We start from the raw sequence: 72,089 nt of genomic DNA, 5'->3' as shown, positions 1-72,089 counted from the left end.
GCACTCTCCAGTGAAAGCTTGAGTAATTTTATTAATATTCCATTTACAAATAGTTGTGCTGCTTGTACTTTGTTTTGTCCACTCTACAGAAACTTGTACACTGTCATTTATGGGTAAGTGGCAGGGCAGATGGATAGTTTCTCCTTCAACTGCACTGAAAACATTCTCTGCACCTGTGGATTGAAACACATTTCACATTTTCAACACATCTATTGTGAAAGAGGTCACAGAAAATGTACCACATATAAGATGTATTTTTTAAACGTATCACTTTCAGTTAGTCAGTTACTAATTATATAGTATAAGTTACAACTGAGAAATTAGGCTTTGCTTTAAAACAGAACTGAAATCTCTTACCTGTATGCGGAAGATGAATGAAAGTCAAAAATAAAAGATAGTTTGTAATCCATTTTAAAAACATGGCAATGCGCTTAGCGTGTGTGAGAGTTCTTCACACGAACACACACGTTGTGAATGATGAACTTCCTGGCCCTGCGCCCACCCACAATCTAGCTCACAAGTCAAAAAAAAAAAAAAAAAAAAAACCAATCCTACTTCCGTTGGTCAAACACATACAGATTCACTCTTGATACAAATTGTGCTCCTGTAAGATGAAAATGATTGTGTTCATAGACATGATCTGTTCCTGTTAACAAAATGTCTTTTGTCTTGGATAAAATCGTATAGTCTTTGTTGTTGTGTATTCGATGGCATAGAGGAAAAGGGAACAGAGAGCACTGGTGACATTTTTAAAAATGTATTTATTTTGAAACATGGAGGAATATAGGAACATGGAGTCTGTTTTGTTTTTCTCATTCTTTTTTCAGAGGTTCTGCTTTCCACTTAAACGCTTTCTTGAAAGGGAGACCACAGAATTTCACAATCCGCTCTAAATGCCTTCATACTAACCTCCTACTTGTTCAGACAGACACGTCATATTTTGAGGAGGCACCAGGGACAGTCACAGTCTATTTTTGTGATAAAGGAAAAAACACATTTTACTTCTTAATAACTTTTGTCATAATTTATGATAAAACCATAAATTGTAATTACTTCTACATATATACTTTGACTTCTGAAGCTATATCATTATTATTATTATTAACGCCTATACTGTCACTGTATTCTGTGGTCCATAATTGGTAATCTTATAAACAATGATGAACAGAAATAGAAATAAACTTTGCAGAACCGAAAGGTTAAAGTGCAGCTTATCTTCATGTTTTGTAAATCTGAGGCTGTTCTCTGTTCCCTGTGAGACACAGAATTGCTGGGTCGAGCAAAAGATGCTGACATTTAAATGGATACGTGATAAAAAAAATCTCATTGAAAGCAACTCTTTTGTAGTTTTTTTCTGACAAAATGTATTGTTTAAAAAAATGACACCTGAAAAAACAGTTTTGTACAATGACAATTAAAATGACAAATGTGGTCAAAATGGTGATGAGTTTTCAGCACTAAAGTATTATCTACAGTAACCATAAAATGGAATTATTATGGTAAAAATATTTAGTTGTTTGTTTTAGTAAGTATTAAAAAAGGATTCTGTCCTCATTTACTCACCCTCATGTCATTCTAAATCTGTATGTAGTTTTTTTTTTTTTAGAAGGATTGTTTTGGTGATTGTTGACTTGTATTATATGGATAATAATTTTAATTTCTCAAAATAGTTTCTTTAATGTTCCAAAAAAAGAATGCAAATCTTGCAGGTCTAAGTTTTGCAACATTACTATGGAAAGGAAATTATGACAGAATGTTCATTTTTTGGGAACTAGCTCTTTAAATGAGACAGGATACCATATTTAGAGCACCAAATCAACACCATCAGCTTACATTTTAATAAGAAGCTTTATTTAGAATCCATCCTGAGTACATCAGAACTTTTCTTGAATTTAACAGCACAGTCAAGAAAAATGAGTTCTCATTAAATTTGTAGGTAACGAAAAGCTGCCATTTCTAAGAAAGCATAGTCTAAAGCATCATGAAAAAAGTACAACAAAACAAACAAACAAACAAACAAACAAAAAAACATTTACTCTTGTTAACAATCAAAGGATCTTTTTGATTAGCATGTTTCCATTCTTCTGATGTTGATGGTCCGTGGCAGCAGGTCAGGGTCTTGTCTTTTACAAACACTAAATTTAGTTCACATTCAAATCAATCAAATCTAGTCTAGATAAACAAATCAAACACACTTAACATATGGAGAAGCCTAATTTATATACATTATTATGTCAGAGTGTCACTTGAAGGTCTTATGTTTGGACATGCAGAACAACATCTAGATGAAAACGATGCAGATGATGAAGATACTGAAAATGGCCATGTGAACAACTGTAAAGTTGTGTCCAGATTCTGGAAAAAACAAATCTCAGGTTAGTCTTTTAATTAGTTATTTTTTACAGTGAGGAAAAAAAACTATTTGATCTCCTGTTGATTTTGTACGTTTGCCCATTGACAAAGAAATGATCAGTCTATAATTTTAATTGTAGGTTTATTTAAACAGCAAGAGACAGAATAACAACAAAAAAACACATTTCAAAAAAGTTATAAATTGATTTGCATTTTAATGAGTGAAATGAGTAGTTAACCCCTTCACAAAACATGACTTAGTACTTGATGGCAAAAACCTTGTTGGCAATCGCAGAGGTCAGACGTTTCTTGTAGTTGGCCACCAGGTTTGCACATATCTCAGAAGGGATTTTGTCACCACTCCTCTTTGCAGATCCTCTCCAAATCATTAAGGTTTCGAGGCTGATGTTTGGCAACCCAAACCTTCAGCTCCCTCCACAAATTTTCTATGGGATTATGGTCTGGAGACTGGCTAGGCCACTCCAGGACCTTAATGTGCTTCTTCTTGAGCCACTCGTTTGTTGCCTTGGCTGTGTGTTTTGGGTCATTGTCATGCTGGAATACCCATCTACGACCCATTTTCAATGCCCTGGCTGAAGGAATGAGCTTTTCACCCGAGATTTGATGTCACATGTCCATTGTCTCTTTGATGCGGTGCAGTTGTCCTGTCCCTACACCCAGTTCTCCTCTGAACCATTCAGATGTTCACTGGCAAACTTCAGACAGGCCTGTACATGTGCTTTTTTGAGCAGGGGAACCTTGTGGTTGCTGCAGGATTTCAGACCTTTACGGCGTAGAGTGTTACCAATTGTTTTCTTGGTGACTATGGTCTCAGCTGCCTTGAGATCATTTCTCAAGATCCTCCCGTGTAATTCTGGGCTGATTCCTCACCGTTCTCATGATCATTGAAACTCCACGAGGTGAGATCTTGCATGGAGCCCCAGACCGAGGGAGATTGACAGTTATTTTGTGTTTCTTACATTCGCAAATAATAGCACCAACTGTTGTCATCTTCTCACCAAGCTGCTTGGTGATGGTCTTGTAGCCCATTCCAGCCTTGTGTAGGTCTACAATCTTGTCCTTGACATCCTTGGACAGCTCTTTGGTCTCGGCCATGGTGGAGAGTTTGGAATCTGATTGATTGATTGCTTCTGTGGACAGGTGTCTTTTGTACAGGTAACAAACTTAGATTAGAAACACTCCCTTTAAGAGAGTGCTCATAAGCTTGTTACCTGTATAAAAGAAACCTGGGAGCCAGAAATGTTGCTGATTGATGGGGGATCAAATACTTTTTTCACTCATTAAAATGCTAATCAATTTATAACTTTTTTGAGATGCATTTTGATGAAAAAAGCTTATCAAAAACAACACTTAATATATCATATCAAAACAAGGTTGTTTTTTAATAAGGTTTCAAAGTTGTCTCTACTTTTTGTCAACACCGTCAGACATTCAATGAAATGTAAAACAAATCAGGGTATATCAGAGGCTTCTGTCACTCTAAATGAACCCCTTGCCACATTCCAACTTTGCAAAGTACATCAGTGTCAGACAGTCTCCAGTAAGTTTTAAAGTTTTAGAATATTTTAAATCCTAATGTTAATATTTCCTGTGTCACAACCATGATATGTCAACACCATCTTCCAATTTCTGAGGAAATTATTTGAAATGTTTAGATAATTTTATTCTCCTGAAGCAGGTTCTATTTGCACCTCGCATCAACCGAGAAAACAAAATGGCTACTACATGAACTCCATTTGCTTTGTGAAAGAAATTCCAAACCGTAAGATTTTGTTTGACGGTGGTGATGGGCCAATGACGAAGTTCACATTCAACATTAAGTCATATTTTTATGGTTTTCAAGTCATTTTTAATTACATTAAATATAAAATAGTGTATTTGATAGTTAAACTGACTACAAGCTCATCACCATCAGATGTGTCAACTCTATCAGGTCTATGTCACCTCTGTCAGACGATTGTTTTGATAATATTTCTAAAATATCTAAAATAGTCTGCTAACATGAGAATGTGTTTTGAAATATTAACAATATCTTGTTGTTTGATTGCAAAATAAGTGATGGCAAGTTAAAAAGCACATTTTGATAAAAAAGAGAAAAGTTGGGAGATTGAATCAAAGCATAGCTCAGTAGCTTAGTATACAGTCAGGTCCATATATATTTGGACACTGACACAATTTTTATTATTTTAGCTGTTGACCAAAACATATTCAAGTTACAGTTATACAATGAATATGGGCTTAAAGTGCACACTCTGAGCTTTAATTTTTAGGGCGGTCTCATCAAATTGGTAGAAAGGTTAAGGAATTACAGCTCTTTAATATGTACCTCCCCCCTTTTTCAAGGGGCCATAAGTAATTGGACAGTTGACTCAAAAGCTGTTTCATGGACAGTTGTGGGCTATTCCTTCATTTTTTCTACATCAATTAACCAGGTAAAAGGTTTGGAGTTGATTCTAAGTGTGCCATTTGTATTTGGAAGCTGTTGCTCTGAACCCATCATGCGGTCAAAGGAGCTCTGCATGCAAGTAAAACAGACAATTGTTAGGCTTCAAAAACAAAAGAAATGCATCAGAGAGATAGCAGGAACATTAGGAGTGGCCAAATCAACAGTTTGGTGAATTCTGAGAAGAAAAAGAACACACTGGTGAGCTCAGCAACATAAAAAGGCCTGGATGTTCACAAAAGACGACAGTATGGTGGATGATTGGATGATCCTCTCCATGGTAATAAAACATTTTACAACATCCAGCCAAGTGAAGAATACTCTCCAGGAGGTAGGCGTGTCACTGTCAAAGTCTACAATCAAGAGAAGACTTCACCAGAGCAAAACAGAGAGGGTTTACCACAAGGTGCAAACAAGGCCAGATTAGACTTTGTTAAAAAACATTTAAAAAAGGCAGACCACTGCTGGAAAAGCATTTTTTGGACTGCTGAAATTAAAATCAACGTGCACCAGAATGACGGGAAGAAAAAATATGGAGAAGGCTTGGAGCAGCTCATGATCCAAAGCCTACAACATCATCATCTGTGAAACATGGTGGAGCAGTGTAATGGCATGAGCATGCATGGCTTCCAGTGGCACTGGGTTACCGGTGTTTAGTGATGATGTGACAGAAGACAGAAGCAGCCGGAAGAATTCTGAAGTGTATAGGGATATACTGTCTGCCCAGATTCAGTTAAATGGAGCAAAGTTGTTTGGGCGGCTCTTCATAGTACAAATGGACGATGACCTAAAAACAGCAAAAGCAACCCAGGAAGTGGAATATTCTGCAATGGCCAAGTCAATCTTCTGATTTCAAATTGATTGAGCATGCATTTCACTTGCTGAAGACAAAACTAAAGGCAGAAAGACCCACAAACCAACAACAACTGAAGTCAGCTGCAGTAAAGGCCTGGCAAAGCACCACAAAGGAGGAAACCCAGTCTATGGTGATGTCCATGAGTTCCAGACTTAAGACAGTCATTGCCTGCAAAGGATTCTCAGCATAATATTAAAAATGAACATTTTATTTATGATTATATTTATTCGTCCAATTACTTTTGAGCCCCTGAAAATGGGGGGTCTGTGTCCCCTGGCAAATTCTGACTTAAAGTTACTTTTATTCAACCAGCAAGTTTTTTTGACCAGAAATGATACAGGCTTCTCTTAAAAGATAATAAGACGATGTACAAGAGGCATCATTGTGGAAAAAAATATTTCTCAGCTTTTATTTACATTTGAACAAAAAGTGGCATGTCCAAAATTATTCATACCTTTGCAAACTGTCACAGTCTATGGGAAAATCCAAAGTTCTATACCATTCCAAATAGACCAAGCTGTTCTAAAGCATCCTGATTACCCTGATTCATTGGGAACAGCTGTTTTAATCAACTTAAACAACTCTGCTGTTGGTTTGTGGGCAGTCATGGCTAAGACAAAGGAGCTCACTGAGGACCTGCGGCTGCGCATTGTGGCTGCTCCCAAGTCAGGAAAGGGCTATAAGACCATATCTAAATGTTTTGAAGTTCCAGTGGCTACAAAGTATTATTAAAAAATACAAGATGTTCTGCACTATGAAAAATCTCAAGAGGATGTGGTCGGAAGCCAAAAGTGACACATGTGCTGGCCAGGAGGATAGTGAGAGAGGTAAAAAAAGAATCCAAGGATCACCACCAAGGCCATCCTGATGAATCTGGGCTCTGCTGGTGGCAACATCTCAAGGCAGACAGTCCAACGGACACTGCACACCGCTGGACTCCACAGACGCAGACCAAGGAGTACACCACTTCTCTAGATAAGGCACACAAAAGCCAGTTTGGCCTTTGCAAATGCTCATCTGGACAAAGAAGAAGACTTCTGGTCTTCTGTTTTATGGTCAGATGAAACAAAAATTTAATTGTTTGGCCACAATGATGTAGCCTTCATTTGGCGTAAACCCTAAGAACACCACTCCCACTGTCAAACATGGTGGTGGGAACCTAATGTTTTGGGAGGTTTTTTTTTGCCGGTGGACCAGGGAACCTAATCACAGTAAACAGCACCATGAAAAAGGAGCAATACATCAAAATTCTCAACAACAACATCAGGCAGCCTGCAGAGAAACTTGGCCTTGGGCACCAGTGGACATTTCAGCACAACGCCCCAAAACACACAGCAAAAGTGGTGAAGAAATGGTTAGCAGACAAAAACATTAACGTTTTGCTGTGGTCCAGCCAGAGTCCTGACTTAAATCCAATTGAGAATCTGTGGAGGAAGCTAAAGATCAGGGTGATGGCAAGGAGACCCTCCAACCTGAAAGAGTTGGAGCTCATCGCTAAAGATGAATGGGCAAAAATATCAGTGGAGACATGCAAAAAGCTGGTCAGCAATTATAGGAAGCATTTGAATGCTGTAATAGCCAGTAAAGACTTTTCTATTGATTATTGAGAAGGGTATGAATCATTTTGGACATGCCACTTTTTGTTCAAATGTAAATAAAAGCTGAAAAATATTTTTTTCCACAATGATGCCTCTTGTACATCGTCTTATTATCTTTTGGGAGAAGCCTGTGTCATTTCCAGTCAAAAAAAAACAAAAAAAACTTGCTGGTTTAATAAAAGTAACTTTAAGTCAGGGGTATGAATAAGTGAGTGAGGTTTACCTGCGCAGCACCTACCGCTGGCCTCTGTTACACACATATATGTGACCCTGGACCACAAAACCAGTCATAAGGTTAAATTTTACAAAACTGAGATATATACATCATATGAATACTCAATAAATAAGCTTTCTATTGATGTATGGTTTGTTAGGATAGGACAATATTTGGTCGAGATACATCAATTTGAATATCAGGAATCTGAGGGTGCAAAAAAATCAAAATACTGAGAAAATCACCTTTAAAGTTGTCCAAATTAGGTTCTTAACAATGCATATTACTAATCAAAAATTACATTTTGATATATTTACAGTAGGAATTTTACAAAGAATCATCATGGAACATGATCTTTACTTAATTTCCTAATGATTTTTGGCATAAAAGAAAAATCTAAAATTTTGACCCATACAATGTATTTTTGGCTATTGCTACAAATATACCCCAGCGACTTAAGACTGGTTTTGTGGTCCAGGGTCACTAAAAAAGTAAGTAGTGGCTTGGGAAAATGTGTGTCCATTGGCCAAACCAGTTGAGAACCACTGCTGTAGTTTGTCCTGGTGAAAGTGATAGGTAGTTAAAATAACATACCTTTTCCAGAAGCATTATGTGCAGGCAGTTGTATACTTCTTTGGGTTTGGGTGCCTGAGTATCTGGTGTAACAGGTGACATTGTCTCCTTCACTCCAGTCAGGTTTACACAGACGCAGCTCACTGTTCATGCCGTTAGAAGTGAATTGATGAAGTGACCTTTGACCCTCTTGGCTCCAGGTGAAGTACACCTGCTTAGGTGTCAGACCCTCCATTAAGCAGAGCAGATGGATACAGATGTCATTACTGCTGTTGAGTAGCTGGAGGGACAGATGTGGACGAACTGGAATAGAGGGAGATGAACAACATCAACATGAACTCAGATATTCATAGTTTGACTCGTTTTCCAATGATGGTGGTGGAATTATTCTCAGTGTTTTACAGCTGTAATGACCAGAGTCATTGAGCTGAACATTTTCTATACTTAGTGTAAAAGACTCTCTGTTGAATTTGAAATGAGGAGTGCAGTCTCCAGTGACAGGTCCAGTCATTTGATTATTATTCCATTTACAAATAGTTGTGCTACTTGTGCTATGTTTTGTCCACTCTACAGAAACTTGTAAACTGTCATTAGGGGGTGAGTTGCAGGGCAGATAGACAGTTTCTCCTTCAACTGCTCTGAAAACATTCTCTGCACCTGTGGATTGAGACACATTTCAGTGTAGCTGACAATAAAACGTTGACTTCAATAATACAGTAAATAAATCACATTTATTGTATAAAAAAAAAGACAGAAATCTACAACATTTATTAGGTTTGCCACTGGGATCTTTATTATTAGTCAGTTAATACTTGTATAAGTCACAAATCAGACATTACATGAAACTTCTTTGATTTACATTACAAGGGAAACATAAACAGAATTGAAATCTCTTACATGTATTTTGGAGATGAATTAAAGTAAAAAATAAAAGGCAGTTTGTCATCCATTTTAAAAACATGTGGACTGAACACTTCTATGAGCTGTGCTTTAGTGTGTGACACCTGTAACACAAATAGACAGATTCTGAGTAATGAACTTCCTGTCCATGCATCCACCCACAATCTACATCACCAAAAGTGATAAATGATGACAGGACTTTCATTTGAGTGGACTTTATCCTTTAGCTTTCATTTTATTTAAAAATGTTTTCTGCAGAGTGTCTGCGGGTCCTTAAAAAGTCTTAAAATGTCTGAAATACTGTTTCTTATGGTAAAAGGCCTTAAAGTCTTCAAATGTCTTAAATCTTTTTGGAGACATAACTGCTAAAATATCTTCAGTCTGACGGACCTAATGACTGTTTACTATCATTGGACAGACCGAAGATTTTTTTCTCCCCCCGTGGTAGTAACTTCGTTTTTTCTGTATATAATGTTCTCAATAATAGTAAGGTCGAGCTACAGCTAGCTGACCACCAGCCTTCGAGATAATTTAAAATGTTTTTTTTTTTTTTTTTACTTGCCCGACTAGACAAACAGCCTGATTACAATAAATAAACAACAACAAAAAAAACATTAAAGGTCCCATATTGTACACATTTTTGGAGGTTTATTTTAGTTTTTGATGTCCTTAAGAATATATATTTGCGGTATAAGTGCCAAAATCCATCTCAATATATTTTTACAGCTCCTTTTTTAGGAGCTCTGTCAAGAACAGGTCGATTTTGGTCCATCTAATTAACATTCATGAGCCTCTCTTGTGTGATGCACAGCCAGGCCAACCACAAGTAACTACAGTCATGTATGCTGTAGCGATTTTGACAATATGGGACCTTCAATGTAAACAGCGATTAATGATGGATAGCATATTTCTGGTATCAAAATCTTTGTAAGAGACCAAATAAATGATCAAAAGAGCACACATGAAGAAACACTAAAGAAACACACTGAGATAAACATTCAAAAGGTGTAGTTTATTTATAACATTAGGCTATATAGTTCAGTAAAATACCAAGGAAGCTATTTTGCTGAATATTCTCAGGATTTCAAATGTTACATTGATTATAGTTCAATAAAAAAGTTAAGTTTAGTTAAGTATAATGTGTATTTCCATTACAGGTTTAGGTCTTGCATTTTGGTATTATAATTATTGGTACACTCTCAAAAAGGATGTGTTAATTTTTTACACATTGTTTGTGTTATGTCTATTTTAGCACATTTTGTGTTACTTTGTGTTAAATGTGTGTTAAAAACGAAAAAGAAAAAAGAAAATATCCAACACAGTGTGTCCAACACAATATGTGTTAAATATCAGCCAATCACATTGCTGCTTGCCTCACTTCATGAGCCGTTATTCTACTGAGACAAACTAATTTCCTCGTGCTGCAAGTTTTCATCGTCAGGACATAACTTCGATGTGTGAAGGTAAGAAATGTTTGTATTTGCCATTATACGTTTTTAAAATGTCTTTTGTGATCGTTTGGAGACGGTCGAGGGGCATTTGGCACATATATACGTGGTAAAATTGCCTCACGAATGCCGATGCGAGCTGCGCCTGCGGCACATCACGACGGTGGGAGCTTATTTTAACAAGCTTTATAGTTTCTTTTGTCGGATTAATTGCGAACAGAATCGCTTTTAATTCATCATTGACATGTTGTAGTGCTAATGAGAAAATGCGTTCGTTCGTCGCGTCTTTCTCTTTGAAAATGAACAGCTTCGTTGTGACATGTATTGTGCAAATTGCCCTAAGACGCTAACATAATCTCTAATGCTAAAGCTTTTCTTGCCTTTTTAGCTATCGCTATTTTACAATATTCGCTATGTGTAGCCTATAAATAACAAAAGTATCTTTATTTTACTCTTGCAGCTTTGACTGGAAGACACTTCTGAAGTGCTTGTGGCAGTTACTGACATGACAGAGACAAACGAGAGACTTCATCTCACGACCCTCACCATCACTTGTATGCTGATAAAAATATGTAAATAAAACGATTAATGCTTAAGAGGTTGTCAAATACCACATTTTTTTTATAGTACAAACTTTATAAACCATTAACAACTTTTCACTCAAGGAACAATTATATGTTGAAATGACTGAATTGATTGTTTACCTCTCTTTTTTTTAACCTTTTTGAGTTTTTATGTAATTGTTAGTAGCAGGTTTAATAAATTGTGTTTAAACTATACATTAGTTTGCAGTGTCTTTATTGCATACAAAAATTTGGTAAAAAATAACACATAATTGACACAAATTGTGTATTTATAACACAATAGTGTGTAGAAAAAATCAACACATTTTCTGTGTTAGCTGGAATAACACACTAGTTGAGTTAAAACTAACACAAAATGTGTTGTCCTTAACTAGACACAAAGGTGTGTTAAGAAACAACACAGGCTGTGTTGTTTTTAACACATCCTTTTTAAGAGTGTATTAAAAAGTCTTACATTTCACTTGTTCATATCTGTAGAAACCCCGTTTATAGAGTCAGTTCACAAAATAAATATTTGACTGTTGTAATCTATTTGTTTAGCAATGCTAATTACATAAACAACAGATAAGTAGGGCTATTTGCAGTTTATGATACATCATATCACATGAGTTATGTATTCAACAAATGCATTAAAGCAACTAAAAAAATCTAAAAGACAATACTTCTAAAAATATTACAGTAAGAGAAAGATTTAAGTTCCTCCGATGCTCTCATGTTGATGGTCCACGGCAGCAGGTCACGCTCTTATCTGTAGAATGAGACATGAGTGTTTTGCAAACAGAAGTTAAAAAAAGACAAATTTCTCATCCATAGGTTCAATAAAACAGATTTGTCAGCTCAGCCTTATGTGTTTAATAACTTCAGCTCACATTCAGTTTGAACTAGAAGCCTGAGATTACAAAGTAATAGTGCACACTATTTTTTCTGAATGGAAATAAATATTTAGGTCTAATTTTAAACTGTCAAATTTTTCACAATATGTCTTACATTTGAATATGAAGAACAAGATCCAGATGAAAACGATGCTGATGATGGAGATGCTGAAAAGGACCACACAAACTGGAAGATGGAGCTCTGCTTGGACTGATGGATTGGTTGACATATTAGTTACATTTTTATGGTTGATTTTAAAGGAAAGGAAGTCCAAGGAAAATTAAATAAACCACCTGATTAGTGCTGCCAAATAAATAGCTATTTTCTTCTTTTTTATTTTAAAATCACTCACCCTCATCATGACTGAAGTCCAGTGTAATGTTCCTGCTGTGCAACGTTGGGGTGCCTGAGTAGCTGGCTCTACAGGTGATTGTGTCTCCTTCACTCCAGTCAGGTTTACACAGACGCAGCTCGCTGTTCATGGCAAAAGATGTGAATGGATGAAGTAACGTTTGACCGTTTTGGCTCCAGGTGAAGTTTGTTCGTTCAGGTATTAGACCCTCCAGCGAGCAGAGCAGATGAACACAGATGTCATTACTGCTGTTCAGTAGCTGTAGGGACAGATGTTGACGAGCTGCAGTGGAGGAAAATGAGTAACACCAGCATGAAATCAGGTATTCATAGTGTGCCTTGGTTAACATTACTACGTTATCATTGTGTATTAATGACATCTAGGTGATGCTTTACAACAAGCAGACATTTTAAACAAGCAAAAGGCACAATCACCTGCAACTCGGAGTATCACATTTGTGATGTTTTCCTGTGTTGGTGGTGGAATTAATCTCAGTGTTTTACAGCTGTAATGACCAGAGTCACTGAGCTGAACATTTTCTATACTTAGTGTAAAAGACTCTCTGTTGAATTTGAAATGAGGAATGCAGTCTCCAGTGGCACGTCCAGTCATTTTATTAATATTCCATTTACAAATAGTTGTGCTACTTGTGCTATGTTTTGTCCACTCTACAGAAACTTGTAAACTGTCATTAGGGGGTGAGTTGCAGGGCAGATAGACAGTTTCTCCTTCAACTGCTCTGAAAACATTCTCTGCACCTGTGGATTGAGACACATTTCAGTGTAGCTGACATTAAAATGTTGACTTCAATAATACAGTAAATAAATCACATTTATTGTAAAAAAAAGTGACAGAAATCGACCACATTTATTAGGTCCACCACTGGGATCTTTATTATTAGTCAGTTAATACTTGTATAAGTCACAACTGAGACATTACATGAAACTTCTTTGATTTACATTAAAAGGGCAACATAAACAGAATTGAAATCTCTTACCTGAATTTGGGAGATGAATTAAAGTAAAAAATAAAAAGCAGTTTGTCATCCATTTTAAAAACATTTCGACTGAACACTTCTATGAGCTGCGCTTTAGTGTGTAATACTTGTTACACAAAAAGACAGATTCTGAGTAATGAACTTCCTGCCCATGCATCCACCCACAATCTACATCACCAAAAGTGATAAATGATTACAGGATTTTCATTTTTGAGTGGACTTTATCCTTTAGCTTTCATTTTATTTGAAAATGTTTTCTAAAGGGTGTCTGCGGGTCCTTAAGTCTTAAAATGTCCTAAATACAGTTTTTTCTAGTAAAAGGCCTTAAAGTCTTCAAATGTCTTAAATTCAGATTCGATGGGTCTTAAATCTTTTTGGAGACATTACCGCTAAAATATCTTCAGTCTGACGGACCTAATGACTGTTGACTATCATTGGACAGACCAAAGATTTTTTTCTCCCCCACCCGCGGTATGTGTCAATTTCCTTTTTTCTGTATATAATGTTCTCAATAATAATAAGGTCAAGCTACAGCTAGCTGACCACCAGCCATCGAGATCATTTAAAATGTTTTTTTTGTCTTGCCCGACTAGACAAACAGAAAAAAAAAAAACCATTGAAGCATCGAAATGCAAGAATGATTCTTCTTATTTTAATACATTCAATGTAAACAGCAGTTAATAATGGATAGCATATTTCTGGTATCAAAATCTTTGTATGAGACCTCAAAATAAATGAGCGAAAGAGCACACATGAAGAAACACTAAAGAAACATACTGAGGTCAAAATTCAAAAGGTGTAGTTTATTTCTAACATTATATAGTTCAGTAAAATACCAAGTAAGCTATTTTGCTGAATATTCTCTGGATTGCAAATATTACACTGATTATATTTTAACAAAAAAGTTAAGTATAGTTAGGTATAATGTGTATTTCCATTACAGGTTTAGGTCTTGAATTTTGGTATTATAATGATTGGTATTAAAAAGGTCTTAAAAGTCTTACATTTCACTTGTTCATATCTGTAGAAACCCTGTTTATAGAGTCAGTTCACAAAATAAATATTTGACTGGTATAATACATTTGTTTAGAAATGCTAAACACATAGACAACAGATAAGTAGGGCTATTTGCAGTTTATGATACATCATACCACATGAGTTATGTATTCAACAAATGCATTAAAGCATCTAAAATAAAATCTAAAAGACAATACTTCTAAAAATATAACAGTAAGAGAAAGACTTAAAGGTGCCATAGAATGGAAAACTGAATCTACCTTGGCATAGTTGAATAATAACAGTTCAGTACATGGACATGACATACCATGAGTCTCAAACACCATCGTTTCCTCCTTCTTATATAAATCTAGTTTTTGCAAAAGACCACCGAAAAATAGGTCAATTCCAACATAACAGACTGTTACGCAACATCCCCGAGATCGTTAATAGTTACGCCTCCAACATTTGCATCGCCCAATCATCAGTAACGTCAGCACATCAGTTAAACAAGGCAAGCCACTGAAGGGACACGGGATGCACTTTTTTCCAGGGGTTTCAGAACAGCGTAATCGATACTGCGTCACCAGGCAGGCGTGGCCTATTTGAGAATTTGCATTGGTCACCGATCATGCGCAGTTTGGGAAAAGCCATTTGCTTCAGATACCTCCACTATCGCAGGGGTTTCGTGTCAAATACTTTTTAATACTATATAATTCCAGATACCTTTCTGCGATATTTATATTCATATACAGTGTCATGAAATACCTGTCCGTGATCGCAGGGGTTTCGTGCCAGATACCCTTCATATTATAAAACATGATTCATTTTCGTAAATAGACGCTACAGTTACTGCACGTTTTACATTTCTATAACGGCTGTTTATTTGTTTTCGAAAATCGTTTAAATGTAAGATTTTAAAACATAAAAATAACCTGTATGACTGTGTTGTCCTTCATTATCCATCAGTGCTGATCCTAGGTTTTGAAATGCCCGCGCAAAAAAAATTATTTACTGCGCATGATCAGTGACCTCTCTTAATATTTTTTTTCTTTTGAAAGGGCCGTTTTCGCAACGCCCCCAGAAACGCCCATTTTACGTCGTGGTAATGAAACCCCTGGAATTTAGTGCATGCCGAAGGGACATGGTTAGCTTAATGCTAGCGCTAGCCTGTTACATTGCAATACATAGGATTTCACTTACCACATAAACAGAGAGATGACTGTGCTGATGATGGTGAATGATGGAGAAATAACTGCGCTGATGATGGCGAATGATTTACAGATCTTGAGAATCACTGAGGAGCAGCTCAACTTGTGTGGTAGGAAGCACTCCCTCTGCATTGTAACTTTACACAGAGCACATGCGATCACAGTAATCACACTAAAATATCCGCGATTCAAAACGGCAAATTCAACAAACCGCATATTAAAAGCAGTTAGAGCTCCTAATTAAAAATATATTTTTATCCATGTGCGAGCTATTGAGCTCTGTGAAACAGCCAATCAGAGCGGAGCTCATTAATATTCATGAAGCTTCCAAATAACAGAGCATTTCATTCTAGGGGCAAATCCTAGGTTGTAAATGGACCTGTAAAACCATTTCTGGAGATTTTTTGCCCTTTCCTATGCCATATACCTTCTATATCAGAGAACAATTTAAAATATTCTCTCAATGCATTCTATGGCACCTTTAAGTTCTTCCGATGCTCTCATGTTGATGGTCCACGGCAGCAGGTCACGCTCTTATCTGTAGAATGAGACATGAATGTTTTGCAGACAGAAGTTAAAAAAAGACAAATTTCTCATCCATAGGTTCAATAAAACAGATTTGTCAGCTCAGCCTTATGTTTAATAACTTCAGCTCACATTCAGTTTAAATTAACTAGAAACCTGAGATTACAAAGTAATAGTGCACACTATTTTTTCTGAATGGAAATAAATATTTAAGTCTAATTTTAAACTGTCAAATTTTGCACAATATGTCTTACATTTGAATATGAAGAACAAGATCCAGATGAAAACGATGCTGATGATGAAGATGCTGAAAAGGACCACACAAACTGGAAGATGGAGCTCTGCTTGGCCTGATGGATTGGTTGACATATTAGTTATATTTTTTATTTACATTTTTATGGTTGATTTTAAAGGAAAGGAAGTCCAAGGAAAATGAGATAAACCACCTGATTAGTGCTGCCAAATAAATAGCTATTTTCTTCTTTTTTATTTTAAAATCACTCACCCTCATCATGACTGAAGTCCAGTGTAATGTTCCTGCTGTGTAACGTTGGGGTGCCTGAGTAGCTGGCTCTACAGGTGATTGTGTCTCCGTCACTCCAGTCAGGTTTACACAGACGCAGCTCGCTGTTCATGGCAAAAGATGTGAATGGATGAAGTAACGTTTGACCGTTTTGGCTCCAAGTGAAGTTTGTTCGTTCAGGTATTAGACCCTCCAGCGAGCAGAGCAGATGAACACAGATGTCATTACCGTTGTTCAGTAGCTGTAGGGACAGATGTGGACGAGCTGCAGTGGAGGAAAATGAGTAACACCAGCATGAAATCAGGTATTCATAGTGTGCCTTGGTTAACATTACTACGTTATCATTGAGTATTAATGACATCTAGGTGATGCTTTACAACAAGCAGACATTTTAAACAAACAAAAGGCACAATCACCTGCAACTCGGAGTATCACATTTGTGACATTTTCCAATGATGGTGGTGGAATAATTATCATTGTTTTACAGCTGTAATGACCAGAGTCACTGGGCTGAACATTTTCTATACTTAATTTAAAAGGCACGCTATTGAACTTGAAACGAGGAATGCAGTCTCTAGTGAGAGATTCAGTAATTTTATTAATATTCCATTTACAAATAGTTATGCAACTTGTACTATGTTTTGTCCACTTTACAGAAACTTGATCACTGTTATTAGGGGGTTGGTGGCAGGGCAGATGGACAGTTTCTCCTTCAACTGCTCCGAAAACAGACATACCTGTGAAGTGAAATTAAAAGTTAATTCAGCTCAACTCTTATTAAATAGAAATTATGTCCCCCCCCCCCCCAATCAAAAAACTTTCTTCTATATTATTATTTTTTTTTTCCGTTTATTGTGCACCAAGTAAATAATAAAACTGAAATGGTCTTCAGTAGAGTTGGCATTCTATAGCACAGAACGGTGTATGAATAGTACTGGTACACTGTTCAGAATTTAAATTCTAATTAAACAAATATGGTTTTCTAAAAAAACAAAAACAAAAAAAAATACAAGAAAAAAATGCATTTAATAGCATCAGACTGTAAAACACTTTTAGGTTATACATTAGCTTAGAAGTATGCTCACATTAAATCAAGAAATTTTCTACTTCAACTACTACTACTAATAAAATTCACTACAAGTATCAGTTACTTACCCTCACATACACACAGCGTGAAGCTGAAGATAGTAAAAATCAAGGGGTGAACAGCCAGTAAAGACATCATTGTAATCACTGTATGTGCAGTCAGTACTTCAGGTTTACACTGATGGTTCCTCAGCGTTTAACCTGTTAATTCAAAAAGAATGAAGGCGGAACTTGTATATCATGGTGTACTCTTCCGAAGTAAGTAACCACATAACCTCTTTTCAAAACAACTTTTTTTTTTAAGTATTGATAACAACAGTAATAAATATTATTTGTATTATTGTTATTAGGTTATTACTGTGAATTATTTACATACTAATAATTATATATTTCTAATAATGTGCTATCTTATTGAGAAGTTTAAAGGGATAATTTACTCAAAAATGAAAATTTTATGTCTATCTGTTTACCCCCAGGGCATCCAAAATGTAGGTGACTTTGTTTCTTCAGTAGAACACAAACAAAGATTTTTAACTCAAAAGTTGCAATCTGTTAGTCATATATGGCAGTGGATGGGCACCAAACCTTTAAAAGTAAAAAAACAAAAACATGCACAGACAAATCCAAATTACACCCTGCAGCTCGTGACGATACATTGATGTCCTAAGACACGAAACGATCATTTTTTGTAAGAAACTGTAAAGTATTTATATCATTTATATCAGATGGACATTGCTGTGTATCAAAGGTAAAAAATTATAGAAATACTGTTTAGTTTCTCACAAAAAAACTATCGTTTCATGTCTTAGGACATTACTGTATCGTCACAAGCCACAGAGTGTTATTTGGATTTGTCTGTGCATGTTTTTTGTTTTTTGTTGCCCATCCACTGCCATTATATTACTAACAGACTGCAATGGTTTGAGTTAAAAATCTTTGTTTGTGTTGTACTGAAGAAATAAAGTCACCTACATCTTGGATGCCCTGGGGGTAAGCAGATAAACATTCAATTTAAATTTTTGGGTGAATTATCCCTTTAAGTTCAATCACATCACAGTCATTACAAACAAATATTATTGTTTGATTTAAAGGTTGTATCAGCGATTTCAAGCCTGAAACATAAAGTGTCAAATTCAGCTGACCTTTCTTCACGATCCGCTCGCTGCCTGCCCCATAAATCGACTTAAAAAAAAAACGCGTCTCTCTGGTCAGCCTAGGGTCAGAGATATGCCAAAAAAACAATCGGTGCTACCAACCTTTCCACAGAAAAACAAACAGTGTTCCAACCAATCAGCATCAAGGGGTTGGTGTTGTGGACTTTCGCTCCGCCTCCCTCACATCCCTGCACCAGTAGGAAAGTCCACAACACCAAACCCCTGACGCTGATTGGTTGGAACACTGTTTGTTTTTCTGTAGAAAGGTTGGTAGCACCGATTGTTTTTTTTGGCATATCTCTGACCCTAGGCTGACCAGAGAGACGCATTTTTTTTTTTACAGTCGATTTATGGGGCAGGCAGCGAGCGGATCGTGAAGAAAGGTCAGCTGAATTTGACACTTTGTGTTTCAGGCTTGCAATGGCTGATACAACCTTTAATTCCTATTTTTAATAATAATTTCAATAAATAAAATTACATTTAATGCAAAGTTAAAAAAATGAAATAAAATGCATCAGATAAATAAATAAAAAAACTAATTAAAATGTAAAAAAAATAAAAATAAATAAAAAACCTATTTTCTAAATAGACTTTTTCTGAATTAAAATGATCTAAAAGCAAGAGAGCAAAGACATTTTCATATGTATGTTACTTTAATAGGTGTTTAAAGAATAACATTTGCGTCAGCAGACAGTGTTATGACATAAGACTCAGTGAGAAGGGCAATGGCGAAGGGGTCCCTCTCTACGCAGGGGATCAGTAAGGCAAGGCTGCATCAACAACTGGGCTGTAACAATCAGATCCATACATTGCATCATACAGTACTAGTGACAATAATCAGATCAAGCACACAAGTATAAACTCCTTAGAGGAATCAAGAACAGGATCTCAGGTAAGCGTTTAAAAAGACGGCGCCACAACTGCATCTAAAGCCATGAACGTACATTCTTGTACAGAGCAGAGAAAAAAAATCCTCATCGTTGACAGGGTGCATATTCAAGGTTATTAAGACTCGAAATCGAGTTGAGAAGTGAGAAGTGAAACGCGGAAAAGGTTTGGCAACTGATATCCGTGATCGCTGCTATTGCATGTTTCGGGTCTAAATGCGGAAAAGTGAAAGATATTCGATGTCAGATATGATCGTGGCAGTTGCACTGCACACTACGGAGGTCAGGGTTTGTGTCTTGAGGATGACTGGAAGTTTTTACAAATTATTATTCACGTAAGGAAGCAGCCTAGAATTCCTCCATATAAAGCCACCGCATACAGAAAGACTGGATTGGAATTAGAAAAATACAGGTACAAAATCCATTACATTCAAGAGACAATCTAGCACAAAAGGGTAATATCATAATCTTTATAGCTAATATAGGAATTTCTGTTTCATAGAGGCATTTTGCTAAGAGGCATCTTCTAAATAGAAAAAAGAGGGGTGAACTTTATGACGGGGGCTTCATGGGATGGGAATCAGATTCTATAGATGCATCATGCGGGGACGTTCAAAGAAGCTGATTTATCATTCAACGCATTAGAATTCTCGCTAGCAATGACAATTTGATCAAATACACAGATTTCCCCCTTTGGATACGCAGGGGTCACGATAAAGAATGACAATCATGAGGGGACACTGGCGAGATGGGATCAATCTTTATAGGGTAATTCACACTAAAATTGAATTCTGCCACCATTTCTCTACCCTCATGTCCACTTTCTTAATGTCCATGCTGCAATTTAAAAAATTAGAAAAGAAAAAACCATAACAGCCTGCAGTAATGACTTAAATTTCTGTCTTTTCTCCACACAAAACTATTATATGGCTTTAGAAGACTTGAATTAGAGTCATATGAAACACTTTTATAGTGTTTTCGTCATTTTTACCATACGGTTTAAAGAATTAGTTCACTTCCAGAATAAAAATGTTCTGATAATTTACTCACCCCCATGTCAAATTTAGATTTTTGAGGAAAACATAATGCATTTCAATGGGGATCAACAGGTTGAAGGTCCAAATTGCAGTTTTAATGCAGCTTCAAAGGGCTCTACACGATCCCAGCCGAGGAAAAAGAGTCTTATCTAGTCAAACGATCAGTTACTTTTTTTTTTAAAAAAGTTGAAATTTATACACTTTTAAACCACAAATGCTTGTCTTGCACATGCTCAACTTCACGCCTGACTTACACTGTTAAAAAAAAGAATTTGTTGAGTCAACTTAAAACAATTTGTTTAGTCAACTCAAAAAGTTTAGTCAACTTAAAATGTTAAGTTTTACTAAGTGACAACTTATTATTTGAGTTGATTCAGACAGCCGGGTAACAAACACAGCTGTTACGTTTAGCAAATGTTATCACTTAGTACAACTTGACATTTCAAGTTGAATTCACTTATTTGAGTTGACTGAACTTAAATTTAAGTTAACTCAACAAATTGTGTTTTTTGTTTTTTACAGTGTACACTGTAAAAAAGCAATAAAAAACAATTTGTTGAGTCAATCTAAAATAATTAGTTACACTGTTGTCTTATAATTTTAAGTTCAGTCAACTCAAGTAAGTTTAGTCAGCTTGAAAAGTTGTGCTAAGTGATAACTTAGATATTCGAGTTGAATAAACCAAAAATTAGGGTTGTTAACCTTAAAAGTGGTGTTTGTTACCCGGCTGCTTTAAAATTTAAAGTTGAATCAACTCAAATATCTAACTTGTCACTTAGTAAAGCTTAACATTTCACAAGTTGACTAAACTTTTTTTTTTGAGTTGATTGAACTTAAAATTTTAAGGCAGCGGGGTAACAAATTATAATTAACGTGCAAAGAAAGTCAAACACCCTTTTAAAAAAAAGGTTAAACAGCAATGTCGGAGGATTTTGAAGTTGGAGGAGAACATAAGATGGAGTTTTTCACCCTACACAGATGAAGAACTAACCGCATATGACCTTTCCAGGATTACGTAACGCGTGAAGTCATAAATGCGCATCGCAGAGCTAGTGCAAATCGAACATTTGTGGTTAAAAAGTATATAAATGTAATTTTTTTTTTTTAGAAAATGACCAAACGTTTGGCTAAAAAAGACTCTTATTCCTCAACTGGGATCATGTAGAGCCCTTTGAAGCTGCACTGAAACTCAAATTTGTATCTTCAACCTGTTGATGCCCAATGAAGTCCACCGTATAGAGAAAAATCCTGGAATGTTTTTCCTCAAAAACCTTAATTTCTTTGCGACTGAAGAAAGAAAGACATGAAAGTTCTTAGACGACAATTATTAAGTGAACTAATCCCTTAACTGTAAAAATTGCAGCATGAACATTCCACCAAACACGTGTTCCACAAAATCATGCAAATATTAGAACATCAGGATGACCACATGATGACAGAACTGTAATTTTTGTGTAAACTGTCCCTTTAAGAACGTGATGTTGATTTGGTATGGGTTTAAGGTGCAAATATTGTCTTTCTCAAATAGGTATTAAAAAGGTGCCAACATTTTGCACACCACTCTCACTGCAGGTTAATTCAGAGGAAAAGCCATCAGAAAAAGATTAGAAGAATTAGTTGTGCTGATAAAATACATTGAAACCTGAAGACGGATCCGCTGGGCTAAGCTCAGCGGAATAAAGCCTGGCTCTCTTCATCACTGAAATTTCCCTTACAGACTATTTTCGCATTTCTTTGGCAAATGTCTGAGAGAACGACGCGCGTACAACACGTCTCCTGATTGCCGGGAAGAACATAAAATGCGTCTGAGGCGCGTTACGCGCGAGGGAAGACATCTTACGGTAACTTCCTGTGAACGACAAACATTTGGGTCTTACACCATCCTTTGAGGAAACACATAATCTTTCAGTGGGCCTTAAAGGGATAGTTGATCCAAAATGAAAATTTTGTCATTAATTACTCACCCTCATGTCGTTTCAAACCCGTAAGACCTTTGTTCATCTTTGGAACATAAATTAAGATAATTTTGATGAAATCCAAGAGCTTTCTGACCCTTCATAGACAGCAATTACCACGTTCAAGGCCCAGAAAGGTAGTAAGGACATCGATAAAGTAGTCCTACAAGCACTACTTTTTTGATTTTCAAGGACTTCAATCATAGATCTCACTTAAGGTTTGATGTTCCAACGTCCCGATCTGAATCAAATGATTCGTGATCCACACTCCTAGGTTCCGATCTAAAGCAAAAGATGCGCAAACCATCATTTCAGATCAGGACTCAGAGCGCGGATCGTGAATCATTCAATTCTAAAAAAGGGATAATTTACGATTCGATTACTGATTGATACAATTCCAGTCATTCATAATGGCAATCAACTGATTCAGCTGATTCGTGATCCGCACTCCTAGGTTCCGATCTAAAGCAAAAGATTCGCAAACCATCATTTCAGATCGGGACTCAGAGCGTGGATTGTGAATCATTCAATTCTCAGAGTATTCAAGAACCTGCTCTGAGGTTCCGATCTAAATCAAATGATTCACGGTACACGTTCCAAAGTCCCGAACTGAATGAAATAATTCGCAATACACAAAGTTCCAATCTAAATGAAATGATTTGCGATACGCGACTTGAGGGTCCAATCTAAAATAATTAATTCGCAATACAAGATCTGAGATTCGCTTCTAAACTGTGAATCATGTTTTGCTAGTGAATCGCTTAAAATGAATCAATCAGAGTGGTTCCAGCTTAAATGACTCACTCAATTAATTTGGTTCATCTGTTCCTCTATTTGCGTCTTTAGCCATTTTACACGACACTGTTAGTACTACTACTGGTTTAGCTCGATAGTTTTTTGAAAAAAGTATGGTGTTCCGTGAATTTTGCGTATAAAAACATGCTTACTAAAAAAAGGAAACACTTATTTCATAGATAAATTGTCTTTCAACAATTCAAAGACTTCTCAAGTACCTTTTCAGGAATATTGCTATTTTCAAGGGTTTTCCAGGCCTTAAATTCCACATTCAAGTCACATTCAGGTACTTCAAGTACTTTAAGCACCTATGTACGAATCCTGCATGGACTACTTGATCGATGTCCTTACTATCTTTCTGGGCCTTGAACATGGTAGGACCCTTGCTCTCTATGGAGGGTCAGAAAGCTCTTGGATTTCATCAAAAATATCTTAATTTGTGTTCTGACGACGAACAAAGGTCTCACAAGTTTGGAACAACATGAGGGTGAGTAATTAATGACAGAATTTTCATTTTTTGGGTGAACTAACCATTTTAGTTGCGGTCACATTAGCGAAAATTTACTGTTAATTTCGTAGAAATGTACAAAGCACTATTCACACAATGAGCGATATCTGTGTAGGGAACGTTTTTGCCCTCACGCAAAACTCCGTTCCTATTGACATTATGAGTTTGTTTGCGAAATTTCGCAGAGAAACGGTAAATGTGACTTTTTTTTGTGATTTTACACAAGGATGCATTTTTTTTTTGGTAAAATTAAACATGGCGCCCACTCTAACTAATGCTGAAGAAGGGATAATTTACGATTCGATTACTGATTGATACAATTCCAATCATCCATAATGGCAATCAACTGATTCAAAACAGCTGAGCAGGAGGTTTAGCATCTCATTATTCATGATTCATTACATTTTTACCCTACTTTAACTTTTAAAGTTTTATAAGCAGGGCCTTACAGATGATTTATAAAATTAGCTTAATAAAATCACACTTATAAAAGTGATTAGGTCCTGATTTGTCAGGTAAACATCATCAGTATGTCTCGAGACTGCCTTAGGCACAATTACAGCCTACAAGCTTTCTATTACTTAAAATACACTGAGGTTTAAACCCTTGGCTTGGAGTAAATGCCTCTATTGTATAAATAACAGGAAAGGGGAACATTCAGACACAGATTCACCACAGGCCCATCACGCACGCCAGACGTTAGCCTTATGCGGCAAGGCGGTTGTCTCAGGCGTGCACGTCCACAAGCAGGAACTAATCGTCTAGAGGCGGTGCATTCTTAATCAGTGCTTGTTGGCTTAACAGGTAAGCATAGGTATGTATATATATATATATATATATATATATATATATATATATATATATACACACACATACATATACACACAGATATTTGTATATGAGCTTTTGACAACAGTCTCGATCCAGTAGAGCACACCTCAGGAAAGGCTGAGGCTTCTAAACGAAATGTTACGAACGAAGCGAGGAAAAACAGCGCCCTACAGAAGGTGTTCTAAGGAGAACAAATTAAATACAGTATCTCGAAGAAGTACAAAAAAACCTTATTAGTTATATAAGTTCATAAATTCACAGACAACATCATTTATAGAAGAAAAATCGGTGACTTTCAAAGCAAAAACAAAAATTAAAAAGGAAAAAGCTTGACTTGAACAGTAAAAGAGTGTGCGGCTTTTAAACCTGTGATCTGGCTTATAGCATTCCTTCATTTATCTATTCTAGGCTCCCTACGACCTCAGGAGGGTTTTAGGAAGCAGAGTCTGAGGTTCGAACCAGCCCAAGAACACAGGGAGCTGATGTGCACTGCAAAAATCAGTTTCTGAGGAGAAATCGTTTTCAGTAACATATCTAAACATCCTTAAAACAAGATTAATTTACTTGAGAAGCAAGCAGGTGAATTATGTAGGCACTCATTTTATAAAGACCGGATGGTTTGTAACGATTCCGTTGAGTAAATGATTCAGAACTTCCTCAAATGACACTGGCTTGTCACCACTTACTGGCATACTGATGCAACCTGCAAAAAAGGTCATCAGTGAGTGAATCTTTTTAGTGAACTCATCAAAAAAAAAATTAGATGAATTAATCTTATTTCTCTTACTTTTTCATTTTAAATGTAACAATTTTGCTTCTCAAATAAACTGATCTCACTTTCTTTAGATATAAGAACATGATTTTCTCCAATGTGTCATTGACACACAGCACCCAACCTGGTTTGTAGACCAGAACATGACCCTGCAAGGGTCTGACTCACAGGATGTGCACGTTGCAGGAGAACATGCTATGCTGACTCCCACAATTCAAGGTGTGTGTGCGAGAGAGAAAAACACCTTTTTTCTTTTACGTCAATCCCTGTTTTCTTTTCCTTTCTAACCACCGTGTGCTTGGAGGAATGGACAGAATCAGCAAAATTTTGAGCTGGAATGGCGTCTACAGCCTCAGGTATAGGAAAAGAAACGAGGGCTGAGTATCTCAGTGATGATGCAAAAGCTAACTTGAGACTAAAACGAAAACACAAACGAAACTTGCTATTATAACGAAAGCCAACGACAACTAAAAGCATTGTCTACGGTAGCTAAAAATTAGTGCAGTGTCTATTATTCAACTATATTAGAGAGGAGTAGCACGCTTTTGGATTAGCCAGCAAGACGCTACACACTGCAGTAAGGTCAAGTATTGACATAAAATGCATTTTTTTTTCTTTCAAGTATCGCCATACTGCTCTGATAATGAACTCAGTGATAGCTGTACATGTCAGAGAAGAGCGCAGAGCTAAAAGTGACGGGGCGTCACGATATAAAAAGGTTTAACTGGCTTTCCATCGGGTGATTCAGTCAGTCAGAAACACTCGTAGGCAGGGTCTAAAATTAACTCTTTTCAACAACTGCCAACGGTTAATGATTTAAAAAGAATTCGCCACATTATAAAAAAACGTGGGAAAAGTTATACATATGAATTGTGTTTTTTTAGAATATGCATTACCGTTCAAAAGTTTGTGGTTAGTAATTGTTTAGTTTTTTCGAAAGAAATTAATACTTTTATTCAGCAAGGATGCATTACAAAAAAAATCCTATTTTAAATAAATGCTGTTCTTTTAAACTACTCAAAAAACCTGAAAAGTATCAAGATTTTCACAAAAAAATCAGCACAACTGTTTTCTGATTTCTGAAGGATCATGTGACACTGAAGTCTGAATAGTGATGCTGAAAATTCATTTTGCATCACAGGAATAAATACATTTTTTAAATCGAAAATAAATATTTTTGTTTTTCAAATATTTCTGATTAAATAAATACAACACTGGTGATCATAAGAGACTTCTTTCAAAAACATGATTACAGATCCCACTCTTTTGAACGGTAATGTATATTAATCTGAATAAAAATATTTGATTCTTGTGCTAATTTTGGACCCTGCACGTAGACCGCAGCGCAACTTGCGCAAACATCCGGCTCCCCCCCCCCCGACACGTCGCTGCTGTCTGCGAGTGGAAAACAAGTGGTTTATCTCTGAGCAACTGTCATCTACAGAGGCACCGGACACATTGAGGGTCATTGCTTGAAAGAAAGAGGCATCTAGGCATTGACTGTGCATTATGAAGGTGAAGGTGGTGCTTCTGTGCAGAGAACACATCTGAACAGGTTTGTGAGGTATGAGGCTGAGGTTGAGCAGTCTGAAAACACTCATTCTCTCTCTCTTCAGAAGACTCAGAGCAAGAAAGGGGGGCAGGAAGCCACAAAAGGTTCCTCCGACCGAGAGAAGGTGCACGCTGCTGTGTGAAAACGACTATTGTGCAATGAAGCTGACCGGGTACAGAAACGTAAAGATAGAGAAAGACAAAGAGGGAGCACTTGCTTCAAATGCACTTTTTGTAGGCAAAACTTGACCTTAAATAGTAGCCATTTCTTGCAGATTGTAAAGTCTGATAACTGGTCCGGAGCCACCAGAGGAAACAGGCGTAGGGACCAGAAATGGCTCCCTCAGGGCCCTGAGGGGGTGAGAGGGAGGGAGGGAGGATGGGGTTGGGTGTAAGGTGAAAGCGTCTGGGATAAAACATCTTCATCCGGCTCAGAGCTTCCCTCATCCCTTTCCAGTCTCTCTCGCTCTCGAAAGCTCTTTCCCCCCGGCATCTGAAGCTGAGGGTCAAGAATAAGGCCCCAGCATGTCCATACATAAGCCCAGACCGGACTAAACCCGTCCCGGGCCAGGCTGAGGCCTCACTGGTCCGCACAGGAAATCAGCACAGGAGCCATGTCCTTCACTTGACCTTCAGTGGGGATGCTCACAGCATGCTGGGATCTGGAACAAACACACAGGCATTGTATGGGTCAAAATTATCGATTTTGCTTTTATGCCAAAAATCATTAGGATATTATGCAAAGATCATGTTCCATGTAGATATTTTGTAAAATTTTTTACCGTAAATAAATCAAAACTTAATTTTTGATTAGTACTAGGCATTGCTAAGAACTTCATTTGGTCCTTACTTCAACAGCGATTTTCTCAATATTTTATTTTTTTTCACCCTCAGATTCCAGATTTTCAAATAGTTGTACAGTAAGAGAAAAATTATTTGATCTCCTGCTGATTTTGTAGCATTGCCCACTGACAAAGAAATTATCGGTCTATAATTTTAATGGTTGGATTATTTTAACAGTGAGAGATAGAATAACAACAAAAAAATGCAGAAAAACACATTTCGAAAAAGTTATAAATTGATTTGAATTTTAATGAGTAAAATAAATATTTGATTTCCTATCAATTAGAAATATTTCTGGCTTCCAGGTGTCTTTTATACAGGTAGCAAATTGAGATTAGGAGCACTCTCTTAAAGGGAGTTCTCCTAATCTCAGCTTGTTACCTGTATACAAGACACCTGTCCACAGAAGCAATCAATCAATCAGATTCCAAACTCTCCACCATGGCCGAGACCAAAGAGCTGTCCAAGGATGTCAGGGACAAGACTGTAGACCTACACAAGGCTGGAATGGGCTACAAAACCATCATCAAGCAGCTTGGTGAAAAGGTGGAGCTTTGGGGGTGTTTTTCTCTGCTAAGGGGACAGGACAACTGCACCGCACCAATGGACGTCAAATCTTGGGTGAGAAACTCCTTTCCTTCAGCCAGGGCACTGAAAATGGGTTGTGATGGGTATTCCAGCATGGCAAAGACCAAAACACATGGCCAAGGCAACAAATGAGTATCTCAAAAAGAAGCACATTAAGGTCCTGGAGTAGCCAGTCTGCAGACCTTAATCTCACAGAAAATTTGTGGAGGGAGCTGAAGGTTTGAGTTGCCAAACACAGCCTCGAAACCTTAATGACTTGGAGAAGATCTTAAAAGAAGAGTGGGACAAAATCCCTCCTGAGATGTGTGCAAACCTGGTGGCCATCTATGAGAAACGTCTGCCCCCCAGTGACTGCCAACAAGGGTTTTGCCACCAAGTACTAAGTCATGTTTTGCGAAGGGGTCAAAAACTTATTTCACTCATTAAAATGCAAATCAATTTATACGTTTTTTGAAATGCGTTTTTCTGGATTTTTAGGTTGTTATTCAGTTTCTCACTGTTCAAATCATTAAAATTATAGACTGATAATTTCTTTGTCAGTGGGCAAACGTACAAAATCAGCAGGGGATCTAATCATTTTTCCCTCACTTTATCTCAAACAAATATTGTCCTATCCTAACAAACCATACATCAATTGAAAGCTTATTTATTCAGCTTATGATGTATAAATCTCAATTTTAAAAAAACTGACCCTTACGACTGGTTTTGTGGTCTAGGGTCACATTTTTTATCAACAGACGCACACCTTCTCTTTTGCTTTTTACCTGTGCACATTCTCCATGGCTGCAACCTCAGCGAGAGCAGCTAAGCTGAAGAAGGCTGGGAGGCCGCCGGACGCATCCGTCTCGTCCGCTTCCTCTGATCTGGAGTCACTGTAGCAGACGCCCCTATTGCATAATGTCTCTTGAGTGAATGGCTTTTCATCCTGATTCTTGGTCTGATCCTTGGATTTGTCGTCTGCTGTGATAGAGAGTAATAAAAGAATTTTAGACCTTTAAACAAACATTTTTTTAAAAGGACAGCGGAGATTAAAATCCATATATTTTTAAGTCATGCACACTCAGATCTACCATGTTGAGATGATATAGCTTGATGTGGTTTATTTTATCTTAGTACCCTTCTGTTGGTGGCCACTTTTGGTTGCGGTATACAAAGGTGTGAAATATATATGCAAACAGCGCATTTCTGCAGTGGCAAGTGGCATCAGTGGCTAACTTTTCTTATGAATGATGCATCACATGTCATTAGCCACCCAGTTTAGTTATCGCAATTACGACATCCCTAAAAAAACCCCGACCTGTCACATAAGTTTTGTTGAATTGCACAAAAATTGCCCTTGAGCTTTTTCAATATATAATTAATATAATTGTGCAAAGACTTTTTTTAACTTTGTTATATGGACTAGGTTTAGATCAATACATCATATCACACAACTCCATTGCAAAAAGTGTTTCCACGCGAATTATTTTTTTTTTATTTTAATTTATTTTATTTTATTTATTTAACCTTTATTTAAACAGTAAGGACTCTCTGAGATTAAAGATCTCTTTCACAGGAGTGTCCTGGCCAAAATGGGCCACAATTGTATTAAATTTACACAACACAAACCAACTAAGACTACTTAAAACAATTACATATCATTAAGCCATCTTCCATTTACAGAATAACTGTTTTAAAATGATCCAAAGACAGCAAATTTTGTCATTTCAATTTCAACTGAAGAAGATTCCAGTCAGATGGAGCTGCATACATAAAAGCATTTCTTACCCAGTTCAGTTCGAATAAAAGGAATATAAGGAAAATAAGAAGAGTACAACAATTTTGCAAATGAACAAAATTTGCCATTGTATAAGACAACAGAGATATGAAGGAAAAATCCCCAAGATGGTTTTATAAATAATTAAATACCAGTGCATTTTTTCCCTAAAAGACAAAGAAAGTTATATAACAAGCTACTCTGTTATATAAAGTTCAATGATGAGTTGAAGGTTTACAATCTGATATGAATCTAAAAAAAGAAAGATATGATGGTGTGAACTGATACACTATGTCACCATAATCAAGTACAGATAAAAAAAGCAAAGCTAATTTCTTTCTTGCATTAAATGAAAAACAAAACTTGTTCCTAAAATAAAACCCAAGCTTAATTTTCAAAATTTTCTTCAGTTGAGTAATATGAGAGCTAAGACAGGACATCGTCAACAATGATGCCAAGGTATTTGTACTCTTTTACTAATAAATACAGTAGGGCTGGGCAGTATACCTTGTCATACCGAATACCGGTGTTTTTTTTATTTAATGATATCCATTTTTCATATACCCCAATACCGGTGAGTGTGTGCGTACAAAGCGCTGGGAACACGTATGTTGACGCAAACAGAAACCGCAGCTTGCACGTGCTTGTCTGAAGCAACACATCTGCGGTGTGAATGTATTTCAGTATATCTGAGAAAGACCCAGGGTTAGCGATTTGCAAAACTTGTAATGCCGAAATTTCAAGAGGGGGTGTGTCTGCAGTGATGAGAGCAGAGATCGGCACATTGCGTGCAGACCGTTGCAATATTTTAAAGATATGTCTTTTCTATATACTGTATTTTTATTAATATTTATGTTTTAAACCATGGAGGTGAGCCAATGGATATCACTCAAGCAACGTGGAAACTGATCAATATGTTAAAGCGAAAGTAAAAACTGACTTTCAGCATCTGATGTGCATTCTTTCAGACAATGAGAGACGATTATACTTCATATGCTGATATTAATTTAGTCCCTTAATATTTCTCTTGTGCCCCGAACATGGTGGGAAAAAAAAAAAAAAAGAAACGTATTTTGTGTAAGGTTTGTTTTTGAAAGTCTTAAATAAAGCTCTTAATTTTCATTGATGACTGCAGTGTTATTAGGAGGTTATGAAAGTCATAATTATGATTTCACGTGGTCTTAAATGTGGGGACTGAAATACAAGAATTGCGATGAAACTTCAAAAGGCTATCCATTGAATAAATATGAGCGCTGCACGTTTCAAAGTCATTTGCTGCGCTGCTTTGTATACTACCATTCTGACAGCGCCTCCTGCTGGAAGAGAAACGCATAGAGTTGTAAATGTGAACTGATGGATCCACAAGATAATGTGTTATAAAAATTTAAACAATTTAAACAAAGGCAGTAAAATATATGTATATGTTATTTAAGTGATATAATACTTGATTGATAATAATTGTTTAAATTGATATAGTTGATTTATTCTTTGAAACTTTGATATTAATTTATGCAATTGCAATGCCTTGATTCTAGTAAGATTTAGTACACAGTCATAGCAATAAATGCAATGGTACTAATAATTGGCATAATTCTTGCGGTTTTTGGTTTCGGCCAAGAATTTTCATTTCGGTGCATCACTACATCATATGTAAATGTGGTCAGACTAAAGTTGTAGCCGCAGGAGGCAACACAAGCAATTTGCTTCACCACCTCCGCCACAAACATGTCCTGGAATATGAAGAATGCACAATAAAGTGTTGTGTATTTTGACTGCAAGTCATGAATTCTGATTTCTTCACCTCATTACAATTATGAGTGCCACTGTCACTTCTTTGTGAACAGCAGCATTTTGTGAGACCAATCAAACCTGGGTTAATACTAGTCCGGTCAATGTAAGCCAATATACTGCAGTAATTATTCTCTAATTTATTAGGAAATGTGGTTAACAGCTAGTCATGCATGGAAAAAATAAAATACCGTCATATACCGTGACACCGTATAATTTTGAAAAATACTGTGATATAAATTTTTGGTCATACCGCCCAGCTCTAAAATACAGTACCTTTTAGGGTCTGAGAAGAATTTTAATTATTAAAAAAAACTTGAAAATAACATACTTGGTTTTATTAGCATTCAGAACAAGTTTTAAATTGTGAAGTTGTGACTGAATGACATCAAAAGCTGACTGAAGCTTATACAGGGCTTGCTGTCCAGTTGCTGATTGCTGATATAGAATGCGCTGAAGTGAAACGGGAAAAAAATGGTGTTGACACTTGTGAAATTTTATCAGTAAATGGCATTTCCATCAGCAACATTTGAAAGCATTACATTTTTTTGGATGAAAACCTGGCTATTGTAAAGTTATTGTAATTGTTCTTCCTTTTTATATTTTATATATACTCTGCCGTTCAAATGTTTGAGATCAATAAGATTTTTAATTGCATTTATCTGATCAAAAATACATAAAAAAGTAATATTATGCAATATTATTGCAATTTAAAATAACAGTTTTCTATTATAATATACTTTAAAATATAATTGATTTGTGTGATGCAAAGCTGAATTTTCATCAGCCATTACTCCAGTCTTCAGTGTCACATGATTGTTCAGAAATCATTCTAATATCATTGTTGAAACAGTTAAGCATCTTAATATTTTCTTGGAACCTGTGATTCTTTTTTCAGGATTCTTTGACGAATAAAAAGTTTAAAAGCATTTTTTCAAAATAGAAATCTTTTCTAACAATAGAAGTCCTTACTATCACTTTTTATCAATTTAACACAGCCTTGCTGAATAGAAGTATTAATTTCCTTCAAACAAAAATGATAGAAAAATTGTACTGACCCCAAACTTTGAATGGTAGTATATATTGTTATTGATTTTCATTTGAAATAAAAGCTGTTCTTCTCAATGTTTATTCATCAAAGAATCCTGAAAATGCATCACAGATTCTAAAAAAATATTAAGCAGCACAACCGTTTAACAATGATAATAAATGTGACCCTGGACTACAAAACCAGTCATATTTTTTAAAATTGAGATTTATACATAATCTGAAAGATGAATAAATAAGCTTTCCATTGATGTATGGTTTGTTAGGACAATATAGGACAAAATTTGGCCGAGATACAACTATTTAAAAATTTGGAATCTGAGGGTGCAAAAAAATCAAAATATAGAGAAAATCGCCTTTGAAGTTTTTAGCAATGCATATTACTAACTGAAAATTATGTTTTGATAAATTCACGATAGGAAATTTACAAAATATCTTCATGGAACATGATCTTTACTTAATGCCCTAATGATTTTTGGCATAAAAGACAAATCGATCATTTTGACCCATACAATGTATTGTTGGCTATTGCTACAAATATACCCATGCTACATACGACTGGTTTTGTGGCCCATGATCACATATCAGCATTTTAGAATGATTTCATGTGATCATGTGACACTGAAGATTGGAGTAATTACGCGTATTTCAAAACCTTAAATAAAAAAACAAATTATTTTGTTATAATACATTTATTTAAATTATTTTGTAATATTATTACTGTATTTTTAGATCAAATTAAAGCAGCCTCAGTGAGCAAAAGACACTTCAAAAAACAAAATCATTAAAACGTCTTAACTTTGACTGACAGTGTACATTGGGGAAAAAAAGTAGAACATGGGTGTAGAGCATTTCAGCAAGAAATTATCAGTTTAGAAATCATAAAAAAGACTCTGCAACAGGAAACTGTGGGTTCAGCTCACCCTCTGCAGGTGACACTCGGCCATCAGCCGTGCGCACCAAGTGTGTGATTTTATTCTTTCTGGCCTTCCTCTTCTGACTGCCCACAGGCGTGTCCAGAGCCTTCTGGGGTTCAGGAGAGGGAGACACACACGGACTGCCCGGCTTCACCGCTGGACTTGATTCTGTACCCACGGAGTCAGTTGGGACGATGTCTACAAGAACAGAGGGAGGCGTGTGAAATTCGTCAAAAATGAGATCTGGATGTCCTAATGCAGATGCCTGAGAATGAATGGTGCTTTAGGATGCTTCATTGCATTTAATTTGTGCCACTTGTAATACACCAACAGGGTGCATCAAAGTCTTTACATAACTGTGACACATGTGCCCCTTAAGATAACCAGAGTATACACTGACCTAGATAGGACAGCGTTCCCTGCTATGCGGCAGGAAACATTGAGGCACACCGGGCTTAACCACGGACAAACAACAACCAACACCATGCAAGCACAGTTTCCAGCACTCGTTCACACAGTCTGAACACAGAATGAAGCTGATATCAGAACAGATTCTAATGGCTGTGGGCGCATCACCTTTATCTGCGGCACTGGATTTCTCCTTCCTGTGTTTGTACTTGTTCACTATCTTGTGGAATAAGGTCTTTTTCTGAGATGAAGATGAACCTAATTTCGAAAGCAATAAAAAAAAGAACAAAAAAACACAACACAGCATGCTATGTTAGGTGGAAGTCATGTCATTCTGAACATGAGATGACTACTTCCTAAGAAAGTAGGCAAATGAGGAAATGAGTGTGGGGAGGCCAGGAGGATGTGATGTCAGTTTCCATGCATGCAGTGAACTCACCCTTGCAGGGTTTGGGCGGTTCAGGAGGGCTGGATGTACTGTTTTTTTTCTTCTTGGTCACCGCCACGCTCTTTTTGTCAAAAGTCAGGGGGCTGTACTGCGGTAAGCTGTTGAACTTTTTCTCGAACTCCTCCTCAAGCTTTCCTAGTCTGTGAGTTTTATACACAGTAAAACATTAGCCATCTGTGTGCAAAGTCTGCTCACCTGGATTCAGGGTCTTCTAGATAACTGACTTCAATCTTGCACAATGAAACACTATGATCATGGGATGGCAAATATGAGTATGATACATGCTTGAAATGTACAAAATTCCTTTGACTACTTACTCAATTACCAAGCTAACCTAATGCACAAAAACTGATAACTTTTAAGAAATGTTTTGTCTTTTTAGAGAATAAAAGGCCAGTTTTACTAAACAGTAGGGCTGCGGCGATAAATCGATTTGTGGATTGATTCTGACATCTACCGAATGCATCACGACTCTCTTTGGAATCAAATTTAAACTTAGATTTTAACAGCAGGTGGTGCTCTTATCTAGTTTTTATTTGCACACTCAAACGTTCACGAAGACTGAGTCATGTAATATCACCTCAGCTCAGAATGCTTTTATGACACAAGATTTCGAATTGTACGAATGATTATTTTAGGTTCAAGTGTGTGTGAGGATTTGGAAACAAGCAGAGCACGGCTGTTTTTAAAGCAAGCAGTGTCATCTGCTGTTCAAAACTAAGCTCACAACCGATTTGAGAAAGAATCGCAATGTGTTCAGAATCTATGCTGAATCATTTCTCGATTCGCAAATTAGCGTAGTCGCAAATAAAGAATAAAGAAATAAAGAAGCCACAGTATATTGAAAAGAACCTCAGGCCGAAAAATTAAGTTTTTTTTTTTTTTTATAGACCTGGTATTGCATGACTCCTAGTTGAGGGTTCCAAGTTGTCTTTTATTTTCTGAAGCAAATTAAAAATAACATGGCTTGGCAAATGATATGTTTGAATGTGTTCTTCTGACATTCCAAATAAATTAATACATGTGGAAAAAACCCTCTCCCTTCTACCATGCGCTCTCTGTTCTCTGCGGTGCCTACTTCTAGGAACAATAATTGCAGCCATTTCAAGTGCAAAATAGTTTAAGACATGCTCTTTTGGTCGTTAAATAATGCGCAAATGCTAGTAATTTGACGAGCCAGGATTCGTACAGATACTGTAAAATAAATTCCAGGACTTTCAAGGACTTTTCAAGCACTATTTTTTTGATTTTCGAAGACTTAAATCAGAGATCTTACTTATGTCTTCTATTTCAAATTCTAAAAAAAAATGAAAGAAAGACAAATTTACTAATAAAAATGGCACAAATAAAGTGAAGCACGAAATGATTCACAAACCCGTTCCGATCTAAATCTAATGATTTGCGATATGCAATTTGAAGTCCCGATGTGAAACAAATTACTCACGATACGCAAAGTTCCAATCTAAATCAAATGATTCACGAAACGCGATTTGAAGCCCCAATCTGAAACAAATGATTTGCAATACACAATCCGATTGGAACGCTTTAAAACAGTAAATCATTTTGGGATGCAATGGTTTAACTGTTTAGGAGTTTCAAAAAGCTCTGTTTCACCCAGCACTATGTGCTTTTTAAAATTGTTACAAGTGTGAATTTACCGTGAAAAGATATGTGCTTATTGACTAAATTAAACACTTATTTCAAAGGTACATTGTCTTTCAATAATTCAAGCACTTTTCAAGTACCTCTTCAAGAATATTGCTATTTTCAAGGGTTTTCCAGGCCTTAAATTTAAATTGAAGTCAAATTCAAGTACTTAAAGACCTTGGCGCTCATCACCAAACGACGGTTTGCGCTGGCGCAAGCTGTTAGTAAATCTGGCCCTAACACTCTCCAATTAACCCAATTAAAAAAAAAAAAATCAAACCCAAAAGTTAGCCTCAACATTTAATATACTGATTCAACTTTAATTAATCAATCAATAATAAATGTTAAATAAGACTGCAACTACTCAATTTAATCACTAAAAAAAAAATTATTTAAAGGATTAGTTCACTTTCGGAGTAAAAATTTCCTGGTTATTTACTCACCCCTATGCCATCCAAGATGTTCATGGCTTTTTTATTCAGTCAAAAAGAAATTAAGGTTTTTAAAGAAAACATTCCAGGATTTTTCTCCATATAGTAGACTTCAACGGCAATTAACGGGTTGAAGGTCCAAATTCCAGTTTCAATGCACTTTTAAAGGGCTCTACACGATCACAGCTGAGAAAAATGGGTGTTATCTAGCGAAACGAGGCCATTTTCTAAGAAATAAAATAAAATTGATATACTTTAACTACACTAGCTCAACTTCTTGTGACGTACGAGGAAGTACCAACCCAGTGTTTACAAAGCGAACTTGCAAAGACCAAGTCAAACGTCCCTTGAATCGAAGTACACAGACAAAAAACCAACCATGCGTGACCTTTCCAACATGACTATGAAATGTGTGAAGTCGCAGAGCTAGTGCAAACGAGCATGTGTGGTTAAAAAGTATATAAATGGTTAATTCACTAGATAAGATCTTAAGACACTTGGCTGTGACTGAGTAGAGCCCTTTGAAGCTGCATTGAAATTGCATTGTACCTTCAACCCTGTTGGTTCCCATTAAAATCCACTACATGGAGAAAAATCCTGAGATGTTTTTCTCAAAAAACTTAAATTTCTTTTCAACTGAAGATAAAAAGTCATGAACATCTTGGATGACATGGGGGTGAGTAAATAAAAAAAGAATCTATTATAAAAATAGTTATAGTTGCAGCCCAAATAAACAAAAACTCCTCTGCAGAAGAAGAATCACTGTTTCCCTACAAATTTAGTGCTGTGATGGGAGGAATTACAGCTCACCCTGGGGTGGTTTCCTCTTTAGACTTGGACTTCTTGAGCTTTTTTGGGTTGCTGGTAACAGCTTGAGAAAATCCCCAGCTCTCGTCATTCCAGCCGCCCTCATGATCGGACACACTTCCTCGCATGGAGCCTCTTTTCCCTAGAACACAGACCAGAAAACCAAACATCACTTTTTCATTTACTGCATTAACTGATTTTATCTTATATGTGACCCTGGACCACAAAACCATAAGTCATAAGTAGCACGGGTATGTTTGTAGCAATAGCCAACAATACATTGTATGGGTCAAAATTCTTGATTTTTCTTTTGTCAAAAATCATTAGGATAAGTAAAGATCATGTTCCATGAAGATAAACCATAAATATATACCATAAATATATCAAAACTTAATTTTTGATTAGTAAAATGCATTGCTAAAAACTTCATTTGGACAACTTTAAAGGTGATTTTTTTTTTTTTGCACCAGATTTTCAAATAGTTGTATCTCGGCCAAATACTGTCCTAACATCAATGGAAAGCTTTTTTTATTCAGCTTTCGGATGATGTATATATCTCAGTTTTAAAAAAAATTACCCCTAAGACTGGTTTTGTGGTCCTGGGTCACACATGTGATTTATTTGAGATAAAGGCCAAAGGAAAAGTTCACTTCCAGAACAAAAATTGACAAATAATTTACCCCCTTGTCATCTCAGATGTTCATGTCTTTCTTTCTTTAGTCATGAAGAAATTGTTTTTTGAGGAAAACATTTCAAGATTTCTCTCCATATAGTGGACTTCAATGGTGCCCGGGAGTTTGAACTTCCAAAATGCAGTTTAAATGCAGCTTCAAAGGGCTCTAAATGATCAAAATCAAAACAAGTCAACTGTAACCTCAAATGCTAGTCTTGTCTAGCTCTGCGTGTACTCTGTGTATTGTGGTTTAGACAGTTAGGGTGGGTTGAACTCCGATCTCATTTTCTCCTCCAACTTCAAAATCGCCCTGCATTGCTGTTTTAAGAGCATTTGAGCTTCTTTGAACGTTCACTTTGTAAACACTTGGTCGATTTTTATGCAGTGATGTAGGACAATTTTGAAGCTGGAGGAAAAATGGGATAAGCGTTTTTAACATACCCTAACTGTCTTGAACCGAAATACACAGAACACACGTAGAGCTAGAGAAGATGAGCATTTGAGATATATAAATTGCCAATTTTTTCACTAGATAAGACCCTTTAACGGCTGGGATCGTTTGGAGCCCTTTGAAGCTGCATTTAAACTGCATTTTGGAAGTTCAAATTCGCAGGCACCACAGAAGTCCACTATATAGAGAAAAATCCTGAAACATTTTCCTCAAAAAACAATAAGTAAGAAAGTAAGACATGAACATCTTGACATCTTGGTGAGTAAATTATCTGTAAATTTTTGTTCTGGAAGTGAACTTCTCCTTTAAGTGAATATGATATTCAGTATAATACGAGATAAAAATAAACACAACATTGTTAAAATTGTACTTCAGTCTACAGTGGAATATCAAATGTCGAATAACTTTGAAAAAAACACTTCCTTAGAAAATGCTTGGAAGCACAACCTAAACTATTTTTGTGTTGTCGGCATATTTGCAAAACAAGGCGACAAATAGGGAAGTTTGTTTTTTCCATGCTACTATTTGCTCCACATGATCAGTTGGAAGTAGTGTGTAACGAGTTTCAAATCCAGTCACACAACACCTATGACAAGATTAACAAACACGAAAGGAACCTGTGGGAAGTGTGTGTGTTACCTCTGTCCACATTTGCTCTCAGTGATGTAAGCATCCCTTCGGACACCAGAGTCTTATATAGCGCTCCTTTACAGCTTCGCTCAGACTTCCTGGACCCACAGGTCTCTGGCTTAACCTCCAGCTCTTTATCATCTTGTCTGGTTTGAGGTGGTTTGGTGTCTGAGTCTTTCTCCTCCAGTTCGGCAGGTTCAGGAGAGCAGTGTGGTGCCATGTCCTCCACACCACTAGGTGGCTCCACCTTCACGTCTGGCTCATTCTCACACTCATCTTTAGGGCTCAGAGGAGCTTCCTCAGATTTCATCTCTACATCCTGCGGTTTATTAGTCTCTTCGTCTACTTCTTCCTCTTCCTCCGCATCGTCGTCTTTCAACTTTAGCTGTTTTTTCGGTTTGGGTTTTGATTTTTTCTTCACAGCTGGAGATTGGTCCGTTGTGGGGCTGCTCTCACTCCCTGAGGGACGAGCTTTCTTCCTAGGTGTTTCTTCTGAACCCCAAGCACCTTTTGCTACTGCTTCGATGGTGAACATCACACTGTCCAGGTCCGACTCGGGCGAAGGACGCTTCTTCGCCTTTTTGGGTGATGCAGGATTTTCGTCGGAGTCTTTATTTTCTTTCTTCTTTTTCTTCTTCTTCAGCGTCTTACATGGGCTGAGATCAGATGGGGTGGCGTCAGTTGGGGAGGACGAGGTGGAGCCAGAGGTAGAGGATGATGAGGATGATGATGACGATGAAGTGGTAAGAGGAAGTTCAGGAGCGTCCGCCTGCTCTTCATGGTCTGCAGTGACTCGGCTACTTGAACTGTGCTGAGGACAGAGTGAGGAGGAACCGCCAGAGGGCTGGGAGGATCGTGCTTCCATCTTTTCAGCCTCAGAAGCCAAACACATCTATTTAGACATAAACACATCAGGTCATGGAAAAATGACCTCTGGCATAGATATTCATGTGTAACAGGCTATTAGATATCATGAAACATACAAGCTGTCTGAAAGTCAACATAAAACGGTGTTCATTTTAATTTAATACCATGACATTTTTTAAACACCAATTTTTTTCCATTAGTAAATGTTTCAAAGATGAGTTAAGAAATCAGATTCTTAACTAATATCTTTGCCTTGTTTTTAGTAAAAAGAACAAAAAACAAAAAAACATCTAAAAATCCTTAAAGTCACTGAATAAGAATAAGGTATTAAAACGTATTTTCAGCAAATATATTTTGAAAAAAAAAAAGTATTTTGTTTTGTTTATTTGGAAAAGTTTTTACTTGATTTAAAATAATAATAAAATACTATAAACTAAATTAATTTTTCTGCAAATATTGAGTTTATTTAATGAATTGTTATGGATTTTAAAATAGAAAAAGATAATTTTAACATTTAAATGTAGATTAAATAAAAAGAAACTAATAAATTAAATTATTAAAAAGGTAAAAAAAATAAAAAATAAAAAATTAAATGTAAATCTAAAAATAACAAATATATATGTAATTTATATTATTTTAAGTATACACTACCAGTCAAAAGTTTTTGGACAGTAAGGTTTTTTTTTTAGGTTTTTTAAATGTTTTTAAGAAGCTCACCAAAGCACAGCAAAAACAGTAAAATTTTAAAATATTTTGTACTATTTAAAAAAAAATCTATTTAAATATATTTTAAAATGTAATTTATTCCTGTGATTTCAAAGCTGATTTTTTTTTCAAAGCTGAATTTTTTAATCCTTCAGAAAACGTAATTTTCTGATTTGCTGCTCAAAAAACATTTATTATTATTATTATTATTGTGTTGAAAACAGCTGAGTAGAATTTTTTAGGTTTTCATTCATCTGAAATAGAAAACATTTGTAACATTATAAATGACTTTATCATCACCTTTGATCAATTTAAAGCATCCTTACTAAATACAAGTATTCATTATTATAATTTCTTCCAAATTAATAATAATTATACTGACTCCAAGCTTTTGAATGATATAGTGTATAATGTTACAAAAGCTTTTTATTTCAGATATATGCTGATCTTTGGATCTTTCTATTCATCAAAGAATCCTAAAAAAGTACTTAAATATTGATAATAATAATAATAATAAAAATGTTTATTGAACAGCAAATCAGCATATTCGAATGATTTCTGAAGGACCATGTGACACTGAAGACTGGAGTAATAATGCTGAAAATTCAGCTTTGAAATCACAGAAATAAATTACATATTAAAATATATTCAAACAGAAAGCAGTTATTTTAAATTGTAAAATATTTCACAGTATTACTGCTTTTGCTGGATTTTGGTTAAAATTAATGCAGGCTTGGTGAGCAGAAGAGACTTCTTTTAAAAACATTACAAATCATACTGTTCAGAAACTTTTGACTGGTAGTGTACATGTTAAATAAATATGTTTAAAGAGTTTTGTAAGCACATTTAGATTTTTTGATTTTTTTGATAAATGTATACTGATGATTCATGCACAGTTACACCAGGGACAAGTAATAATCCAGTAAAGGGTTCAATTTAATTTCATGTTGTCTTTAAGATATATAAACACCCACCAGGTGGCAGCCTACGCATCAAAACTCTCCTAGGATTTATTACATAACACTGCCTGCCATTGTCCATGCCAACCGGTCAACGCCAGCCACTGCCTCACTGAGCTTTAAATCTGCATTATAACATCAATTACTGTATGTAGCATAAGATTCTCCCTCCTGTCTTGTATCTTTGTGTAACCCGGAGCAGTGATTGTGCTTTATGTGGGTTGGTAATGTACCTCAGCGAGCTGGAAAAGAGCCGACTGGCCGCACTGCTTCCCCTCAGATGCTGATTGAGACCTACTGGAGGAGATCTGCTACAGAGACACACAAAACACACACATATTAAGAACAATAAACAGAGGAATAGGAAATGATTTAGAAAATTCATTCGAAAATTCACATACAGAGAGGAATAAAATTCTAATTCAAATCAGTGTCGTGATGGCATATACACTACCAGTCAAACGTTTTATATTTTTTAAAGAAGTCTCTTCTGCTCACCAAGCCTGCATTTATTTGATCCAAAGTACAGCAAAAACAGTACAATTTAGAAATATTTTTACTGTTTCAAAAAACACATTACTCCAGTCACATGATCCTTCAGAAATCATTCTAATATTCTGATTTGCTGCTCAAAAAATATTTATTATTCTTATTATGTTGAAGACAGCCGAGCAGAATTTTTTTCAGGTTTCTTTTATGAACAGAAAGTTCAGAAGATCTGCATTTATCTGAAATGGAAATCTTTTGTAACATTATAAATGTCTTTATCATTACTTTTGATCAATTTAAAGCATCCTTGCAACCATGGTCTAGTGTATAATGTTACAAAAGCTTTTTTTTTTTTTCAGATAAATGCTTATCTTTGGATCTTTATATTCATCAAAGAATGTTTTGAATGTTGATAATAATAATAATAATAATATTAATAATAAATGTTTCTTGAACATCAAATCAGCATATTGAAATGATTTCTGAAGGATCATGACACTGAAGACTGAAGTAATGATGCTGAAAATTCAGCTTTGAAATCACTGGAATAAATGATATTTTAAAATATTCTAATAGAAAACAGCTTTTAAATAATAAAAATATTTCAAAATTGTTCTGTTTAGGCTGTACTTTGGATCAAATAAATGCAGGCTTGGTGAGCAGAAGAGACTTCTTTAAAAAACATTAAAAATTTTATGGTTCAAAAACTTTTGACTGGTAGCGTAAATTTTTTTTTTTTTTACATTTTCAAGGAAAAAAAATTCTGTTGCAATTTTAGTTTGTTTTCGTAATTCGTATTTCTACATTTAATTTATTTTTATTAAAGTTTTAGTAATTTTAGGACCTTAACCTATATATATTTCAGTTCAAGTTACATTTTTTTCAGATTTGACTGTATTTTTCATAGTTTTAGTTTAAGTTAACAGTACAAAAAACTGCCTAGAACAATCAGTATCATGTCACATTCTGTCACGTTTTGTGCCTCAATTTAAGAACAGAAAGTGCAAACTGCACAAATTCTTCTTAAAACCAAATAAAATTTGCTGAGGGCATTTACAGTCAATGGCAATGAAGAGAAATGACAAAAACAAAAGCAATGACTGGAAGTACAAGAGTATCAAAATGGCTGCCTGGATGGAGGAAGTCGGTGTTTTAGCAGGTAATACATCAGTGAAAGCAGAAGTGGGCTATTTTATTGGCACTATGAGTTACTGAAGGTTTTTGCTGTGGTCACTGACTGCTAAATATATATGCAGTTAATGTGAATATCCCATTACACATTTAAAAACATAGTTCACCCAAAAATGAAAATTCTGTCATTAATTATTTGTGTCGTGGTACAGTTGACACAGAACAGAAGAAATTGTTGAGTAAAGTTGTTATTTTTGTTTTCTTTGCGCACAAAAAGCATTCTCGTAACTTTATACAATTATGGCTAAACCACTGATGTTACATGGACGATTTTAATTGTGTCCTTACTACCTTTCTCGGCCTTGAACATGTCAGTTGTGTTGCTGTAAATGCAGAATCAGACAGCTCTTCGATTTCATTGAAAATATCTTAATTTGTGTTTCAAAATTGAACGAAGGTCTTATGGGTTTGAAACGACACAAGGGTGAGTAATTAATGACAGAATTTTCATTTTTGGGTGAACTATCCCTTTAAGAATAATTCCTTCATAGCATAGCATGATTGTAACTGTACTGTGAGAGAGGTAAGGTGGGTCAAAGGACTTTAAGAGTGGGATGGGCAGTGGAGGCGTTCAACTGTACCTCAGCCAGCTGAAACAAGGGTGATTTAACACAACTCTTGGGCAGGTCTGGCGAACTTGGCTGAGATGGTCCAGAGGCCTAAGATGAACATTAAAATGAACCAAATTAGTTTTCAGTTAAAATGTTTAATTCATAAGATAATGGAAATCGTCCACATTAGTTTAGTACTTGTTACAGTGTCCAAAACCCTCACCTCTACATGTGTGAGAGAGCTTGTGTCCTCTGCGTTCTTACTTCCCCCAGCTGGCTGCGCTGGACTGGAAGAAATCTGCAGGGAAAGAGTAAAAACATGAATGTCAACAAAATGCATTCAGATCATTAAGCAAGTCATTTGGACGCACACACCCAACCCATCCATATCCGACATGTTTCACTGCTAAGGAGGGTTCTAAGGGTCTTTTGTTAAGGACTGACAAGTCTTTAGGTGGTCTCACCTCAGCCAGCTGGAAAAGGGCTGATTTCCCAGCGTGCTTAGCAACATCTGTGCATCCTGTCTGGGAAGAGCTGGAGGAAATCTAAAATGAAAGCATAAAAAAATGAAATCAGTAAAGCTGAACAAAGTCATAAAAGTAAACAACCTCGAATCAAGCATCCTCTTTGAAATGACCGCTGACATTTACAACTCAACACCTCCCTCTGTTGACAGCTTGATGGTAAAGCCACAGGTAGATTCAATCAAATAAAAAGTACCCAGGAATTAAGCTGTCTAAACAGGAAATGACAGACAACATGACAGCTTCTGGTGTCTACACTGGAAACCACTACACATCACCTCAGAAACTAGACATAAGCAACAGAAAACCAGGTGAATAATTATGTCTACTTTACATTCATTGAAACACACCGATATGCCTATTTTAGAAATCCGTTTTTTAAATAAATTATTTTAAATTAAGGAATAATTATAATAACATTATTTTTAAGTTACAATATATTTAATAATTTTTATACTGCTACATATGGTTACATAACGTACAATTTTAGAATATACTCTGCCGCTCAAAAGTTTGGGGTCAATACGATTTTTTATGTTTTTTAAATAAGTTTCTTATGCTCATCAAGGCTGTTCATCAGAAAAAATTTTATATTGTGAAATATAATTATGATGTAAAGCATTTTTTTCTATATTAATATACATTAAAATTGCATCATTACTCCAGTCTTCAGTGTCACATGATCCTTCAAAAATCCTTCTAATATGCTGATTTATTATCAGTGCAGGAAACTGTTGTGCTGCTTAATATTTTTTTTGGAACCTGTGATACTTTTTTCAGGATTCTTTGATCAAAAAAGCTTAAAAAGAACAGCATTTATTTAAAATAGAAAGGTTTTCTAACAATTTACACTAATGTTTAAAAGTCTGGGGTCAGCAAATTTGTATTCTTTCTTTTTTTAAAGAAATGAATACTTTCATTCACCAAGGATGTGTTAAACTAAACTAATAAAAAAGAGACAGCCTAGCTTTACATTGTTAGAAAAGATTGATATTTTGTATAAATGCTGTTCTTTTAAAATTGTTATTCATCAAAGAATCCTGAAAAAAGAATCAAAAGTTCTAAAATAATAATTTTACAATATAATCTAGAAAATATAATATAATCTAGAAAATCAGAATATTTATTTATTTAGTTATTTTAAGACCAAAACCAGAAACATGATGAACGGCTTTGATAAAATGGTTCAAAGTTATTTAAATACTGTATATAATGAAATAAAGTCATAGAAATGAATATACACATTTGATATCTGTAAATAAAATATTTGTTTTGTAGTATGTAAAAGTTTGGGCTAGCAAGATTTTTCTCTTATGCTCACTAAGACAGCATGTAACTACAGTAAAAACAGTAATATTGTGAAATATTATTACAATTCAAAACAACTATTTTCAATTGTAATATATTTTAAAATGTAATTTATTTCTGTGATTGCAAAGCTGAATTTTTAGCTGTTAATATTCCAGAAATAAGGTTTAAAAGAAGAACATTTGTTTGAAACATTTTAATTTAACAATTAACAAAATATTCAAATACATACCAAATTATATTTTGAACAGAAAAAAATCCACAAACATGACATTACTTATTATTTTAAAGTGACAGTCCACCCCAAAATGAAAACTGTGTCATGAGTTATCATAATGTCATTCCAAACCAAAATAATTGCTTCATTCATCTTCGGAACACAAATAATGATATTTTTTAAAAATCCCAAACCTTTTTGACCCTGCATAGACAGCAACGCATCTCTCATGAATTTGCGTCGAAGACTGACATGGAAGAGAAGAAATTGTTGAATAAAGTCGTTATTTTTGTTTTCTTTGCACACAAAAAGTATTCTCGCAGCTTCTTAATATTACAGTTGAACCACTGACATCACCTGGACTATTTTAACAATGTCCTTACTACCTTTCTAGGCCTTGAACGTGTCAGTTGCATTGCTGTCTATGCAGGGTCAGAAAGCTGTCGGATTTCATCAAAAATATCTTAACTTGTAATATCTCTTAATCTTAATATCTCATTTAAGATGAACGAACATCTTACAGGTTTGGAACAACATATGGTTGAGTAATTAATGAGAGGATTTGTGTTTTTTGGTGAACTATATCTTTAAGCAAACTGGAAAAATAAAGTACTAATGCCAGGCATAGTTGCTTCGGATCAACCTGTTTGTGAGATTATGTTTGACAACACAAAGATCCAGAAGACTATTCCTGGTTAAACATTACGGACAGTCAACAGGTAGGGAATTCAGCCCTGTCCCCTCCAACAAGACCAAACAGATGATGTAATGTGATTTGTCCACAAAACGACGAGGCGCTGCCTTTTGTTTAGTATAAACCTCCCGCGGCCCTCTTCAGTGACAAATGCACTGCGCCGAAGGCAATTAGGATCACTTAGTGGCAGGAAAATGGAATTTACAGAGGATTAACAGGGGTGAGAGTCTGAGGAACCCACAGGAACACACACAAGCAGCTCGCATCCCTGAGTCACACACACACACACACACACACACACACACACATTGGCCTGGCGTCTTCAACGCCTCATAAAGCTCTACAATTTATGAAGTCTATGCACCTCCTAATGGCACACAAACCCAGTTTGGGGCCCAAAACAGTCATCCCAGTCTGTTTAGTCACAGCCCGCTGCGGCTGCCGTATCCGTGGAGATGGGCCTGTCACAGTCTATTTACGTGAGCGCTGATCATGTGCTCATTATATCAGAGGTCTGCCGTGAGTACAGAATGATGCAGATTTGTCTCAATCACATCAAGATATGAGGACATGGATCTAGACTAATAACTGTTATTCCCATCTAGAGCCTTCTTTGTGTTCCTGGTTTAAAAACTCATTTAACTTGACTGTGGTTAAATTGACAAATGTGTTTCTGTTGCACAATCTGCATATTAATATGTGCGATTACACTGTAATCCATTCTAAATATTGTGATTTATTTGTGTTTTCAGAGGCTGTTCTGATCTGCATATGAGGGACTTGCATATGAACTACAAGAATTTTGGTATTAATTATGGATGCACTGATGTTACATTATTTAAAATGATTTTAACTAGCCAATATTTTACCAAGACAATAACTGTTTTTTATACAATGGCCTACAGTAATTCTATTTAAGAATTATATCTAGTTTTTGTCTAATAACTAATCATTCTTTATAGCTTTTATACTATTTTGTCCAAAATAAAAATGAATAATTAAAAAAAATTGAGAATTGCTAAAGATGACATTTAGGTGTTTTAATATCATTAGTGTTTTTAAAGAAAATTATTAATTATTAAAGAAATTATGTTTTTTGAGGAAAATATTTCAGGATTTCTCTCCATATAGTGGACTTCTATGGTGCTTAGTGCTTTTGAGTTTAAACTTCAAAATAGCCAAAAGGACTCTAAATGATCCCAGCCGAGGAAGAAGGTTATTATCTAGTGAATGTTTTTTTTTCTTTTTAAATTACAATTTATATACTTTTTAACTTCAAACACTCGTCTTGTCTTGCTCTGCCTGAAATAAGACAGTTAGGGTATGTCGAAAAACTCCCATCTCATTTTCTCCCTCAACTTCATAATCGTCCTACATCGCTGTTTTACCGTTTTTGTTAAGGGTGTTTGATCTTCTTTGCATGTTCACTTTGCAAACACTGGGTCGGTACTTCTGCAGCGATGTAGGATGATTTCGAAATGATTTTTGAAGTTGACGGAGAAAATAAGATGGGAGTTTTTCGACATACCATAACTGTCCTGAACCAGAAAAAACAGGCAGAGCAAGACAATATGAGCGTTTGAGGTTAAAAAGTGTATAAATTGTAATAAAAAAACAAAACAAAAACAAAATGATAATTTCGCTAGATAAGACCCTTCTTCCTTGGCTGGGATCATTTACAACTGCATTTGGGATCGCTTCAAGCCGCATTTAAACTGCATTTTGGAAGTTCGAACTCGGGGCACCATAAAAGTCCACTATATGGAGAAAAATTCTGAAATGTTTTCCTCAAAAAAACGTAATTTATTTATGACTGAAGAAAAAATACTTGGATGACAAGGGCTTGGTTTTGACCAAAATTTCATGATTCCATTTGATTACGCTTAACAAGCCTGCAATTCGATTCAATTCCGATTTCGATTTAATTTCAATTCAGTTCAATTCGATTCAATATATTCAATAGATTCAATTATTTTGGACATATATCAGGTACAGTACATAGCAAATTTCCTAGCACACTTAACTAATGCTGTAAAATATACATGAGAGTCAGCTGAAATCTGAGACTTTGTTTCTTATCAAAAGTAACAAACCACAAAGCTTATTGCAATTTACTGGATGGGAGGCGTGCTACAATGTTTAGTTCATTAACAGAAAACAGGCTAGACTAATCATTCTTGGGATTTAAGAATCAATATCGTTTTGTAAAAAAGAAAATCAATTAAAATCAAGAATTCGTTATTTTTTTACCCAGCCCTGTCAACCAATACGATACAAAGACACAGTGCATCCCTAATATTAACACAAAAATGGCAATTTGTCAAACAATTCCTAAGGTTGCATTTAAAAGGGGGTTTTGGGTGTCTTGATTAGATCAAAGTTTGTTTTTGGCCTGAAAGGTTATTTTCGTATGTATTTAACTGATGTTACTGTACCTCTCTGGCGGTCAGCGCATGCTCCCCAGCTAACAGCAGCATGCTTAGGCCGCCCATCTTATTGGGATCTATAAACACAGCAGAGGACAAAAATGGTAAGAAATGCTGAACTATACAGTTAAACAAACACTGACTTAGAGACAGTGCAGTGAAGGAAAATAACACTACTGTTCAATAGTTTTTTTATTTTTTGCAGGAAATTAATATTTTTACTTTTCAAATAAGCATGACATTTATCAAAAGTGACAGTTATAAAGTTACAACTGATCTACTTTAAAAAAAAAATGCTGCTCTTTTATATTTTCATCCAAGAATTTCACAAACATAATCAAATCCGAATAATTTCTAAAGGATCAAGTGACTGTGAAGACAGGACTAATGGCTGCAGAAATGGCTTTGCCATCACAGTAGTAAATGACATGTTAAAATACATAAAAATAGAAAAGTTATTTTAAACCGTAATAATATTTCACAATAGTACTGTTTTACTGTTTTGAACAAATCAATACAAACTTGGTGAGCATAAGAGACTTCATCACAAACATTAATAACATCTTACCAAACCTAAACTTTTGAACAGTAGTGTATGTTTGAACACATTTAAATGTCTGTTTTGTTCCTACCAGCCATGGCGAAGTTGAGCTGGGGTGTGCTGTCAGTTTTGGGATGTTTTTTGGCAACTGAAGATTCCTTGTTAGGGTTGGATGGAAGGGACCACACCTTCTTGCGGGCGTTACTCACAGACTGAGAGGGACTCTTAACCGGCTTGTTGGTAGCAGGACACCATTTGTAACCAGGGTTAGCCTTCATGAACGCATCTTTATACTGTATAAATAACAGAGCATAATCATATTTTTAAGCAAAGTTAATTTTATGTTAGCTGTCACATTCAATCACCATAAAAAACAGGGTTATTGTGTTTAGTCTGCCTCCTTTAGATTGTTTTTTACCTCCTTGGCCATGTCTGTGTATTTCTGTTTTTCTTTGGGGTCCAGTACGGCCCACCAGTCTGCCAGGATCTTAGTGGCTCCCCGGTTGTCTAGTCGTGGATGCTCCTGTCGGACCAGCGAACGGTGCCGTTTGCAGAACAGCAGAAAGGCGTTCATCGGCCGGCGAGCCCGTTGTTCAGAGGAGTATTCCTCAATGTCTTCTTCTATCCCGCCACACTCTCCCTCCTGTGCTCCGCTTTCTGTGCATAACACCGGCTCCTGAGGAGAAAAGTGAGCAAAAAGTGGATACAGAGACCTGGTCAAGTTCAACAGCAGCAGTGGACAGCAATTTTGCTGCAATATTTCACCACAGTACAATATTTAAAAGAAACAATATAGATCCCTTCACAATAACCCAGTGATTCTCAAAAATTTTGTCAGCTGTGTTTTTATTGTAAAAAATTTGTTTTATTTATACATACTTATGATTTACTTAAAAGGGACATTGGATGCCCATTTTGCACAAGTTGGTATAATTCTCAAGGGTCTTCACGAAATGTCTGTAGAATACTTAAGTTAAAATACCTCAATGGTCGTGTAAAACAACACCTTTTAACCTAGTCAAAAACAGCTCTGTTCACAGCGACCTGTTTCTGTGCACGGCTCTTTTTCACTTTTTTTGGAAATAGGCTCATTCTCCAACTCCCCCGAGTTAATATCCATTCAGCCGTTCTCCCGTTCTGACGATATCACTTTTAGCATAGCTTAGCATAGATCATTGAATCCTATTAGACCAATAGCATCGCATTCAAAAATAACCAATGAGTTTTGGTATTTGTCCTATTTAAAACTTGACTCTTCTGCAGTTATATCGTGTACTAAGACCGGCGGAAAATGTAAAGATGCGATTTTCTAGGCCGATAAGATTAGGAACTACACTCCCATTCCGGCATAATAGTCAAGGAAGTTTGCTGCTGTAATATGGACGCAGCAGGCGCAGTAATATCAGCGCCTGAAATTAGTTCCCAGCTTAGTAACTTCCAACGAGGAACGCTCACTGTGCATGCAGTTGGTCACGTTGTGCTGCGGGATATTACTCCGCCTGCTTCAGCCATGTAACGTCAGCAAACTTCCTTGACTATTATGCCGGAATGGGAGTGTAGTTCCTAATCTTATCGGCCTAGAAAATCGCATCTTTACATTTTCTGCTGGTCTTAGTACACGATATAACTGCAGAAGAGTCACGTTTTAAATAGGACAAATACCGAAACTCATTGGTCATTTTTGAACAAGATGCTACTGGTCTAATAGGACTCAATGATCTATGCTAAGCTATGCTAAAAAGTGATATTGCCAAATATAGATATTGAACGGCTGAATGGATTTCAAAAAGGTAAAAATCAACTTATTAACTCGGGGGGGAGTTATTAGCCTATTTCCAAAAAAAGTGGAGTATTCCTTTAAATGATAATGAGCTACTGCTCACTCCACCCCTCTCTTTCGTTTTTAGTGTATTCGGTGACGTGATGACATACTGATCAGAAAATCAAAACGGCTGGATAAATGAGACTGTTTAGGTTTTTTGGGGATTAAAAAAAAAAGAAGTGTATGGATTTTTATCATTGTAGGGTGGTTGTGTCCACACATGTCTAAGACAACATTTATATGCAAAGACCATGTAAAAGTGAATTTTGTATGTAATGTTCCCTCTAATTATTAGCTTTTCATCAACTTATGAACCCACTGTAGTCCTCTTATAAGCCTCCAGGAGTTCACAAACAGAAGTTTAGGAAACCCTGAATTAAACCTTTAACACTGAAATAATTTAACCACATGGAAACTACAGAGTAGTTAAATTTTTGTCCTTCCTCTATATAATAATTGGCCAAAATGCAAGACATGAGAGCTTTTGCTGCATAATTTCATACCCATCACTCAGAGTAGACACAATGCTGTTTTTATTGTTGGTTTTCAAGTGTAGGTATTTAAAATTAAAATACTCCATAAAATGCATTTTGCTTTCATTAAACATACAAACTTTCTAGCAGAGATGGATAAAAACTTGCAAAAAAAAAGCTGCAAATATAAAAATGATGCAAAAAACCCACATACTTTTTATGTATTCTACAAATCTGATTGAGCACGAAAATAATTCAACAATGATGCAACGTTGACCATATGAAGTTGCTTCTTTTTTTTTTTTTTTTTTTTGCTGTACTGACATATTACTGAAAATGAAACAGCTTGAGAGGAAATGAAAGGTCTATTTCAAAAGTCTTTATATTTTAATACTACTGGACCATGATTTCCTACAATCTGCTATGTGGATTGAAGGATTACAAATTTAAGAATCTGTTAAAGATTTGTTGATCCTAAATTGTATTTAGCATTTATGTTAAATATAAGGACATCAGACAAATTCTGATTCTGATTCTGATTCTGATGATAATTATAATGAGATCAGGGCTGGGGGAAGTCTGGTAATGGGTTGATTCCAGTATTGCATTTGCATGCTTTGTTTAGATTGACTCCACCTCTAGGTATCCCTCCCCCTGGAAAGGTATATAAACTATAATGTATCTGCCTTAGTCAGACGACGTTTGATGACTACAGCGACGCACAGCTAGTATCTCAATAAAGAGAAACTTCTGTTTCAAGATATCCAAAAACGTCTCCTGGTCTTGAAGAAAAAGTTCCCAACAGGATATAGATTATTCTAATTCTAAAGACAATTTTGTTGGACAAATATCTGTCTATACAGCCCTCAATATACATTACTGTTCAAAAGTTTGGGGGTCACAGTGATTTTTAAATAAATGAATTGATTTATTCATCAAAGAAGCATATCTTGAAAAAATGAATTATGGTTTAGACAAAATATTAAGCCGTGCAAGCGTTTTCAACATTGATATTAATGAGAATTTTTTCTTGAGCACAAAATCAGCATATTAGAATGATTTCTAAAGGATAATGTGACACTGAAAACTAGAGTAATGATGCTAAAAATTCAGCTTTGCAGTTACAGGAATAATTTATATTTTATAATGTATATTAAAATAGAAAAGTTTTTAAATTGTACTAAAAATTCATAATGTTACTTTTTTTTACTGTATTTTGATTAAAAAAAAAATGCAGCTTTGATGAGAGTAAGAGAAAAAAAAATTAAAACCTTTCGAAAACCAAGCTTTTAAAATGTGTGCTAAATGACTGGAACATGTAAATGTTTAAATCTCCTAAATCTACTCCTTTTGTGTGGAAAGAAAGAAAAAAAAAGACTTTCAAATGTGTTGCATCACTCTCGTCGAAGACTAACACAGAAGAGAAGAAATTGCTGAATTGAGTCAACTTAATTGTTGATTTTTGGGTGAACCGTCCCTTTAATGCACTGAAGTGAACCCAGTTTGTGTAATCACTCACCTTCTCCTGCTCCTCTTCATCCTCCTCCTCCTCTTCCTCAGAGAAGTCTGTAGCTTTCTTGGCCAGCAGCGGGTGCCACTGCAGACACTTGCGTTTGGGCCGCTTTCCGCTGACCTCTCCCTCCACCGGAGGTTCTTTCCCTCCACCTCCGCCCTTCATACTGCTGCTCACCCTGATAAGGGCAAAGGTCAGAGGTTAAACATGACCCTTAATGCTCTTTAACATCACATAATAGACCATATGACAAGAAGAGGCCACAACACACTGATAATTACATTGCCTGGCAGTTAATTTAAAGGTGAAATGTGAAATTGGTTTCCATGAGAGAGCAAAAAAAACTATTTGAGAGAGACAGGAAGGCAGCCACAGACTGCAAATATAGTTTTATGGGTATCATAAGAATATAAGAAAAGCCACACTGTAATAATGTATTTTTGATAGGGTCGTAAATCAGGTAATGGCTGCATGACAGTGAACAAGGAGCCCTGATTCAGTGCATATTCAATGTGCAGTCTCGTCCATTGCGCAGTGTTAGTTCAAGGAAAACAAGCATGCTGTCGAGTGCAGTGTGGCGCAGTGTTAGCTGAGGGAGAGCGGACACAGGGTTCCCTGTCTATCTCAGCACTGTTCTTCTGCGTTTGCAGCACCGGTGCAGCTCTACTGTACATGTGACCTTCACATACACCAGCTCTCTCCTCTCTCCAATAGGACCAGAGCACACATCTCGCACACGTTCGTGGCATGCACACAAACAGGAAGAGGAAGACACGCTCAGTCACGTCACCATGAAACAAATATTTAAGGTCACCACTAACTAGATTGTTACCTAACTCATGCACCTCGATTATCATGTGTTTAATTTTAAACTGCACATAGAAATGGATCGGAATTTGGGAGGACAGTGTATCTAGACATTGCATTAGCAGCAGACATCTTCTAAAAGGTTGTTCATAGCTGGTGTCTGCTGCCCTCTTGCTGTTAATTTGGTTACAGGACTGTTATGAACAAATGCTGACACTAGACAAGGTCTCGCACATTCATTCATCGTTGCTAATGTGAGAACTCAAAAAAAGCCAAATTTGATGATTGTTTTAAAAATAACTATATCTATTTGTATGTAAAAAGAACAATTTATATTGTTTGGACCATGCAAAATGCATGTTATTTAGTACTGATCTGAAGAAGAAATTTTGGACATTTACATATAGTCCATGAGAAAAAACTAGGTGAATTTATAAAAATGACCCTGATCAAAAATGTACATACACTTGATTCTTAATACTGTGTTGTTACATGAATGATCCACAGCCGTGTATGTTTTGTTTAGTGATAGTTGTTTATGGGCCCCTTGTTAAACTGCCTGCTGTTCTATAGAAAAATCCTTAAGGTCCCACAAATTCTTTTTTTTTTTTTTTTTTTTTAGCATTTTTGTGTATTTGAACCCTTTCCGACAATGACTGTATGATTTTGAGATCCATCTTTTCACACTGAGGACAACTGAGGGACTCATATGCAACTATTACAGAAGGTTTAAACGCTCACATTTCAGGATTTCTCTCCATATAATGGATATGTATGGTGCCCCCAAGTTTGAACTTCCAAAATGCAGTTTAAAAGCAGCTTCAAAGGGCTCTCCCAGCCAAGGAAGAAGGGTCTTCTCTAGCGAAACGATCGGTTATTTTCTAAACAAATTGCGATGCGCATGCGTAGTCTGTGTGATCCGGGTCAATACAGTTAGGGTATGTCAAAAAACTCCTATCTCATTTTCTTCCCCAACTTCAATAGCCCTACATCGCTGCAGGAGTACAGACCCAGTGGCAAGATCAAACGCCCTTTACAAAAAAAAGGAAGATTTTGATGTTGAAGACAAAAACAAGATGAGAGTTTTTCGACATACCCTAACTGCATTGACCCGGATTACACGCATGCGCATAGCAGAGACGAGCATTTGAGGTTAAAAAGTGTATAAATTGTCAATTTGTTTTGAAAATAACCGATCGTTTCGCTAGAAAAGACACTTCTTCCTTGGCTTGGATCGTTTAGAGCCCTTTGAAGCTGCATTTAAGCTGCATTTTGGAAGTTCAAACTTGGGGGTACCATAGAAGTCCATTATATGGAGCTAAATCCTAAAATGTTTTCCTCAAAATACATAATTTCTTAACGACTGAAGAAAGAAAGGCATGAACATCTTGGATGACAAGGGGGTGAGTATTTTATCTGTACATTTTTGTTCTGGAGATGAAATAATCCTAACATTTTATTAGAATAAAATTGGAATATCACATAAAACATTTACGAATAAGCAACGTTTCCGTCCAACGAGTCAAAGAGAACAAAATCATCACTTCCTGATAACCTGCCATTAAATAAAACTAAGAAACATAGGTGAGGCCACTAAATATAATAATTTTCATATATAAAAAATGACTTGCGCCTCAGGGCGAGCAGACGAAACTAAATAAAAGCGGTCATTGCTTTGGAGGTGATGCCTGCTGTTCGGGCATTCAAGAGTGACTATAACAACATTTCAGACGCTGTGCAACAAGATCAGACCACTGGTTAGTCAAGTTATGCCGTACCATAGCACAAAGTCGCACAACTTTTTTTAATGCGCATGGAAAAATTTACTTGGTAAATACGTTTCTTTCTCCTATTATTCACATTAACCCTTTTTCGCACAAGTCAAAATCACCTCAGGCGAGTGTACAAACTTTTTTGCGAATTAAGGGATTTTTTTCTGAAATTTGGCATCACCATTACCCATTTCTGATGAGATACTTTAAAATGAGCATTAAAATAGGGTAATGGAAACATAGCTAGCAACAAAGTAGTTCAAGACATCCATCTCCTTTTGTGGTCTACAGAAAAACTGGCGAGTAAATGATGACAGAAGTTTAATTTATAGTTAAACTATTCCTGTCAATTGACTTCTTGTTCTGGAAGCAAAAACTTAGTTCCCCAAAGGTACAGCAGGTACAACTGCACACGGGTCACTTTAATGAAACCAAACAGGTCTTAAAGGACAGCAGTTCTCCCTTTATGACCAGTCACTATATGCACTAATGGGTGTTCAGCCTGAGTGGCAATAGCCCTTCTTAGTGAATGATGGCCTGATAAAGTGCAATAAAACAGACATTACAGGAGCCAACATTATCAAATGAGGATAAAAAAAACACATTGGGGGAAAAAAAATTCACATAGGTGAGATTGCCTCATCAATTTACAAGAAAAATCCCCAAAATTATCAACCAAAATATACAACTAAAACTGCGAGTCATGGTTGTGGTAATGTAAATATAGATTAACATTCCTATTAAAGGAATGCAGTAGTATTATGCTGTTGATTCTCACAAAAAATCATTCTGGCTTGCATCTCAGTAAATGAAAAAATGAGCAGAAATCGTCGTTTTCAGTTTAGGCAATATGATGAAATTAAATTAAAAATTTTGACATTACAATAAAGGTTTTTATCCTTTCCGCATGTTTTATGTTTGCATGCATTCTCTCATGTACCAATCTAATGCACTTGAAGGCACTTGTTGAGCAAGGACAACTTTTAAAAACAAATGATATCTAAATTCCACAATTTTGAATGAAACAACAGTTCAAAACCTCATTGAACCAAAATTTTCCTGTTGAAAGCAATGAAATCTATTCAAATGTATTTTTTAATTGTCATTTAAGATTAAACTAATGAGAATTTTTATCAGAATGTAACCCTGATGCATAACATTACTCATTAATAAAAAAAATCTTAAAAATCCCTGATGCATAACATTACTCATTAATAAAAAAATCTTAATAAAAAAAATAGTTCTTCTCTATTTGAACCACAAAACAGAAAGCTAAACAGGGTAGATAATGACAGGTAGCTACAAAAACTGAGATTTGATTTTGGGCACCTTAATATCTCATTACTGTCTTAGGACTGTAAAGTAAGCTCATTTTAAATCATAAATATGTACATTACATCATGGCTTTTTATTTGTTCATGAAAGATACATCATAAACAGGATAGTGGGACTTTTATACTGCAGAAGTGTGTCAAAGTTCCTCATCATGACTTCTATCTAGGGATGCTCATTTCGGTTAATTTTCCTGACCGACAACCGCTGCTCGTTATCCGATCATTAACCGTTAACTGATAAAATTAGAATAATGAATTCGTTTAAAATAAAAATAGAATGCACGAGTATCTGTGATGATACATAAAAATACAAGCAAATGTTTTATTTTAACGTGCAAACAGCAGCATACAGAGCAACAACAAAAACTGCATTCATTTACTCAAATTATCACGCATCAGCAGCGCTTCTGAGAACAGAGAAAATCAGAATGAAATAAAAAAAAAAGAATAATATAAATAGGCCTACACTAAATATGTATAAGTTAAATAACTACCTAATTAAGATGACAGAACTAAAACACACTGAATCCTTCTATGCGCTTTGAAGAAAGGTACCGGTCTTGTTCTTCTCGTCGGACATAAAAACATATAGCGGACCAGCCTATACCTCAGTTTTTAACATGTGGACATGCTGTACGGATAGACTGGAACGCTGTCTGTTAACGCTTAGATCCGTGATAAAAACACTTCACAAAAATCCTTTCAATTTGCGGTTCGGGTCTTTTCATCCACTGTGGAGACACGTGTTTTCACAGTGTTCAATAGCCAATCACAGACATTTCTGTTGATCACATTATCGCAATGGCCAATCAGAGGCGGCTATGTTACGATCCTCTCACCACTCAAAGTGCCGGTTTCAATTCTGCTGAATTCTATACCTCCACGAACTCTCTCATTAAAACAAAGAAAGTGTAGACATGATGTAAATAAGAGATCCATTTACAGAGTAAAGGTTATTTTATTACTTTTTATTAACTTTGTGAGATTGCGATTAACTACAGTAATGTATGAGTGAGAGCTTTCCAGTGATTGTAAGGGGAGCGCGCTCTTTTTAGACTATAATTAATTCAGAATTTGAATACATTTATTCATGGATTCACTCTTTGATAACCCAATATCGCCATTGCCATCGTGTTGCATAGGCTACTTACATGAGTTACACAAACTAAGAGAAGGTAAAGCAGGTGCGTACTCAGCAAAATATGTCTGAACAGCCGCACTGCACGTGTCCACACGCCTGCGAGTAAACATTTTTTCTTTCACCATGCATGCAGCAAACGTAAAAAATAATATATATATATATATATATATATTATTATTATTATTTTTTTTTTTTTTTTTAACCGTTTAACTGATAGTAATAATCGGTTAAAATTCTTACTGACGGTTAACGGTTAAACGGTCAATATGAGCATCCCTACTTCTATCTATGACAGAATGTAATTATACAGGCCAGAAATGTGGCTCCAAGCCTGCTGTACCTGAATCAATATTCAGGTGTGCATGTTTTACTAGCAGAAATAATAGGATGAAATCAAACTTTAATGATGCACTTTTGATGAATGCATTGAAAACCTACAACAGTTGATACTGTCTAAGAAGAAAGGTTAAGACAACAACAGCAGTTTTGGTATTCATATGTAAAAATCAGCAGTGAACTTGGAGGTTTGCATTATTAGACTATTATTGTAAAATAAAAAACTTTAACAGCACAATCATCCATAAATTAATTGCACTTCAACCCTTCTATTGTCCTAAGAAACTGTATTCACTTGTGATCTTTAGGTTAAATTTGACAAGCATCGAAAACCATTAAAAACACATAAATTCTTAATGTAAGTACATAGATCTGAAGACACATTAATTAAGGAATTGATGAATTTATTCAGTTTTGGCATTTCATATCTCAAATTGAATAACAATTATATTAAAGGGGAAGTTCACTTCCAAAACAAAAATGTACATATAATTCACCCCCTTGTCATCCAAGATGTTTATGTGTTTCTCGTAAAGAAATTATGTTTTTTGAGAAAAACATTTCAGGATTTCTCTGGACTTCAATGGTAGCCCTGAGTTTGAACTTCCAAAATGCAGTTTAAATGCAGCTTTAAAGTGCTCTAAACGATCCCAGCTGGATCTTATATAGTGAAACGACCGGTTATTTTCTAAAATAAAATTACAATTTATATACTTTTCAACCTCAAATGCTCATCTTGTCTAGCTCTGTGTGAATTCTGTGTATTTCGGTTCATGACAGTTAGGGTAGGTAAAAAAAACTCCCATCTCATTTTCTACTCCAACTTCAAGCATCCTATACCGCTGTTTTACCTTTTCTTTTGTATATTGCGTTTGATCTTTGCATGTTCACTTTGTATACATTGGGTCGGTACTGCAGCGATAAAGGATGATTTTGAAGTTGGAGGAGAAAATGAGATGGGAGTTTTTCGACATACCCTAACTGTCTTGAACTGAAATACACAGAGGCCACGCAGAGCTAGACAAGACGAGCATTTGAGGTTAAAAAGTATATAAAATGTCACATTTTTTTAGAAAATAACCAGAAGTTTCACTAGATTAGGCCCCTTCTTTCTCAGCTGGGATTGGTTAGAGACCTTCGAAGCTGCATTTAAACTGCATTTTGGAAGTTCAGACTCAGGGACACTATTGAAGTCCACTATATGGAGAGAGATCCTGAAATGTTTTCCTTAAAAAAAACAATTTCTTTACAACTGAAGAAAAAAAGACATGAACATCTTGGACGACAAGGGGGTGAGTACATTATCTGTAAATGTTTGTTCTGGAAGTGAACGTCTCCTTTAACATTTATTAACTAACATTAATATTAGAAAATAAACTATACAATTTTTGTTTTTCATTCAAATTTAATTTTTTAAGGTGCCATAGAATGCATTGATACAATATTTTAAATTGTTCTCTGATATCTACATAGAAGGTATATGACATAGGAAAGGGCAAAAATTCTCCAGAAACGGTTTTACAGGTCCATTTACAACCCTAGGATTTGTCCCTAGAATGAAATGGTCTGTTATTACCTTATTTGGAAGGTTCATGATGAGCTCTGCTCTGATTGGCTGTTTCACAGAGCGGCTCATTCAGTAGCTCGCACATGGAGGAAAATATATATTTAATCACGAAGCCCGAGCCGCTATTAATATGCGGGTCATTGAAACTGCCGTTCTGAATGCATGATCATTTTACTTTCACTTTTGATATGCAATTGCCGAGCTCTGTGTAACGTTATACTACAGCAGTAATTAACACATGTTATGTTATGTTAGGATTAGCCTATTTTTCAGCGGTCTTTTGCAAACACCAGATTTATATAAGAAGGAGGAAACAATGGTGTTTGCGACTCACGGAATGTTATGTCTATGTACAGAACTGTTATTATTCAACTATGCCAAGGTAAATACAGTTTTCCATTCTACGGCACCTTTAAAAAATTATTAAAAATCTGCATGACATGCTGAACAGCCGAAAGGTCCTAACTGTTTTTTTAAATACAAGTCAATAGCACATTTTTTAAGTAGTTACTTTTATAAAAACAAATAGATTAAAATCTAAAAATTTGCTTTTATTCTGTTTTAGATATTCATGAAAAGCCTGGCTTCAATACCAAAAACAATGCAGTATTTATAGTCTATTCTTAAGAGATTACAATGGAAGGGTTAAAGGAATAACATGCTATGAATTTTATAATATGCCATTATATGATGATCACAAGTACAATTTGTTATTGATGCAGTCATTCAGGAAAGTAGACCATGTTTGAACAGACTGGCTCTTTGCATGATAAAAGGTTGAAGAATGAATATGTGTTTTATCTCGGATTGAGCACAACCCAATAAGCAGGTGATTATGTACAGACACGAGCTTAAAATCTGTGATGTAATGAGTGTTTGATCTGTGATGTTAAGGCATCAGATCCCAATTAGTCTGTGAATTTAAGAGGTATAACAACTGATGAAGAGGAAAAACACATGGCATGAAGTGAAGGCGTACTTACAGAGCCACAGAATATGGAAATACGGTATTTGAAAGATGAGGATGGATCTGTCAGTCAGGCTGTATCATGCGATGAAGATGACCTACAAAGTGAAACAAAAAAACACTGTGCCCTCAGTACAGGAATAAATCGTCGAAAGCAAAGCCAAATGCACCACATAACGTTGCCCCGAGTCCGACCTCATCGGTCAGCGACATTTTAACTGTGTTTTGGATTAACTAGGCATACGTGTACTGCTTCAGCTTCAAACTAAGGTGGCACCTCCAGTGTTGTTGATGAAGCATAAAGTTATGACATAGCTCACAGAATACATTGAATTAACTCAAAAACACTTCAGGTATGGCAAGCTGTTGTAACATTTATTCATTACTAGGTATATTATTTACTAACACCGTGTTCTAACTACACGCAGCGCAACAAGGTTCCGGCAACGAGCAATTTGTCCACACATGTCCAGACGTGACAGATATGACAGTATCTAATTCATAAATGTTAATTTATTAAAACTACATATTGAGTGACTGATACCATCTTTGTGATTGAAAACACTTGTTGGTTCGCATTGAGTTCGCAATTTTAACGTATGTGTCTGCTTAAGTATATTTTCAAGATCTGAGGTAAACTATCCGCTGTTGCTTTCAGTATGGCTATAAATGTCATGCAATATGATATTCAAACTTACATTAGACACTTTTAACATTGAATAAAGCCCTCAGTACCTGAGATTCTAATTGTCATAGTTGGTATGTCTAGCCGCGACGTCGCAGAAATAGAAACCGTTTCTAAAATAAACATTTTGCATGTCACGGCTGGTTAGAACAAAAACTCAGATTAACATGGAAAGATACCTTATAACGATGTAACAATTATTTTTTAATGTTACTAGTACAAAAATGCCACAACTACATAAACAGACAATTTTCAGATTACTAGTAAACAGTTCAATAGTGACTAGTATCTTTTTTAATTTAACATTTAACACATTCATTTGATACCAGGAATCGTTCATAAGACATTTGTTCCTTTTGTTCATTTAGCTATTTACTAATATATGTTAGTGCTAACGGACAAGTAGCTACTACAGGGATGGAAATTAGCACCCGCCACCAGCCAAATGCGGGTGATTTTGTGTTGTGGCGGGTAAACTCGCTTCACCCACCGGCCACCGTGGCGGGTAAATAAAAATAACATACTTCAACCAGACGGCGTGAGGCGGTAATGCACCTTAACGTTGGTTGCGAACTGCCGTTAAAACACGAAGAAGAAGACGGCAGACACTTTTAGCGGAGGCACACCTTCAAAAAAATGTGGCGATACATCACAGGCGTTAAGAGGTCTGTTAAAATATCTTTACAATCTGCTTTTGAAGAAATATATTGTATTTCGTGCTACAGCGCACATTCTGTCAGATGCAATTCATGGCGCGTCTTTCTCAATATACTGTACAACGCGGCATTCATTCACATCAGATGAGAACTCGGCGGCAGAGTTCCACTCACACAGGGGCGTAATTTCCACTGCGGACACGCTTTTCAAAATCCTGTTGGTGTCCACCCAAATGGTTTTGTTAAGTAATCTCTTGTATTTTAGAATGCACGCTCTACGCTGTCCAGAGTTTCGCGCTATAGTAAAAACGAAACCAAAAGTAAAACGCGCACGCGCATTCAAAAGCAACTTTAATACCCTGCGTTTAGAGAGCGACTCCCAAATGCACGCAAATTAGGCTACATAAAATATCTAGGCTGTAATAATATGTGGGCTGTAGGTTGTGTAGTTGTGAAGATAGCTCTGTATCATGATGGAAAAATTCGGTGAAAATGTCAGTTTTAAGACTTGAGATTAAATAAACTGCTCAAGTATAGTAGATCTTGTAGTATTAATTTTCACACGCAGCTACACATTGTCGGTTAAGGAACACTCCACTTTTTTTGGAAATAGGCTCATTCTCCAACGCCCCCCCGAGTTAATAAGTTGAGTTTTACCGTTTTGAAATCCATTCAGCCGTTCTCCTGTTCTGGCGATATCACTTTTAGCATAGCTTAGCATAGATCATTGAATCCTATTAGACCAATAGCATCACGTTCAAAAATGACCAACGAGTTTCCATATTTGTCCTATTTAAAACTTGACTCTTCTGTAGTTATATCGTGTACTAAGACCGGTGGAAATGCAAAGCTTCAATTTTCTAGGCTGATAAGTTTAGGAACTACACTCCCATTCCGGCGTAATAGTCAAGGAAGTTTGCTGCCGTAATAAGGCTGAAGCAGGAGCAGTAATACCACGCAGCACATGTGCAAATGCTAAACTAGCTGGGAACTCATTTCTGATAATACTCCGCCTGCTTCGGCCTTATTACGGCAGCAAACTTCCTTGACTATTACGCCGGAATGGAAGTGTAGTTCCTAATCTTATCGGCCTAGAAACTCGCAGCTTTGCATTTCCACCGGTCTTAGTGCACGATATAACTACAGAAGAGTCAAGTTATAAATACAACAAATATCGAAACTCTGTCATTTTTGAACACGATGCTATTGGTCTAATAGGATTCAATGATCTATGCTAAGCTATGCTAAAAGTGATATGGCCAGAACAGGAGAACGGCTGAATGGATTTCAAAACGGTAAAAATCAACTTATTAACTCGGGGGGAGTTGGAGAATGAGCCTATTTCCAAAAAAAGTGGAGTGTTCCTTTAAAAACATAAAGTGGCTGGTAAAAACATTTAGTGGCTGGTAGATTTTGAAATCCACCAGCCACACTGGCCGGTGAACAAAAAAGTTAATTTCCATCCCTGAGCTACTAGTAAGCAAACAACTTACTAAATCATTAGTAGTAACTTGATTAAGCACAATATGAATATATGAAAGTTAGAAACGAATAGCTGTTATCTGAACCACAACTGCCGTCAAATTTTGTGGAAAATACTTACAATAAGCATAATTACTAGTTTCTAATGAATAAAATAGCAACTTCGTAGTTGCATTTCTTAAGTTGATGTACTGTTTGGTTGCTAGTCGTTCTGAGTTCTGATTGATCTAACATGGTAATGAACGTCATTACTGCTAAAATGTCTTTCTGTGCATCAACATATGGCAATGCGGCAAAATTGCTGTATAAACGCGTAAGTGAGGTGAGCGTGATCATCTCTTTTTTTTACTACTACTTTTAACACAAAATAAACATAAATGAACATCTCATGGCTCACGTAATCACTTAATCAGTGATTCAACCACGGAAAGATGTCAATAAAACAGCTTGTAAACAAAATGTCATGTAGCATTTCATTTACCTCAGCAAAGTCATCAGTGTCCACAGCTCATTAGTTCGCTAGAGAAATTAGATCTAGAGAAGAGCATTTAGCAAAATATTAGACTATATTCTCTTTATATTCTACTTTACTTGTTTGTTATTGGTGATGTCTTAATTATTTAATGTATGTTTGAATAAATCGAAACAAGTCTGTGTAAATGTATTTTAACAACAAATAGAAATTTGATAATTTAGAAGTTAATTTAAAAACGGCATTATGTGCAATTTACATGTTTGCATACGTTTTGAGGGTTATATTTAAAAATAAATAGTAATTACATTTAAGTTTGGGCTCTGTTGTTAATTGTAACCTTACAGTAACGTAAAAGGGCTCACTGTAGTTCAGAGCACAAGCTGAGTTGAGGTAGATTTATATCCCTTAGAAAATTTAAATTCTAATTGAATTCATTTAAAGAAAGAGCAATTTGTTCAGTAAACCACTGTTTAATAAAAAAAGCACATTTTGTTTTTCCCTCTGCTGTACAGAAACCATGCCAAAAACCATGACATCAAAACGAAGGTACATACCGAACTGTCATGTTTGTGTACCATTGCACCCCTAGATCTTATTGTAAACAATTTATCTGTACTCGCCTAATTTTTTTCTGACCTTTTAATGTTCAGTCAAAATACCATAACTGGATCTTTCCTCGAAATGGCATATTTCTCGCTAGTGACATATACCAGACTTCTCCAATTATTTAGTTTGGTTTAATCCGCCCCTGCAAGCTCATGTTCATCTGTTTCAAGCGCAACATCCACATCTCAAAATTCAATAAACAACCGACAAATTAAACCAAATCCCCGTCCATACATTTTTCTTTTGCAACATACGTCACAATACAGAAGAAAAGATCTGTCGCGACTGTTTCATTGGGATTTTTTGAAAACTTAGTAGAGAAAGATCACTGACACTGAGTGCGATTAAATCGCTGAAGGTCACTGAGTCGCTATACTGTTGCCAAATCTACTCTGGTAGTCGCATCACTGCTCGTCTGCATTAAATGAAGCTCTTCTCAACTTTTCGCATTGCCAGTGGCCATAAACGCTCACGTTGAATGAATAACTTCCTGTTGCTCTTCCACTGCAGATCTTTGTCAGTGTGAACACTGTTTTATTGACATATGCATTTACATCTAATGAACAGTTGCTTGCGAATTCAAACAACACGACCTTTGTAACATGAATAAAGATGCAAGCTGTAACAACTGTTAAAGAGGCTTGCCATACTTCGGCTCGTTCACGTAGGTCTTATTAAAGCACATCCGACACAGTTTCGTCGAGTGGATGGACGGTATATACAGTATTGCAGCGTTTAGTTTTCAGGTACAGCCTGAGAGCGGTGCTCTCTCCGTGTGTGTGTGTGTCTCTGCAGAACTCTCGATCACCGAATCAAGAACTCCACAAAGCACCATGTCGACGATATCCTCCGATTATTTAAGCCATCGAGCTCCTTTCATAACTCGTTTGACCCCTTATTTGAACTGTGCTCGGTTTGCATCTCGGTGCAAAATGTCGATCTGGGCTCTGACAAGACAGACAGCCGAGAGTCCATCTTGCTTTGGGGAAGATGAAGTATAAATCTCACTCCTGTCAAACTCCGCCAGAGCATTTTCAGAGAGAGATCCCCCTCCACGAGCTTTCATTACTTAAACTAGGGGTTTTCGGGGCAGACTTTTCAGATGAGACGGTTTTGTGCTCGGGTTTCTCGCTCCGTTTAGTCAGATAGAATAAAAGTAGCTGGCTAGCCTGCTAGCCCCTGTGATGCGAGATTGCTCTAGCTCGCCTGAACGTGTCATTAGCAGACCCATATGCAATAATCGCACGGTCGGTCGTACACGTTAAATCGTCGTGAATTTCACAGAAACCCTGATGTTCGGTGAGAGCAGGTGTCAAACACGGCGGACGCCAAAGTTGTTTATGCCGAAGCACAACAAACTGGCACGTATTTCGCGCTGTCTAAGCGCGAGCTCCCGATCAATCGGAACTCGGGGCTTTTCGCACACAAAATATGTCCAAGTTTTCAGTCATCGCGGCATCTCTGAACGCAAACTTACCCCTGAAATCCGGTCGAAACGCCAGGGCCTTCTCATTCCAGCCGCAAACTTATTGACACATCTGAACAGTTCTGCACTGGCCGTCCGTACAGTAGCCCCACACTTATATTATTTTTTACCGGATGCTTGGAAAGGAGCAACACCGCAGCGTGAAGTCGACAAAACTACATCACAATTGCGCCGATCACTCCGAAAACGAATAACGGTGGGGGCCGAATGCCACTTTGATATTGGTACTTTCGTTTCAGGCGAACAATTTTCTCGGCTTGTTTTCTCTCGCAGCCCTCCTCCCCCTCCGTGCGTTCAAGTGTTCCCACTGACTGCTCTGTTATGAAGCCCGTGTGCACAGTGTGTGGATGTTCACAGCGCTGGACTCGCTGGCCTACCGTGTCACAACATCATCATCATCATCATCATCATCATTTAGTCGTGTTCAGTTGAAAAGTCTATTATCATACCTGTGTTTTATAACAGTGTTTTATAACGCGGCAGCTGCGTTTATCATAAATAAGCTTGACCACTGTATGACACGCTGATACCTGGTTTGTTGCTAGTTTACAAGCTTTAACCAGCTAATGACCATCACAGACCATGACAGACATATTAACTGCTGCCTTGATCCAAAACACATTTACTTTGTGCAGTTTGTGGCTGTTCTGGATTGACTTATATCATCACAACTGGCTGGTTGACCAGTCACCATGTTCCAAAAACCAGTTTGACCACCTCACATGACCAGCCGGTAACTGGTTTGTTTCTGGTTAAAGAGTTTATTGACCATCTTATATTAGCTATAAACCAGCCACCATATTTCAAAACACAACTAGTTAATTTGTGCAGTTATTTGATATTTTTGACTTGACTTTAGTATCATCATTAGCTGGATGCCCAGCAATCATTTTCTAAAAAACACCTTGTATTACCAGCGGGTAGCTTGTTTGTTACTAGTTAAAAGTTCAATGACCATCTTATAGCAGCTAGAAACTAGCTACCATGCTCCAAAACACATCTAGTTAGTTTGTGCACTGTAATTGGCAATTTTTGACTGACTTAACTATATCATCATGATCATAATTAGCTGGTTCCAAAAACCACTTTACATAACCAGCTGGTAGCTGGTTTGTTGCTGGTTAAAGAGCTTAATGACCATCTTATACCATGTAGAAAGTGAAACTAGCTACCATGCTCCAAAACAGATATAGTTAGTTTCTGTCCAAAATGTGGCTGTTTTAAACTGACTTGACTATATATTATCATTTTTATAATTAGCTGCAAGGGCGTAGATTTGCTCTGAACATTGGTGGGGACCTATGACAACACCCCCTACCCCCCCATGCCCCGCCCACCAACCCTCCACCCCAACTCCGTCCACGGAATGCACGTTTTTTTTTTATATGCTGCAAAATGCAAAATCACTTTACATTAATACTAGCAATGCTTCGATTGATATTAATCCACTCGAAATGCAATTCAATAAGTTAAATTAAGGAATAGTGTAATGCTAAAGGAATGTTTAATAACTGACAAAAAGATAGTTTAATAAAGATAAACATGCCATTTAAACAGCAATCATTTTATTTCACTTTTTCTGAGTCTTAGTGTGCAAATCTCGAATTAAATCATTAATGTTTGCCAAGTCAGTGAATGCATTTTTAAAACTATTTGTGCGAAGTGGATTGTCTATTGGTGAACTGCAATAGACAATTGCATGGCAATATTAGTATGTAGCATATCAATTTCTTTCACAAGACTAATTTCTGACAAATAGTCGTCATTAGATTGGGAGAATTGACAGGGATCATATTTATATTTTTACATTTAGCTGTTTAATCTGCTGTTAGTTTTAAGCCATATTCACAGACTATAGATTGCCCTGCTATAATGAATGTGCGTCAAAGCTGTAAAAAAAAAAAAGCACTAGCATTAACGTTAACTGTTGTTGTTACTTTGATGAACTTTGATGGATTCATCACTAGCGAACTTGAAGTGACTTACACTTTTCTTTGAAAAAAAGCTCCTTGTGTCCAGCTTCTTTTTTTTTTCTTTTTTTTTTGCTGCCGCCATCCTCACATGTATGTCACACAACACACTTACTTGCACGGGAAAAAAATCCATTGCATTTTTGGTGCTGCTTGTATCTGAACGCAGCCATAGCCTCTCACATAATAGCAAGGAAAGGCACAGCCAATCAAAATGTTCATATGTGTTTTGGGGGCGGGAGGACTCAAGGAGAGAACGTATCCCTTTCTGCGTGTCTAGGTTAATGTTGACAGCGCAATTTTTTTTTTTTTTTTTAAGTGGATTAAATTATTGGTGGGGACATTTCAATGGTCGGAGGATATTGGTGGGGACACATCCCCACTGTCCACCCTAAATCTACGCCCCTGATTAGCTGGTTCACCAGTAATCAGGTTCCAAAAACCACCTCACATGACCAGTTGGTAGCTGGTTTGTTGCTGGTTAAAGAGCTTAATGACCATCTTATACCACCTAGAAACTAGCATGCTCCAAAACACATCCAGTTAGTTTGTGGCTGTTTTTGACTGACTTAACTATATCATAATTATCATAACTAGCTGGTTGACCAGTAATCAGATTCTAAAAACCATCTCACATGACCAGCAGGTAACTGATTTGTTGCTGGTTAAAGAGCCTAATGACCATCTCATAGCAGCTAGAAACCTGCTACCATGCTCCAAAACATATCTAGTTAGTTTCTACGCAACATGCGACTGTTTTGGACTGACTTGACTATATGTTCATTATCATAATTAGCTAGTTCACCGTAATCAGGTTCCAAAAACCACCTCACATGACTAGCTTGTAACTGGTTTGTTGCTGGTCTGCCATCTTAACAACCATCTTAGCCCAGCTAAAAACCAGCTACTATGCTTCAAAACATATCTAGTTAGTTTCTACGCAATGTGTGGTTGTTTTAAACTGACTTGACTATATCATCATTATAATAATTAGTTGATTTACCAGTAATCAGTTTCAAAAAAACACCTTACATGACCAGTGGCCTGTAGCACAAAGCGAGATGAACAAACTGAGAGTTTCAGCATAGGTTTACAGTCAGCGCTATTCACTTTTCTGCTGAAGATTAAGAGATGTTGTTATTTAAAATTTAATCAATTTAAATGCATTTACAAGGCAAAAATAAACACTTCTGCTGCAGCAAAAGTTTGAGAAGGCAGCAGAAAGAAAATATATGACTATGCAAAGGAATCAACTGAATTTAATAATTTATATTGTTTCACACAAAGCTCAAAAGGAAAACATAAGTTTAGCCATTTTACAAGTTAGATATATTAAAGCTTATCTATATGTATATATATTTTTGTTTTTGTTTAAATGCAAAGCTTAAAATTAATTGGCATTTCATATCAATATATTATATGAGTTATAAACAATTATAATTAATATAATATAAATATAATAAATAAGTAGCCTCAAAAGTCAGGCAAATTTGTCTCTAAAATTCTTTGACTGTAAACTGCTTTCATTTGGAGTGAGAGATACAGGGGAGTAGATTAAATGCATCAGATATATATCATTTTACTCACAGCTGATTGGTCAGTTTTGAGTTTGCATTTGCATTTTCTTAACCAGAATAAAGCAGGAGCAGGGTAGCTGTGTAGCATAAGATAACATTGTGACAAACCCTGCTCAAAACCAGCCCACCTTTCTGAGCTTGAAAGCTCATGAGTTTGCTCAAACTAAATGCGAACTTACCTGGGTAAAAAACAAATATGGCTTTGTGCAACAGGCCTCAGCTAGTAGCTGGTTTGTTGCTGGTTAAAGAGCTTAATAGCCATCTTATGCCACTTAGAAACTAGCTATCATGCTCCAAAACAGATATATTTAATTTATGCGCAAAATGTGGCTGTTTTGGACTGACTTGACTATATCATCATTATCATAACTAGCTGGTTCACCAGTAGTCAGGTTCCAAAAATCACCACACATGACCTGCTGGTAACTGGTCTGTTAGCTAACCTAACCCTAACCCAAAAACCGCTTCACATATCCAGCTAGTAGCTGGTTTGTTGCTAAATAAAAAGCTTAATAACCACCTTATACCACCTATGTAGAAACTTACTACCATGTTCCAAAACACATCTAGCTGTTTTGAACTGACTTGACTATATCATCATTATCATAACTAATTAGGTTCCAAAAACCACCTGATTTGTTGCTGGATAAAGAGCTTAAAGGAGAAGTTCACTTCCAGAATAAAAATGTACAGATAATTTACTCACCCCCTTATCATCCAAGAAGTTCATGTCTTTCTTTCTTCAGTCGTAAAGAAATTATGTTTTTTGAGGAAAACATTTCAGGATTTCTCTCCATATAGTGGACTTCTTTGGTGCCCACGAGTTTGAACTTCCAAAATGCAGTTTAAATGCAGCTTCAAAGGGCTCTAAATGATCCCAGGCGAGGAATAAGGGTCTTATCTACACTCTTAAAAATAAAGGTGCTTCAAAATGTTCTTCAAGCAATGCCATAGAAGAACCATTTTTGGTTCTACAATGAACCATTCAGTCAAAGGTTCTTTCCATTTCCATTTCTTGCTTACCGTTTTATAATCTGAAGAACCTTATTTGCCACAAAGAACCTTTTGTGAAACAGAAAGGTTCTTCAGATGTTTAAGGTTCTTTATGGAACCATTTAGACAAAAAAGGTTCTTCTATGGCATCGTGAAGCACCTTTATTTTTAAGAGTGTAGCGAAACGATTGGTTGTTTTATAAAATTGACAATTTATACTTTTATACTTTTTAACCTCAAATGCTCATCTTGTCTAGCTCTGTGTGTACTCTGTATATATGGGTTCAAGACTGTTAGAGTAGGTCAAAAAACTCCCATCTTATTTTCTCCCTTAATTTCAAAATGATCCTACATCGCTGTTTTACCTTTTTTTGTAAAGGGCGTTTGATTTATTTATTTTTTTGACACGTTCACTTTGTCAACAGTGGGTCGGTACTTCTGCAGTAATGTTTTGAAGTTGAGAGTTTTTCGACATACCC

General features: G+C 36.2%; 1 protein-coding gene and 1 gene segment (V, D, J or C); both read right to left on the bottom strand.

The window, feature by feature from the left end:
- Positions 1-8,064: 8,064 nt before the first annotated feature.
- LOC141298950 (Ig heavy chain C region-like) lies at positions 8,065-16,797 on the bottom strand. The segment is given in 3 exon segments: positions 8,065-8,360; positions 12,215-12,496; positions 16,449-16,797. Coding segments are annotated over 3 exon segments (927 nt in total).
- A 10,825-nt stretch (positions 16,798-27,622) lies between these two features.
- bbx (BBX high mobility group box domain containing) lies at positions 27,623-53,921 on the bottom strand. Its single transcript, XM_073830271.1, has 15 exons — positions 53,763-53,921; positions 50,367-50,624; positions 50,040-50,241; positions 49,417-49,484; positions 44,703-44,783; positions 44,462-44,536; positions 44,269-44,346; positions 42,241-42,318; positions 39,486-40,368; positions 37,726-37,864; positions 34,829-34,977; positions 34,558-34,647; positions 33,988-34,179; positions 29,238-29,433; positions 27,623-27,704 (listed from the first exon to the last, which is right to left on the bottom strand). The coding sequence occupies exons 1-15, from the start codon at positions 53,919-53,921 to the stop codon at positions 27,623-27,625; spliced, it is 2,730 nt and encodes a 909-aa protein (XP_073686372.1).
- Positions 53,922-72,089: the final 18,168 nt, after the last annotated feature.

Source organism: Garra rufa, chromosome 23, assembly GCF_049309525.1.
Source record: "Garra rufa chromosome 23, GarRuf1.0, whole genome shotgun sequence".
NCBI classification, from domain to species: domain Eukaryota; kingdom Metazoa; phylum Chordata; class Actinopteri; order Cypriniformes; family Cyprinidae; genus Garra; species Garra rufa.
This window is presented reverse-complemented; position numbering and strand designations above follow the sequence as displayed.

What these genes read in the sequence shown, in the direction of transcription:
- bbx (XM_073830271.1), bottom strand. Translation starts at nt 53,921, where the DNA reads ATGAAGGGCGGAGGTGGAGGGAAAGAACCTCCGGTGGAGGGAGAGGTC. An exon ending in CCCTTTTCCAGCTGGCTGAG is followed by an intron (nt 44,537 to 44,702) that starts GTGAGACCACCT and finishes CTTTCCCTGCAG; the next exon opens with ATTTCTTCCAGTCCAGCGCA. An exon ending in AAAGAGGAAACCACCCCAGG is followed by an intron (nt 34,978 to 37,725) that starts GTGAGCTGTAAT and finishes TAAAACTCACAG; the next exon opens with ACTAGGAAAGCTTGAGGAGG.